The sequence below is a fragment of the Muscardinus avellanarius genome (assembly GCF_963383645.1).
Source record: "Muscardinus avellanarius genome assembly, chromosome: 7".
NCBI lineage: Eukaryota > Metazoa > Chordata > Mammalia > Rodentia > Gliridae > Muscardinus > Muscardinus avellanarius.
In genome coordinates, this window is record NC_137793.1 from 104,716,258 (window position 1) to 104,788,113 (window position 71,856).

The 71,856-nt window shown below is 46.2% G+C and overlaps 1 protein-coding gene across 2 annotated transcripts; it reads right to left on the bottom strand.

Annotated features, from left to right (window-relative positions):
• Nucleotides 1-3,171: 3,171 nt before the first annotated feature.
• On the bottom strand, nt 3,172-34,693 carry NPL (N-acetylneuraminate pyruvate lyase; the record flags this gene model as incomplete). Of its 2 annotated transcripts, XM_080699616.1 has the most annotated exons (11): nt 3,172-3,356; nt 4,106-4,145; nt 8,163-8,247; nt 9,796-9,842; nt 10,168-10,316; nt 12,721-12,813; nt 13,845-13,920; nt 15,776-15,833; nt 17,483-17,570; nt 23,180-23,253; nt 34,626-34,693. In XM_080699616.1, 11 exons carry the CDS (start codon nt 34,691-34,693, stop codon nt 3,172-3,174), a joined length of 963 nt encoding a protein of 320 aa, XP_080555742.1. The 2 variants fall into 2 exon arrangements, with proteins under 2 accessions (XP_080555742.1, XP_080555743.1); XM_080699617.1 differs by lacking the exons at nt 3,172-3,356; nt 8,163-8,247.
• Nucleotides 34,694-71,856: the final 37,163 nt, after the last annotated feature.

The window sequence follows — 71,856 nt, forward strand, 5'->3', positions numbered from 1 at the left end:
GTAATCCCCGCGCTTGGGAGGCTGAGACAGGAGGATCACACAGGTTCGAAGACAGCCTCAGCTACTTAGTGAGGCTCTCAGCAACTTAGACCCTGTTTCCAAGGAAAGTATAAAATAGGTCTGGGAATGTAGCTCAGAGGTAGAAAGCCTCTGGGTTCCACCCCCAGTACCACCAAAAAACAAAAACAAAATAAAATAGCCAAGCTGGGCATGGTGGCACACGCTTGTAATCCCAGTACTTGGAAGGCTGAGACAGAAGAATCCCAGGTCCAAGAACAGCCTCAGCTATTTAGGTCCTTTGCAACACAGTGAGACCCTGTTTAAAATAATAAAAAATAGGGCTGGGGTGTAACTCAGAGGTAGAATGCCCCTTGTGCTATCCCCAGTACCGAAAAAAAAAAAGATTTTTTTTTTTTTTTTTGGTGGTACTGGGGGTGGAACCCAGAGGCTTTCTACCTCCGGGCTTGTACTCCCAGACCTCTTTTTTTTTTTTTTTGGAAACAGGGTCTCACTAAATTGCTGAAAGTCTCACTAAGTAGCTGAAGCTGGCTTCGAACCTGTGCGATCCTCTGGTCTCAGCCTCCCAAGCGCAGGGATTACAAGCGTGCACCACCACACCTGGCCAAAGATTTTAAAAATAAAATAGCCAACCAAGTGCGGTGCGCACACTTGTAATCCCAGCTACTTAGCAAGGCCCTTCGCAACTGAGTGAGACCCCATTTCAAAAATAAAAACACCAGCCAGGCATGGTGGTGCACACTTGTAATCCCAGCATTCGGGAGGTTGAGACAGGGAGGTTAAGCCCTTTGCAACTCAGTGAGACTCGGTTTCAAAATAAAGAATAAAAAATAGGGCTGAGAGTGCAGCTCAGAGGTAGAATGTCCCTGGGTTCTATCCCAGTACCGCTAAATAAATAAATAAAAACACTAAAAAATTAGGGCTGGGAGTGTAGCTAGGAGGTACAGTACCCCTTGGTTCCATCCCCAGTACTGCAAAATAAATAATTTTTTTGTGTGTGGTACTGAGAGTAGAACCCAGGGACTGAGCAGCCAAGTCAGCTGCTGCTGCGGTCTAGTGTGTATCTCAGGTGGTCACTTGACATTCAACTGCCAGATACAATAGCTGAGCATTTTCCTAGATTCCAAGTAAATATTTATTAAGTGGCTTAAAATGAGAAAACTTTAAAATAAGATTCAGAACCAGAACTCAAGATAATATGGTAACCCCCAAAGACAGATGAGATTTTTTGATTATACTTTTTCCCTTGATTTAATTTTGTCCCTAGAAACAGAAATTTCTCTGCAAAAAAGTCTTAGGAAGTAAATGATTCAGAACCCACGATTCCTTTTACAGTGTGTACATCTGTGTGTGTATAGGGGGTTACTAGGGATAGAACCCAGGAGACTTCTATCTCTGGCCTATACCCCCAGCCCTATTTTATTTTTTATTCGGAAACAGGGTCTTGCTAAGTTGCTGAGACTGGCTTTGAACCTGTGATCCTCCTTTCTCAGTTTCCCAAGTACTGGGATTCCAGGCATGTGGCACCATGCCCAGCTTTCCTTTTTTTTTTTTTTTTTTTTTTTTTTGGTGGTACTGGTGATGAAACCCAGGGGCATTCTACCTCCGAGCTACACCCTCAGCCTTAGTTTTTTATTTATTTTATTTTTTTTGTGGATCTGGGGATGGAACCCAGGGGCATTTGACCTCCAGGGTACACTTCCTGCCCTATTTTTTATTTATTTTTGAAACAGGTCTCACTAAGTTGCAGAGGGCCTCATTCAGTGGCTGAGGCTGGAGGCGAACCATGATCCACTATTCTCAGCCTCCCAAATGCTGGGATTACAAGCATGTGTCACCAAGCCCAGCTTCTAGTTTTTATTTTGAAACAGGGTATCACTGGGTTGCAGAGGGCCTCACTAAGTAGCTGAGGCCCTCTGTGAAATGTGATCCTCCTGTCTCAGCCTCCCAAATGCTGGGATTACAAGTGTGCGCCACCACACCTGGCTGCCCAGCTATCCCTTTACAGTTTTATTTATATATTTATATATTTATTTATTGTTGGTCTGAGGATGGAACCCAGGGGCATTCGACTTCCGAGCTATACCCCCTGCCTTATTTTGTATTTTTTAATTTGAAACAGGGTCTCACTAAGTTGCACAGGACCTCACTAAATAGCTGAGGTTGTCCATGAGCCTCCTGTCTCAGCCTCCTGAATGCAAGGATTATAATCTTGTGCCACCACGCCCGGCTCCTTTTACAGTTTTAGCCCCTTCAAAGAATACAACTTTTTAGGCCCAAAATACTTATGTATATGAGCCGATTATGGTGGTACACACTTGTAATCCCAGCATTCTGGAGGTTGAGACGGGAGGATCATGGTTCGCAGACAGCCTCAGCTACTTAGTGAGGCCCTTTGCAACTCAGTGAGACCCTGTTTCAATCTGAAGAATAAAAACTAGGGCTGGGTTGTAGCTCAGAGGTAGAATGACCTTGAGTTCCAACCTCAGTATTATAAAAAAAAAATACATATGTATATGTGTGTAAATATATATATATACACACACACACACACACACACACACACACATATATATATATATATATAGAGAGAGAGAGAGTATGTGTGTGTGCGTGTGTGTAGATAGTGTGTATGTATATAGGTGGTACTGGGGATTGAACCCAGGGGTGTTCTACCTCTGAGCTACATCCTCAGCCCTTTTTATTTTATTTCACTTTTTGGTACTGGGGATTGAACCCAGGGCATTCTATCTCTGAGTTATATCTCCAGTCCCTTTTTATCTTTTATTTTAAAACAGGGTCTCACTAAATTCATGAGGCTGGCCTCGAACCTGCAAACCTCCTGTTTCAGGTTCTCAAGTGCTAGGATTACAGGCATGTGCCACCATCCCCAGCTCCTTTTTATTTTTATTAAATTGCTGAGGCTGTTCTCACATTTCAAACCTCCTGTCCCAGCCTTCCCAGTAGCTAGGATCACAGGCATATGCCAGTGTACCTGGGCCTCAGAGTAGATATTTAAACACGTGTTGATTGAAGTGAGATTTCGTTTTCTAGGAGAAAGATTAGTTCAAGTTCATCTAAAAAGTCCCTGAGAAAATGCACTATTCGAATGATGAGGTCTCAGGGGTCACACCCTGACCTGAGAGAGAGGCACTAGCTACAGGCCTCCACGTTTTCATCCTTTACACAGTTGAAAGAGAGGAAATCCAGGCTCTTCAGTTTGGCTTCGGCATTGTCCGTAAACTCCCTGGTAGCTTTCTGCAGTGGGAGTCGGGGCGGGCCCATCGGAATCCCAGAGACCAGAGTCATGATGGCCTTGGTCTGTGACACTCCAAAACCTAGACAGGAAAAACCAAGGAAGCACATCTGTACTGTCCACTGCCACACAAACATCCCAAAGAAGAGACCTTAGGCAACCAGGGACCACTGCAGCAGGCCATGGCGAAAAGCAGAGACCGACATGAGCAGAGTAGGAAGTCCCATTCCCTGCTGCAACACATAGAAATGTGGATACTGTTAACAAACCGACAAAATATTATTATTATTATTATTATTATTATTATTATTATTATTATTGTGTGTGTGTGGTACTGGGGATGGAACCCAGGGGCACTCTACCTCCAAACTACACCCCCTGCCCTATTTTTTATTCTTTATTTTGAAACAGGGTCTTACTGAGTTGCAAAGGGCCTCACTAAGTAGCTGAGGCTGTCTGCGAACCGCAATCTTCCTGTCTTGGTCTCCCGAATGCTGGGATTACAAGCGCACGCCACAAGGCCCGGCTTTATTCTTTAATTTTTTTTTTTTCCCTGTGGCACTGGGGATTGAACCCTAGGTCATTTTACCTCTGAAATACATCCATGCCATATTTTATTATTTTTTGTTTATTTTATTTTATTCTTTTTTTTTGCGTTACTGTGGATAGAACCCAAGGGCATTCTACCTTTGAACTACACCCCTAGCCCTGTTTTTTTAAAATTAATTATTTATTTATTTTTTGCTGGGTTCAATCCCCAGTGACACACACACACACACACATACGCACGCACACACGCACACACACGCAGGAAACAGATATGGCACTTACCTAGTTTGACCACGAAGTTGATAAATCTCTGGATACAAAACTAGAAAGGAACAAACAAGTCTATTGTCAGTACTACTGAGCTGTGACCGGGTGTGGCGACCACACCACAGCAACTCAGTGAGACGCTGTTGCTTTCCTTCCTTCTTCCTTTGTTTCTTCCTGCCTTTCTTGCTTCCCTTTCCCTCCCTCCCTCCCTCCCTCCCTCCCTCCCTCCCTCCCTTCCTTCCTTCCTTCCTTCCTTCCTTCCTTCTTTCTTTTTTGTGGTACTGGGGATGGAACCCAGGGGCTATCTATCTCCAGGTTAATCTCCCCCTAGCCCTATCTTTATTTTTTCTTTGGAAACAGTGTCTTGCTAAGTTACTGAGAGCCTCACTAAGTTGCTGAGGTTGGCTTCAAACCTGCAGTTCTCCTATCTCAGCCTCCCAAGTACTGGGATTTCAGGTATATACCACCACACCCAGCTGAGACCTGGTTTCAAAAAAAAAAAAAAAAAAAGTAAAAGGGCAGGTCACGGTGGTGCACACTTATAATCCCAGCATTTGGGAGGCTGAGACGCGAGGATTGTGGGTTGGTGGCCAGTCTCAGTTACTTAACCAGGTGCTCTGCAACTCAGTGAGACCTTGTTTCAAAATAAAGAATAAAATATAGGGCCGGAGTGTAGCTTGGAGATAGAATACCCCTGGTTTCTATCCTCAGTACTGAAAAAAAAAAAAAAAAGTAAAAAATAATAGGACTGGGTGTAACCTGAAGAGAGAAAATGCCTTGAGCTTTTTTTTTTTTTTTTTTTTTTTTTTTTGCGGTACTGTGGATGGAACCCAGGGGCATTTGACCTCCAAGCCACACCCCCTGCCCTATTTTTCATTCTTTATTTTGAAACCGGGTCTCACTGAGTTGCAGAGGGCGTCACTAAGTAGCTGAGGCTGTCCACGTGCCGTGATCCTCCGGTCTCAGCCTCCAGAATGCTGGGATTACAAGCATGCGCCACCACGCCCAGCTTTGCCTTGAGGTTTAAGCTCCAGTACCATAAAAATTACTGAACCATGAAAATAATTTAAAGACTTTAAGTTCACACATTTGAGTTTTCTTCCTTCCTTTTTCTTTTTCTCTTTTTTCTTTCTTTCCTTTTTTTTCTTTTTTCTTTTTGGTGGTACTGGGGGTGGAACCCTTGGGCTTTTCTACCTTTGGGCTATACTCCCAGACCTATTTTACACTTTTATTTGGAAACAGGGTCTCACTAAGCTGCTGAGAGCCTCACTAAATAGATGAGGCTAGCTTCAAACCTGTGCGATCCCAAGTGCTGGGATTACAATCGTGCGCCACCACGCACGTCATCTTTTTTTGGGGCGGGCGGGGGGTGGGCTTCCTGGGGATTGAACCCAAAAGCTTCCACCCCTGGGCTACACACTTAGCCCTATTTTTTAATTTTGAAACAGGTCTCACTTGATTGATGAGTCTCATTACTTGCTGAGGCTGTCCTCGAACCTGTGACCTTGATTTCCTCTCAGTCTCCCAAGTACTGGCATTACAAACTTGAACCACCACACCTGGCTAGTGCAATGTTTTCAAACTAGGCTACTCATACCTCTGGGGTAGTTCCAAAATATCTAAGGGGCACTTGGCCAGGGCTAAGATTTGAGAGAACCAACTTCTACAGGGTTTAGGCAAGAAGGGCTGTTTCTAAAGTTCATCAGCATAAGAATTTGCAGTAATAGAGGCACCCCTTTGTCTTTCTCAGTTTTCCCTTTCAAAGTTCTTGTCTCCATTTGGAAAAGAATAAAAACAGACCTCTATTATCATGGCCTTGGGAAACGGGGGGGGGGGGGGGGGGGGACCAAATAAAGGAGTTAATTAAAATGTTGACATTGAGGTCTGGGAGTATAGCTCAGTGGTAGAGTACTTGCCTAGCATGCATGATCAGAGGGGCTGGGCATGATGGTGCATGCCTGTAATCCCAGGATCTGGGTGGCTGAGTTAGGAGGAGGATGGTAGGTTCAAGACCAGCCTCGCTACTTAGACTATCAGCAGCCTAGTAAGACTCTTTCAAGAGAGTGTAGCTCAGAGGTAGTGTGGCCCTTGGTTCAATCCCCAGTGCCACAAGAAGAAGAAAAAGAAAAAATGTCCTTCCTTCCTTCTTTCCCTCCTTTCCTTTCTACTTAGGATCGCACCCAAGGGATTACACCCAAGTATGCTTTATAAATGGTACTATCATTCGGGAGGCTGAGACCGGAAGATCGCAGTTAGGGACAGCCTCAGCTACTCAGTGAGGCCCTTTGCAACTCAGTGAGACTCTGTTTCAAAATAAAGAATAAAAAATAGGGCTGGGGGGGGGGATAGCTCGGAGGTAGAATGCCCCTGGGTTCCATCCCCAGTACCTAAAAAAAAATAAGAAATAAAAAATAAAGGAGAGCTGGGCGTGGTGGCGCACGCTTGTAATCCCAGCATTTGGGAGGCTGAAACTGGAGGATCGCGGTTCGCAGACAGCCTCAGCTACCTAGTGAGGCCCTCTGCAACTCAGTGAGACCCGGTTTCAAAATAAAGAATAAAAAATAGGACAGGGAGTGTAGCTTGGAGATCAAATGCCTCTGGGTTCCATCTCCAGACCCGCAAAAATAAAAAAATATATAAAAAAATAAAAAATAAATAAATAAATAAAAGAAATCATTAAAGAGCAAGCATGCTGACTTTGGAACATGACTCAAAAATGTTCAAAGAACTGAGTGACACTGCTGTCCCCAAACTCCTATTCTTACCGACTAATTTAAGTGAGCCGGCTTTCACGCACTTATTTCTCTAAAAGCTAAAAGCAGAAATAGTACTGATGCTGAACCTTAACTTATTCCTGGTCTTACGTAATGTTCATTCTCTGAATCCATGAACAAACTGGTAAAAGAAGAGTGGCCAGGTGTGGTGGCACACGCTTGTCATCCCAGGACTTGGGAGGCTGAGACAGGAGGAGTGAGGCTTCGAAGCCAGCCTCAGCATTGAGAGAGGCCCTCTGTAACTAGCGAGACACTGTCTTTTTTTCTGTTTTTGGAAGTATTGAGGATGGAACCCAGGGGTGTACTACCTCCGAGCTGCACCCTCAGCCCTATTTTTTATTCTTTATTTTGAAACAGGGTCTCACTGAGTTGCAAAGGGTCTCACTAAGTAGCTGAGGCTACTGTGACCTTCCTGTCTCAACCTCCCAAATGCTGGGATTACAAGCATGCGCTTCCACGCCTAGCTGAGACCTGTTTTATAATAAAAAATAAAAAGGGCTGGGTGTAGCCGGGCATGGTGGCGCATGATTGTAATCCCCACTGGTTCGAAGCGCTGGCTTTGAATGGGTCAGGAAACAGGTCTCTTGACCCTGTTTCCAAATAAAATATAAAAAATAGATTTGGAGCCGGGCGTGGTGGCGCACGCTTGTAATCCCTGGCTTGGAAGGCTGAAACAGGAGGATCGCACAGGTTCGAAGCCAGCCTCAGCTAATTAGTGAGGCTCTCAGCAACTTAGTGAGACCCTGTTTCCAAATAAAATATAAAATAGGTCTGGGAGTATAGCCTGGAGGTAGAAAGCCTCTGGGTTCCACCCCCAGTACCACCAAAAAAAAAAAATAAAAAAATAAAAAAATAGAATGGGGAGTGTAGCCCAGAGGTAGAAGGGTTCCATCCCCAGTACCACACACACACACACACACACACACACACACACACACACACACACAAACAAAGCCGGGCGTGGTGGCGCACGCTTGTAATCCCAGCATTTGGGAGGCTGAGACAGGAGGATTGCGGTTCGTGGACAGCCTCAGCTACTTAGTGAGGCCCTCCATAATTTAGTGAGACCCTGTTTCAAAATAAAGAATAAAAAATAGGGCAGGGGTGTAGGTCAGAGGTCAAATGCCCCCAGGTTCCATCGCCAGACCCAAGGGGAAAAAAAAAAAAGGCTGGGTGGGTGGCTCAGAGGTAGAATGTCCCTGGGTTCAATCCCCAGTATCACAAAAAAAGAATTCAGAAAGCCACTAGTCTGTGTAATTAATATGCACAAATAATAAGTAAATAAACAAAGAGTTTACCTGATGGTTCAGGGCTGAAGAGTAGTCCTTCTGCTCAAAAGCCTCCAGCATCTGGTTCGCCTGTTTCCCCAGGTAGTTGTAGGTGCTAGCAAGAGAATGGCAAGCACTCAGGCTCAAGGACTCAGCGCAAAGGCCCCAGCTTCCCGTCTCCGCTGTTTAACAAGGAAGGACGCCCAGGCTCCCGGAGGTCGTTGTTAGGTCCTGGTCCCTAAAGGTCAGGCTGTGCTCATTGGGTTCCCAGCAACAGGAGGCGGGGCCACGAGAGAAGGCAGAACACACACACACATACACACACACACACACACACACACACACACACGATGATGATGATGATGATGATGATGATGATGATGAGCAGGAGGAGGAAGGAGGAGGAAAATGGAGAAGAAATAAAATTAGGATGAAAAAGCCAACAGAGCGTTGAAGATGGAGGGTCCTAAAGTCAGATGCTGAGAAATTGTGTGTGTAGCACCCCAGGAATAGGGGCAAATCCAACACTCACCAAATTCCCTGCCATCCTATATATTATTTAAAGACAGGTATTTATTTATTTTATTTATTTATTTATTTATTTATTTATTTATTTTTTTGGTACTGGTGATAGTACCCATGGGCATTCTACCTCTGAGTGACACCTCCAGTCCTTTTTGGTTTTTTTGAGTGTCTGGGGATGGAGCTCAGGGGCATTTGACCTCTGAGCTACACCCCCTGCCCAATTTTGGATTCTTTATTTTGAAACAGGGTCTCACTGAGTTGTAGAGGGCCTCACTAAAGTAGTAGCTGAGGCTGTCCGTGAACCCAGGTCCTCCTGTCTCAACCTCCCAAATGCTGGGATTACAAGCATGTACCACCATGCCTGGCTCATTAACTTTTATTTTAAAACAGGGTTTCACTAGGTTACTGAGCATCCTGGTAAATTGCTGAAGCTGGTCTCAAACCTATTATCTTCTTGTCTCAGCCTCCCAAGGACCCTGATTCCAGGCCTCTGCCACTGCACCTGGCTTATGTGGGACTGTAACTTTATTTATTTATTTGAAGATTTAAAGAAGTTTATTAGAAAGATGGAAATACAGAAAATAGAAATGCAGCCCAATGCAAAAATGGCATGGGGGGTGACTCGAAATGAATACACCCATATTTATTTTTATTTGTTTATTTTTTCGTGCTGGGGGTGGAACCCAGAGGCTTTCTACCTCTGGGCTATACTCCCAGACCTATTTTATACTTTATTTGGAAAACAGGGTCTCACTAAGTTGCTGAGAGCCTCACTAAGTAGCTGAGGCTGGCTTCAAACTTGTGCGATCCTCCTATCTCAGCCTCCCAAGTGCAGGGATTACAAGTGTGCGCCACCACGCCCGGCTATTTATTTATTTATTTATTTATTTATTTATTTATTTTGTGTGGTACTGGGGATGGAATCCAGGGACATTCTAACTCTGAGCTACACCCACAGCCCTATTTTTTTATTCCTTACTTTGAAATAGTCTCACTGAGTTGCAAAGGGCCTCACTAAGTAGTTGAGGCTGTCCGTGAACCACAATCCTCAGGTCTCAGCCCCAGATGCTGGGTTTACAAGGCTGTGCCACCACCCCCGGCTGTAACTTTATGATGGAGACAAATGCGTCCTGCTTACCTGCCCACTGCTCCGGTGGCTCCCATCACCAGGCCACTCAACAGTTGCTAGAGAGAAATAGAGTATTCAGGTTTATGAAAGAGAAAGAAAAGGGAGATGTGTGGTACTGGGGGTGGAACCCAGAGGCTTTCTACCTTCGGGCTATACTCCCAGACCTATTTTATATTTTATTTGGAAACAGGGTCTCACTAAGTTGCTGAGAGCCTCACTAAGTAGCTGAGGTTGGCTTTGAACCTGCGCCATCCTCCTGTCTCTGCCTCCCAAGTGCGGGGATTACAAGCGTGCGCCCCCACGCCCGGCTAGGGAGATGCTATTGTATACACAATCGCATGAATCGCTTTGGAGGGAACCTGGCTTCATGGGGTTACTTACCTCGTCTACCCCAAAGAGCAAAGCAAACTGTCGCTGGCGACTCTGATCCACACACTGCCCGAAGTCTAAGAGATCCGTGTCACTGAACTTCAGCCCTTGGAAGGTAGGGATCTTTCCCTGAATCCCATCCAACAACTCCTCGGCACGAACTGCTCAGAACAGCAAAAGCCTCATTAATCCACTCAGCAGCAGAGACTCCTGCAATGCCTCACAGACCGTGCCTCAGCACTGAGCTGCCACAGGCGACCATCAGCTGGGATCCAATGTGCATGCATCCTGGTTTGCCCCTAGCAGCACCTATTTATCTGTCAAAGCACATCCCAATGCTGGGTGTGGGGGCACAGGCCTGTAATCCCAGTAACCATGCAGACCTCCAAGCTACACCCCCTGCCCTATTTTTTATTCTTTATTTTGAAACTGGGTCTCACTGAGTTGCAGAGGGCCTCACTAAGTAGCTGAGGCTGTCCGTGAATCCCCGAATGCTGGGATTACAAGTGTGAGCCACCACGCCTGGCTCAAAGAATAGGATTTAAAAAATAATCTTGGCCGGGTGTGGTGGCACACACTTGTAATCCCCGCTCTTGGGAGGCAGAGAGACAGGAGGATCGCACAGGTTCGAAGCCAGCCATGCTGGCTTGAGACCCTGTTTCCAAATAAAAAAAAGTCTAAAAATAGGTCTGGGAGTGTAGCCCGGAGGTAAAAGGGTTTCCAGGAACCCCAGTACTGCCAATAAATAAATAATAAATAAATAAATAAATAATCTTGAGCTGGGTGGGGTGGCACACGCTTGTAATCCCAGCACTCGGGAGGCTGAGACAGGAGGACTGCACAGGATCGAAGCTACTCAGTGAGGATATATGGGAGTATAGCCCAAGGTGAAAAGCCCCTGGGTTCCACCCCCAGTACCATAAAAACAAAAAGAAAGAAAGAAAGAGAAAAAGAAAATTAGAGGCCAGCCTCAGCAATTTAGTGAGGCCCTCAGAAATTTAGCGAGACCCTGTTTCAAGATAAAAAATTTAAAAAGGGCCGAGAGACTGCAGGTTCAAAGCCAGCCATAGCTACTCAGTGAGAATGTTTCTAAATAAAAATGAAGCAGAGCTTGGGTGTAGTTGAAAGGTAGAATGCCCCTAGGTTCAATCCCCAGCACTACAAAAAAAGAGGGGGCTGGGGACATAGCTCTGAGGTGGAACAGACCTGGATCCAATCCCCAGAACCCCCTACCCCAATCTCCTAACAGAGCTGGGTGTGGTACCTGTGCTTCCAGTACTTGGGAGGATGAGATAGGAGGATCCCAGGTTGGAGGGGAGCCTCAACAAGTTGTGAGACTCATCAACCTAGTGAGACCCTGTTTCAAAACATAAGCAGTAGAGGGCTGGGTGTGGTGGCACACACTTTTATTTATTTATTTATTTATTTATTTATTTATTTATTTTTTGCGGGTCTGGGGATAGAACCCAGGGGCATTCAACCTCTAAGCTACACCCCCTGCCCTAGTTTTTATTCTTTATTTTGAAACTGGGTCTCACTGAGTTGCAGAGGGCCTCACTGAGGAGCTGAGGCTGTCCGCGAACCGCGATCCTCCAGGTTTCAGCCTCCCGAATGCTGGGATTACAAGCGTGCGCCACCACGCCCGGCTGTGGCACACACTTTAATCCTAGTACTTGGGAGGCTGAGACAGGAGGGTCGAGGTTTGCGAACAGCTTCAGCTACTTAGTGAGGCCCTCCACAATTTAGTGAGACCCTGTTTCAAAATAAAGAATAAAAAATAGGGCCAGATGTATAGCTCAGAGGTAGAATGTCCCTGGGTTCCATCCCCAGAACTGCAAACAAAACAAAACAAAACAAAACAAAACAACAACAAAACAAAACAAAACAACAACAAAAAACAAACACACACACACACACACACACCAAAAAGATCACAAACAGTAAAATATAGGGCTGAAGGTATAACTTGGAGGTAGAATGCCTCTGGGTCCAGTCCCCAGCAAAAAGAAAAACAAATAAAATAAAATAGGGCTGGGGGTGCAGCTTAAAGGTAGAATGCCTCTGGGTTCAATCCCTAGTACCAGACACACACACACAAAAATCTCCTAACAACCCAGGCGTGGTGGCGCAGGTTTGTAATCCCAGCATTTGGGAGGCTGAGACAGGAGGATTGCGGTTTGCAGACAGCCTTAGCTACTCAGTGAGGCCCTTTGCAACTCAGTGAGACTCTTCAAAATAAAGAATAAAAAAATAGGACTGGGGCGTAGCTCAGAGGTAGAAAGCCCCTGGGTTCAATACCCAGTACCGAAAAAAAAAAAAAAGAAAAAAAAAAAAGAAGGAGGTGTGGCGGAGGGAAGGGCTTGCGGAAGAGCCCCAGCTCACCTCAGGCTCAGGCTCTGCACAGAAGGTGGATTGGGAGCAGATACTGGCGGGGATGGCGGAGTGGGCACTTTGGGGCAACTGAACTGCCCCGCCAGTGGCGTTTGTTGTTTGTGGGGTGCACGGGATGGAGCTGGGGTTTCTTAGCTGTGAGCGTGGGGAGGAAATGTTAAGACACATACTTACTCTTCACCCCTGTCAAGGCCGGGATGTGATAGTAATAGAAAGGTAAGGCTGGGGCGGCGACGGCCACCGCGCTCAGGAAATCAATCAGGGTGTCTGAAAGAACAGGGTGAGGTCACAGGGTGAGCAAGCAGGCCAGCGGCATTCTGGGTAGTACGGCTTCAGCCCTGACACACCTCCGTCCTTCAGGGCAGCGAGGGCTCTTGGCGACCCTCCCATCTCTGACACTTGCAGGCCTTTGGGACTCATTTCATTACAGCTCTTGCTTGCAGCCTGTAATCCCAGTACTGGGAGGCTGATATAGCAGGATCGTAGGTTCAAGACCAACCTCAGCAACTTAGCGAGGCTCTTAGCTATTTAGCAAGACACTGTTTCCAAATAAGTATAAAATAAAGGATGGGAGTGTAGCTTGAAGGTAGAATGCCCCTGGGTTCAATCCTCAGAAAAAAAAAAAAATTGAAACAGGGAGGGAGGGGCTGGAGCTAGGGCTGTACTCAGTGGACAGTTCATCCCTAGGGTCCTTAAGGCCCTGAGCTCAATCTCAGCACTGCACCCAAAACTGGGTGCAAACGTTCTCAAGTCTTAAGAGATGAAACTTATATGCTCTTATCAAAACAGAAGCCAGCCGAGCGCGGCAGCCAGTGTCTGCTTTAAGAGGGTACTTGTAGTGTGGTGGCGCATTGCACAAAAGCTCTGAGTACGGTTCTTTTCACTTCTGCAAGAGATCCAGACAGACCAAGAAAACCAGAGTGCACTCAGGTTTACTGAGAAAGCAGGAGTCCCTGCAGCGGCCAAGGTGAGCTTCAACTGCGACGTCACTGCAGATGATGAATCCGGCAAATCGCTTGTCCTTTGGATAGTTCCAAACAGTGAAACAGAAGACAATTTTTTTTGGTGGTACTGGAGATTGAACCCAGGGGCATTCTACCTTTGAGCGACAGCCCCAGCCCTTTTTATCTTTTCTTTTGAGACAGGGTCTCACTAAGTTACTGTGAGCTGGCCTCAAACCTGCAATCCTGTCTCAGCCTCTCAAGTGCTGGGGTGTCAGGCGGTGCCTTAGTCACTCTGAATGGGAGCAAGGGGAAGTATCGCCTGTGAGCGCTGTGTGTTCAGACCCATCTGTTTACCTTTGTTCCACGGCTTGAGAAAGAAAGGCGCGATCACAGCTATGCCGTCGGCTCCGATTTCTGCTGCATGTTGGGCCTTTACAAGAAGAAAGACGATCGTTCTGGAGTCAGTGATACATTATACTTGCCTACAGCTATCCTACAGTTCAGCAACACACTCTTCAAATTTCTCAGCAAGAGTCAGGTGTGGTAGAGAACCCTTGTAATCCTAGTACCTGGGAGGCTGAGACAGGAGGATCGCAGATTCAAGGACAGTATAGGTAGAGGTATAGCTCGGAGATAGAATGCCTTTGAGTTTAATCCCCAAACACACACACACACACACACACACACACACACACACACACACACACACAATCTCAACAAAGGTATCACTAGAGAGTGGAAAAATTAGACTATTTTTATTTTTTATTTTTTATTTTTTGTGGAACTGAGGATTGAATCAAGGGGCATTCTACCTCCAAGCTACACCCCCAGCCCTCTATTATCTTTTTTTTTCAGTACTGGAGATGGAACCCAGGGGCATTCTGCCTCCGAGCTAGCCCTATTTTTTTATTCTTTATTTTGAAACAGGGTCACACTAAGTTGCAGAGGACCTCACTAAGTAGCTGAGGCTGGCAGTGAACCTGCGATCCTCCTGTCTCAGCCTCCCAAGTACTGGGATTACAAGCATGAGCCACCACGCCCGGCTCTCTATGTTATCTAAGTTCTGGAAGCGTGGTCAATTTGTAGCATTCCAGGCACTGGGCCTAACGATTTAAGCGTCTTCAAGCTTTTTTGTCTTAACCAGTGCACTCGGGCCTCAACACCGCCATCACCATCACCAGCTTTCCTGCCAACAACTTGAGCTCCTTCCTCCCTTGCCCATCACCCTACTTAATCTGCCAATCCCTAAACCCAGAGGCAACCTAACTGTCTGCATCCCTGTTTCTGTGTTCTAGCTGAGTGGTGGCATGCCTCGAAGAAAACGACCACATTGGGTGGTGGCATGATAAATTTGTGAATTACAATTCTGCTTTTCAGCACCACTGAGCAATCCTTCCAGGTTTCTGTTTTCCCCCATTCTCTGAGGCAGCGACTGAGTTTCCACTGTTCAAGCCTGCATGCCATTTCCTATATCCCTTTTGCGTCCAGCAGATGGCCTGGCCTCGTGCTTCCTGAGCTCAAGCCTGCACACTAGCGCCACCTACAGCCGCCTTACTGTCCCTCTGTCGCTTAGCCTTTTGAAGTTGCCACCTTGGGCTCGACCCCCTCTATGGCTCAAGGCCCATGGTGGAATCCTTGAGGTCCCACAGGGACCTTCCTTTATCTTCTCCAGCAGAGACTCCACCACATGCCAAATATCGCATTGATATTAATTTCAGTATAAAAATGGAGGTCACTCGGTTGGGTATGCTGGTGCATGCCTGTAACCCCAGCACTCAGGAGGCTGAGCAAGGAGGATCGCAGGTTTGCAGCCAGCCTCAGCAACTTAGTGAGGCCACAAACAATTGAGTGAGACCCTATTTTTATTTTTTTAATAGGGAGCCGGGTGTGGTGGCACACGCTTGTAATACTAGTACTTGGGAGGCTGAGACAGGAGGATCACACAGGTTCGAGCCAGCCTCAGCTACTTAGTGAGGCTCTCAGCAATTTAGTGAGACCCTGTTTCCAAAAAAAAAATAAAGTAATAGGTCTGGGAGTGTAGCCCAGAGATAAAAGACCCCTAGGCTACATCCCCAGTAACACTAAACAAACAAACAAACAAACAAACAGCAACAACAATAAAAATAGGGTGGGGGTATAGTTCAGAGGTAGAATGCCCCTGGGTTCCATCCTCGGTAAAGAAAAAAAAAATAGGGCTGGGTAGGTAGCTAAGACCTAGAACGCCCCCAGGTTCCATCCCAGTAACTCTCTCTCTCTCCCCTACATGGGTCTGCATACATACATACCAGGTCTTGTGACTCCTTTAAGCTCAGAGCTCCTACGTGAATCACCACCTGGTCCAACCTGCAGAAGATAAAACACGATGAATCACCTGACATTTGGAGGTGCACAGAAGGCCTCCGCTCTCCTGGCTTGTGCTGATTTTTGCAGTTAATTTTATTAATTCCAGCCTCCTGACTATTAAATTCTACTGTGGTCTAGTTTAATTAATCTACTTAAAAGAGCTTCTGGCGATTTATTTTTGCAAAATAAAAATATTTAATACATGAACAACACAATAAAAACAAGAAGTATTAAAAGCATCCTGAAAACAAGCACTAAAAAAAAACCCACACAGAGCTATTAACTTAGTGTTTATAAAAACTAGTTAACAGCCAGGCGTGGTGGCTCATGCCTAGAATCACACTACTTAGCAGGTTTGAGGCCAGCACCATGGTAATTTAGTGAGAGTCTGTATTTATTTGTTTGTTTAACTTATTTATTTAGTGGTACTGGGGATTTAACCCAGGGGCATTCTACCTCTGAGCTTCACTCCCAGTTCTATCTTTTATTTTTCCTTTTTGGTGGTACGGGGTTCCTGGAAACCCTTCTACTTCCGGGCTACACTCCCAGACCTATTTTTATATTTTATTTGGAAACAGGGTCTCTTAAGCCAGAAAGGCTGGCTCCGAACCTGTGCGATCCTCCTGTCTCCGCCTTCCAAGCGCGGGGATTACAAGCGTGTGCCACCACGCTTGGCTTATTTTTCTCATTCTTTATTTTATTTTTTTCCCTCAGCCTCACAAGCACTAGAATTATAAATGTGTGTCACCGTGCCTGGCTTCTATCATTTATTTATTTATTTATTTATTTATTTATTTATTTATTTATTTATTTTGTAGTACTGAGGGTGGAACCCAGGGGCTGGTTTTTTTTTTTTTTTTTTTTTTTAACCTCCAGGCTATACTCCCAGATCTATTTTACACTTTATTTGGAAACAGGGTCTCACTAAGTTTCTGAGAGCCTCACTAAGGAGCTGAGGCTGGCTTTGAACCCGTGTGATCCTCCTGTCTCAGCTTCCCAAGCGCGGGGATTACAAGCGTGCGCCACCACGCCTGGCCTTATTTTTATTTTGAAACAGGGTCTCACTAAGTTGCTGAGGGACTCACTAAATTGCTGAGGCTGGCTGAGAACCTGTGATCCTCCTGTCTCAGCCTCTCAAGTACTGGGATTACAGGCGTGTGCCACCATGGCCGGCAAGACTTCATTTCAAAAGAAAAGTAAAAAGTTGGGCGTGGTGCGCACGCTTGTAATGAGCATTTGGGAGGCGGAGACAGGAGGGTCGCAGGTTCCAGGGCAGCCTCAGCAAGTAACGGGACTGTCATCAACCTAGTGAGACCCTGTTTCAAAATAAGAAATAAAAAAAAAAAGAAAGAAAGAGAAAATGAGAAGATCTGAAGGAAATTCAGGGCCGTGGCACCCTCCTGGGAAAGGGAGAGTTGGAATTGTTGGGGTGGACAGGCCAGCGCCCAGCAGCTGGTCACCAGCACCTTGGTTTCTTCCCCCTTCAGCTCAGCAGGCAGCCAGCCGAGGGGAACTGGCTTTGGAGGGGATGAGAGGCCTTTTGGGGATGGAAGGGGGCGCCCTGCAGTCTGGCCGCCTTTCCACCTCACCAAGGTGCAGGATGCGCGGCTCCCACCATGGACTGTCCCCCGTCTCAGAGGGCCACTCACTTATTCCTCCCGTGCGTCACCCAGGCCTCTGCGACCTGGCGGCGTTCCGAGGTGCTCAGGGACAGGCCTTCTCCTGTGGTGCCATTCACTGTTCCAACAAAGAGACAGTCAGTGGGACCCAACAATGCCCTTTGCTCCTCCAACCCCAGGTACCCAAGTTGGAGCAGGAGAGGAGAGAGCCAGTATCCACCTGCACTTCACACTCGGCTGGTCTTCCTTCCTTCCTTCCTCCCGTCCTTCTTTTCTGTTTTGTATTTTTTATTTTTTGTGGTACCGGGGATGGAACCCAGGGGCGTTCTACCTCAGAGCTACACCCTCAGCCTTATTTATTTATTTATTTATTTATTTATTTGTTTGTTTGTTTGTGGTACTGGGGTGGAACCCAGGGGCTTTTCTACCTCCGGGCTATACTCCCAGACCTTTTTAATATTTTATTTGGAAACAGGGTCTCACTAGGTTGCTGAGAGCCTCACTAAGTAGCTGAGGCTGGCTTCAAACCTGTGCGATCCTCCTGTCTCAGCCTCCCAAGCGCTGGGATTACAAGCGTGCGCCACCACGTCCAGCTTTATTCTTTATTTTGAAATAGGGTCTCAGTAAGTTGCAAAGGGCCTCACTATGTAGCTCAAGCTGCTCATAAACCTGGGACCCTCCTTTCTCAGCCTCCCAAGTCATGGGGTTACAGGCATGCGCCACCACGCCTGGCTCTTTTTTTCTTGTTTATAAGTACATTGTAGTCATGCATCTTAATGGGGTACAAGATGGTGGAGGCATAACGCACACACCACTCATTTGGCCCTTCCCACTTCCTACCCCATCCTCTCCTCCCTCCCTCCTTCTCAGGTTTGGCTTAGTGATCGACTCTGACATGTTTGTGAATGTATATCATGTGCATTAGAAAGTTTCCCTCTTTTGCAGGGCGTTGTGGCGCACGCTTGTGGTCCCCGCACTTGGGAGGCTGAGACAGGAGGATTGCGCGGGTTCGAAGCCAGCCTCAGCTACTTAGTGAGGCTCTCAGCAACTTAGTAAGACCCTGTTTCCAAGTAAAATATACAAAAGGTCTGGGAGTATAGCCCGGAGATAGAAAGCCTCTGGGTTCCACCCCCAGTACCACCAAAAAAAAAAAAAAAAAAAAAAAAAAGCTTCCCTCTTCCCTCTCCCTTTTCCCTCAGTGGTCACCTCCTTTACTCATCTAAGGTTTCTCCTTCTTTGTCCCCCAATTTTCTCCCTAGCTTCTGAATATTAGGAAGATTTTCTCCCTAGCTTCTGAATATTAGGAAGAACAGCTGATTTTTCATTTTTGGTGACTGGTTAATCTTTCTTAGCATCATGTTCTCCAGTTCCATCCATTTCCCTGCCAGTGACCTAATTTTGTTGTTATGGCTGAGTAAAATTTCATTGTGTACAAATCCCACAGTTTTTGTAATCCATCCATGTATCGATGGACATCTTGGCTGGTTCCATAGTTTGGCAATTGTGAACTGTGCAGCTATGAACATAGACACACATGCATTAGTCTGGTAGTTCAGGTTCCATTCTTTTGGGTAGATACCCAGAAGTGGGATTGCTGGGTCATATGGTAGGTTGATTCCCATTCTTCTGAGGATCTTCCATGCAGTTTTCCAAATTGGTTGAACTAATTCTCAATCCTACCGGCAATGTATTAGAGTGGCTACTTCTCCACACCCTTGACAGCATTTGTTGTTGGGGTGTGTGTGTGTGTGTGTGTGTGTGTGTGTGTGGTACTGTGGATTGAACCCAGGGGTATTCTACCTCCAAGTTACACTCCAGCCCTATTTTTTCATCTGTATTTTGAAACAGGGTCTCACTAAATTGTGGAGGGCCTCATTAAGCAGCTGAGGCTGGCTGTGAACCTGTGATCTTCCTGTCTCAGCCTTCCAAGTTCTGGGATTACAGGCCACCAGGCCTGGCCCTTCTTTTTTTTTTTTTTTTTTATGGTTCTAGGGATTGAACCCAGGGGCATTCTACCTCTGAGTCACACCCCAGCCCTTTTTAGTTTTTATTTTGAATTAGGGCATCTCTAGGCGGCTTAGAGCTTAGCTTGCTATGTTGTTGAGGCTGGATCTGAACCTGAGATCCTCCTGTCTCAGACTCCCAAGTACTGGGATTATAGGCATGGGCCACCATGTCCAGATCATATTGTGTGTTTATTTTATTTTATTTTATTTTTGGTACTGGGGATGGAACCCAGGGGCATTCTACCTCCAAGATACAACTCCAGCTCTATTTTTTTTATTCTTTATTTTGAAACCGGGTCTCACTGAGTTGCAGAGGGCCTCACTAAGTAGCTGAGGCTGTCTGCGAACCGCAGTCCCCCGGTCTCAGCCCCCCAAATGCTGGGATTACAGGCGTGCGCCACCCCACCCAGCTTCATATTAATATTGTTTGTACCAAGCACTCATATAGTCCTTTATTCTCATAACCCAGAAAAGCAGAATTATTCTCATTTATAGAAGAAAACAAGAGGCCAGAAATACTAGATAGTTTAAGTTTGAATTCAGAGTTGTGTGATTCCAAAACTCATTATCTTTCCTGTTACACTTCCATATGATCATCTCTCTTTCTTTCTTTTTATTTTGGTACTGGGGATTGAACCTAGGGGCATTTTTTTTTGGTGGTACTAGGGGTGGAACCCAGGGGCTTTCTACCTCCGGGCTATACTCCCAGACCTTTTTTATATTTTACTTGGAAACAGGGTCTCACTAAGTTGCTGAGAGCCTCACTAAGTAGCTGAGGCTGGCTTTGAACCACGATCCTCCAGTCTTGGCCTCCCAAATGCTGGGATTACAAGCATGCGCCACCATGCCCGGCACTGGCTTATTTATTTATTTATTTATTTATTTTTTAAATTGGTGGTACTGGGGTGGAACCCAGAGGCTTTCTACTTCCCGGCTATACTCCCAGACCCAATTTATATTTTATTTGGAAACAGGGTCTCACTAAGTTGCGGAGGGCCTAAGGTGCTGAGGCTGGTTGTGAACTTGTGATCCTCCTGTCTCAGCCTCCCAAGCACTGGGATTACAAACATGAGCCACCATGCCCAGCATTGATTTTTTTATTTTAACCTTCACTGTCTCTGAAATAAATAGGGATAAATGCTAGTTCTTCAATTCCTTTGTGTTGTTTGTTTGTTTATTTATTTATACTGGGGATTGAACCCAGAAGCATCCTATGTCCAAGCTACAACCCCAGCCCTTTTTCTTTTCTTGAAACAGGATCTCACTAATTGCTGAAGGTCTACTAAATTGCTGAGGCTGGTCTCGAACCCGTGATCTTTCTCTCAGCCTCTCATGTATGTGGATTGCACCGCTCCCTGCTGTGTGCTGTATTTACAGTCTTTCTTCTATTCACATTGTGAAAGCTCAGGTGCAGACAGAGCAAAGTCCCTTCTTAAGAGAGCTGAGAGAATTTAGTTTTACTTAAGAGGGCTTAGCTGTTAGTTCTACCATTTCTCGGTTGAATGGCCTGATCAAACAAGTGAATTGGGGCTGTAAATTTTCTTCTCTAAATGGAAAAAAAAAAAAAAAAGCTGGGCATGGTGGCACACGCTTGTAACCCATGTATCTGGGAGACTGAAACAGGAGGATCACAGGTTTGAGACCAGCCTCAGCAATTTAGTGAGGTCCTGTTTCAAAATAATTACCTATTTTTTTTTTTGGTGGTGGTACTGGGGATTGAACCCAGGGGCATTCTACCTCTGAGGTACACTCCAACCCTATTTTTTATTCTTTATTTTATTTTTTTAGCGTGTCTGGAGATGGAACCCAGGGGCATTTGATCTCTGAGCCACACCCCCTGCCCTATTTTTTATTCTTTTTTTTTTTTTCTGTGGGTGTGGTGATGAAACCCAGGGACATTTGACCTCTGAGCTACACCCACTGCCCCCTTTTTTTTTTTTCTTTTGGTGGTACTGGGGTTCCTGGAAACCCTTCTACCTCCGGGCTACACTCCCAGAACTATTTTTTATATTATTTTTATTTGGAAACAGGGTATCTTAAACCAGCGAGGCTGACTTCGAACCTGAGAGATCCTTCTGTCTCCACCTCCCAAGCGTGGGGATTACAAGCATGAGCCACCACACCCAGCGCCTACTCTTTATTTTTGAAACAGGGACTCACTAAGTTGCAGAAGGCCTCACTAAGTAGTTGAGGCTGTCTGTGAACCACATATGTATCAAAGTTAATCACCAAACAAGCATGGGATCAAGGGAGGGGGAGGGAATGGGATGGGGGCTGGATGAGGGCTAATTGGATGATGTGTGCTTGTATATCCTCTCAAGTCTTTTACTCCAATGTGAATGATATATGACTACAATGTACCAATTAAAAAAATTAATTAATTAAAAAAATAGGGCTCAGGGTGTAGCTTGGAGGTAGAATGCCCCTGGGTTCAGTCTCCAGTACTGGGGGGAAAAAAAAAATTAGCTTGTAATCTCAGCGCTTGGGAGGCTGAGACAGGAGGATCACACAGGTTTGAAGCTGGCCTCAGCTACTTAGTGAGGCTCTCAGCAACTTAGTAAGACCCTGTTTCCAAATAAAATATAAAATAGATCTGGGAGTGTATCCCAGGGGTAGAAAAGCCCCTGGGTTCTACCCCCTAGTAACACACACACACACACATACACACACACACACATACACACACACTTAAATAAAAGAGAAAATAAAATAGGGCTGGATATGTAGCTCGGAGGTAGAATGTCTCTGGATTCAGTTTTTGGATTCATTTTCTGGTACTAAATAAATAAATAAATAAATAAAATGGGAACAAAAAATATCACTACCTTATTCGTTGGTGCCACCAACTCAGATAATATATATATTTTGTATTTTGCGGTACTGGGAATGGAACCCAGGGGCATTCTACCTCTGAGTACTATTTCCTTCCTTCCTTCCTTCCTTCCTTCCTTCCTTCCTTCATTTTTGCGGGTCTGGAGATGGAACCCAGGGCATTCAACCTCTGAGCTATACCCCCTATCCTATTTTTTGTTCTTTTATTTTATTTATTTATTTTATTCATTTATTTATTTTTTTGGTGGTACTGGGGGTGGAACCCAGAGGCTTTCTACTTCTGGGCTATACTCCCAGACTTATTTTATATTTTATTTGGAAACAGGGTCTCACTAAGTTGCTGAGAACCTCACTCAGTAGCCAAGGCCGGCTTCGAACCTGTGCAATCCTCCTGTCACAGCCTCCCAACAGTGGTTATTACAAGCGTGTGCCACCACACCTGGCTTATTCTTTTATTTTTGAGACAGGGTCTCACTAAGTTGCAGAGGGCCTCACTAAGTAGCTGAGGCTGTCTGCGAACTGCGATCCTCCAGTCTCAGCCTCCCGAAAGCTGGGATTACAAGAGTGTGCTACCACACCGGGCTTAACCTTTATTTTGAAACAGGGTCTCACTGAGTTACAAAGGGCCTCACTAAGTAGCTGAAGCTGGCTGCAAACCGCGATCAAATGCTGGGGTTACAAGTGTGCATCGCCACGCCCAGCTCTCAAATAATATCTTGAGGTGCTTGGTAGGTCTCACACAGGTGAGTCTACAGTTCAGTCCCTGCCTGGTGAGGCTCCGGGCTCACCTGTGACACTCCGGGCTCACCTGTGACACAATGACGTCACGATCAGGTGACATCACCAGCCTAGTGCTGAGAAGACGCAGAGAAAGCTCCAGGTGACTTACCAAACACACTCTTCACTCCCTGTTCTTCTACGAGATAATCCACATACTGCCCAATTACTGAAAGGTTGATTTCTCTAAAAGACACAGAAAAATAGGGAGGAATGAATATTCTTCCTAGATGGTTATTTATTCAACTCCTACATCTATAACCTGCTCTCTCTATTGTTGAAAACTCACTCAGTCAGTGTGTAAAATTCTTAGCCTGCTCTGAATCCTGCCTGGGTAGTTTTTGTTTTTCTGAACTTGGTGATTTTTCTACCCTGCTATGTGTGCCTTACTTACATGAGCAAAATACTATCAGTAGCTGGGTGCAGCAGGACACGCCTAAGCCCAGCTCTTGGGAAGCCTGAAGCAGTAGGTTACCAAGTTCTAGGCCAGCCTGGGCAACTCAGTGAGAACCTGTCTCAAAATTAACAATAAGACGGGCGTGGTGGCACACACTTGTAATCCCAGCATTTGGTAAATTGAGACAGGAGGGTTGTGCAGGTTCGCAGCCAGCCTTAGCTACTTAGTGAGGCCCTTTCCAACTCAGTGAGACTCTGTTTCAAAATAAAGAATAAAAAATAGGGCTAGGGATGTAGCTTGGAGGTAGAATGCCCCTGGGTTCGATCCCTAGTACTGGAAAAAAAAATATATATAAATAAATAGTAATAGAGCTGGGAGTGTATCTCGGAGGTAGAATGCCCCTGGGTTCCATCCTTAGTACTGCGAAAAAAGATAAAAAAGGAAAAAATAAAATAAAAACAAACCGGGTGTGGTAGTGTACACTTGTAATCCTAAGGACACAGGAGGATAGTGGTTCGCGGCCAGCCTCAGCTTCTTAGTGAGGCCTTCCACAACTTAGTGAGACCCTGTTTCAAAATAAAAGAGTTGAAAATAGGGCTGGGGGTATAACTTGGAGGTAGAACGTCCCTGGGTTCAATCCCAGTACTGCAAAACAAAACAAAACAAAAACAAAACAAATCAATAAACAGAGCCTGGCAGGTGGTATACACTTGTAATCGCAGTGCTTGGGAGGCCGAGACAGGAGGATTGCAGGTTCACGGCCAGTCTCAGCAATTTGTGAGGCTTCTGAGAACCTTAGCTACTTAGTGAAACCCTGTTTCAAAAGAAATAAACAAATAATAATAAAAAAAATAACAACAACAACAATAGGGCTGGCAGTGTAGTTTGGAGGTAGAATGCCCCTGGATTTAATTCTCAGTATCTAACACACACACACACACACACACACACACACACAACACACTCACACACACTGCGGGGGGTGGGCGTAGGATGAGAGGAGGGGAACCTGGGGGGAAGCCATGCAGCAAGGCTGGGTTAATGCGGCAGAACCGTCTTCTGCTGCCAAGGACACAAAGTACTGGCTGGCTGCCTTTGGTAGGCCAAGAATCCTGATTTTAGCCTTGTTAGCATTCTTCTCATCTTTACAAAACCCTGAAGCAACAAATATAAAACAAACCCCAAATCGGATGCCTCTAGGAATCGGACATCAAAGGGCATTTGTCGAAGGGAAGAGGAAAGAGGCAGGATGGGAAAGCGCTGGCTGTGATAAAAGGAGAAGGAAAGGGGCGGGAGGGGGAGGCTGCTCACTCGGGAAGATGGGAGGAAAGGGGCTGGAGCCTGCTCACTCGGGAGAAGGCGGCTTCAGTGCAGTTAGAAGGCCACACTTTAGGCTGTGGGCATTGTTCACTTATCTAGTTTTTGTGGTGCTGGAGATTAAACCTAGGAACATTCTGTCTCTGAGCTATGCCACAGCCGCATTTAAAAAAAAAATTTTTTTTCCCCGGTACTGGGGATGGAACCCCAGGGACATTCTACTTCCAAGATACATGTCCAGCCTTATTTTTTATTCTTTATTTTGAAACAGGGTCTCACTGAGTTGCAAAGGGCCTCACTAAATAGCTGAGGCTGTCTGTGAACCGTGATCCTCCAGTGTCAGCCTCCCAAATGCTGGGATTACAAGTGTGTGCCCTCCCCCCTGACCTGGCTTGATTTTATTATTTGGAAACAAGGTCTCACTAAGTTGCTAAGGCTGGTCTTGAACCCGCGATCCTGTCTCGGCCTCCTAAATCCTGGGATTACAGGTGTGTGCCACCATAGCTGGCTTGCACGCTGCTTTGACATTTCACTATGATGTCAAGTGAGTAAAGGATACAGTGAAGATGATTAACTAAAATAGAAAGAAAAGCATGTAATTAAGTATATGGTGGCTCAGATGAAGTGCTGATAAGCCCCAGGCAGGAAGGCTGGAAAGAGCGTCAAGAAGCTGGATGTAAAGCCGGGCGTGGTGGCGTCAAGAAGCTGGATGTAAAGCCGGGCGTGGTGGCGCACACTTGTAATTCCTGCGCTTGGGCGGCTGAGACAGGAGGATCGCACAGGTTCGAAGCCAGCCTCAGCTACTGAGTGAGGCTCTCAGCAACTTAGTGAGACCCTGTTTCCAAATAAAATATAAAATAGGTCTGGGAATATAGCCCAGTACCACCAAAACCAAACCCAAACAAACAACAATAACAACAATAACAAAATAAAGAATAAAAAAGGGCTGGGGGTGTAGCTGGCAGGTAGAATGCCTCTGGGCTCCATCCCCAGCACCACAAACACACACACACACACACACACACACACACACACACACACACAAAGAAGCTGGATGTGGAAGAAGAACTAGGTCAAAGCCCCGCGACCCTTCCTGCCTATACTGGTGAGAGCTGGATGGGGCTGTTCCATCGTCCTTCCCTGAGTGAGGGGCTAGCTGCAGCCTCAGGCAGACCTCAGCCATAGGTGACACTCGCAGTCTCTTCCCTGGTGAAGGTCAATGTGTTATGGCCTAGTGGGGAGGTTCCACCTACACCCACCCTCCTTCCTTTTCACACTCCAATTGGCCTTGCTGGGGGACAGGCTCTCTCACTGAACGCTTCCATTCAGCCGGGTGTGGTGGCGCACGCTTGTAATCCCAGCAATTGGGAGGCTGAGACAGGAGGATCGCACAGGTTCTAAGCCAGCCTCAGCTACTTAGTGAGGCCCTTTGCAACTCAGTGAGACCCCGTTTCCAAATAAAGAATAAAAACTTAGGGCTGGGGGTGTCACTCAGAGGTAGATTGCCCCTGGGTTCCATCCAGTACCACACACAAAAATAAATAAATAAAAAGTTGAGTTCTGTGTGTTTTTGGCAAAATAACTGTGTGGCTGCTTCAAAACTTTTTTGGGCAGAGAAGCATGCAGGAGCGCACTGTCCTGACCTGTGGGATGCTATTAATGCGGTGTTCTGGGAGGCTGGTCACTTAGTCACCGGGACGTCCAAACGCCAGTACAGGATAATGATGGTAGAATGCCTCCGGGCTTAATCCTCAGCACCAAAGTGCTCAACATGGCAAAGCTCCATGCACTGGGTTGTCAGTGTCCCAACCTCACCATCTTCTTTTGGTAATTCTTCCCCATTTCTCCTACAAAGACTTAAAGAATCCTTCCCCCATAGTGTCCTGGGCATACCTTTTGGCATATAATAAAAAAATAAATTTTTTTTTGTGGTGCTAAGGATATAACCCAGGGGCATTCTACCTCTGAGCTATATATACCCCCAGCCCTATTTTTTTATTCTTTGCTTTGAAACAGGGTCTCACTAAGTTGCGGAGGGCCTCCTGTCTCAGCCTCCCAAGTACTGGGATTACAAGAGTGTGCCACCACGCCTGGATTGGTCAAAATTATTTGATGCTGTTTTGCCTCCACAGGTATGCAGTGAGTGCCAGGCAACATACAAGAATTGGGCATGCACCTTATTTATCCTTGTGTCTGCAACATCCATCGGTGTTGTAAATGTATACTACATGGATGACTAATGCCAATACTCTAGAAAAGGGAGGAAAAGAAGCTACCATTCCACCGATTGAATAAACTCAGAATGTCTTTCTGTATGCTGGGCATTTTCGTTCATATGCTCCAGTTTAATCTTTTTTTTTTTTTTTTTTTTGCAGTACTGGGGATGGAACTTAGGGCATTCTACCTCTGACCTATACCCCCAGCCCTATCTTTTAGTTTTTATTTTGAAACGGAGTCTCACTGAGTTGCAAAGAGCCTCACTAAGTAGCCGAGGCTGTTCCTCGAACCATGATCCTCCTGTCTCAGCCTCCCAAATGCTGGGATTACAAGTGTGCACCACCACACCCGGCTTGTTCCAGTTTAATCTCTTTTTTTTTTTTTTGTGGGTCTGGGGATGGAACTTAGGGGCATTCTAACTCCAAGCTACACCTCCAGATCGATTTTCTATTATTTATTTTGAAACAGGATCTCACTGAATTGTGGAGGGCCTCCCTAAGTAGTTGAGGTTGTCTGGGAACCGGTATCCTCCTGTCTCAGCCGCCCAAATGTTGGGATTACAAGTGTGCACCACCACGCCTGGCTAATATATATACACACATATATACATACATATATATGGATCTCACTAAGTTGCTGAGCCTGTCCTCAGACCTGAAATCCTCCTGTCTCAGTCTTCCAAGTACTAGGATAACAGCTGTGTGGCACCATGTCCAACCAAATATCACTTCTTGAAGCAACTAAGGAAAGCAGAAGTCTATTTTCTAGTGTTAATTTAAAAAAAAAGTATAAAATAGGCTTGGAAGTGTAGCCCCGAGGTAGAAGGGCTTCCAGGAACCCCAGTACCACCCTCCAAAAATAATAATAAATAAAAATAAAATAAAATAAAAGAATAAAATGGGACTAGGGCTGCCCCTCAGAGGAAGAATGCCCTTGGGTTAAAGAAAAGCCTTAGAAGCAGGCTGAGCACCAAGAACTTCCTGACCTCCAGCCTCTTCCCAGGTGCAGGGTGGAACATTCTCTCCTAAATTCCTTTGCCGGAAGCCCCTCCAGGAGGAACACAGAGGTCATCTCCTCCCTGAAACCTTATTGGCCAGAAAATATTAAATTCACATCACAGAAGAAAGGCTGGAAACGTCACCACACCAAGACTCTTTGTCACAAGCGACTGTTCTTCAGTGTCATTCAGTTTCCGGGGGAAAATAAAGTCATTTACAGACTATTGTCTACTCTTTGGGTCCATTAAAAGAAACAAAACAAAACCAAAAAACAAAACAAAACATACTCTCCTCTCAAAGTGCCCACAGCCCCTTGCTTTCCCTCCCCACTAGGAAGAAGGTCTTTAAGCCTCGACCACCTGATTCTTCTTTGCATCGTGGGCTCCTGAGCACCTTAGATTCATTTGCACGCTTTTCTCTGATGCCTCTGCTGCCAGTCTGTCTCAGCAGACTTAGACTCAAGCCTTCAGAGGGAAAGGGAGAACATTCCTTCATCCTTGCAGTGGTTATGATGGAAAAGGAGGAAATTTAAGTGGAGTAGAGAGAGGAGAGGGTGGTGGTGGTGAAATACAGAGGAAACAGAACGGGTAAAGACACAGAACAGGGGAGAAAGGGTGAATGCCATGGGTTGGGGAAACAGAAATGAAACAGTAGAAATTAAAGGTAGATTGTGAAGAACTTTTTTTTTTTGTGGGGGTACTGGAGATGGGACCTATGGACATTCTACCTCTGAGATACACCCCTGCCCTATTTTTTATTTTTTTATTTATTTTTATTTTTATTTTTTTTTGCGGGTCTGGGGATGGAATCCAGGGGCATTCGAGCACTGAGCTACACCCCCTGCCCTATTTTTTTTTTTTATTCTTTATTCTGAAACAGGGTCTCACTGAGCTGCAGAGAGCCTCACTAAGTAGCTGAGGCTGTCTGCGAACTGCGATCCTCCAGTCTCAGCCTCCCAAATGCTGGAATTACAAGCGTGCGCCACCACACCCGGCTATTTTTTAATTCTTTGTTTTGAAACAGAGTCTCACTGAGTTGCACAGGGCCTCACTAAGTAACTGAGGCTGTCCGCAAACTCTGATCCTCCTGTTTCAGTCTCTCAAATGCTGGGATTACAAGTGTGTGCCACCATGCCCAGTTGGGAAGGACTTTCTATGCCATTCTTGAGATTCTGAGCTTTAATTTTTTTTTTTTTTTTTTTTTTTTTTTTGGTACTGGGACTAGAACTCAGGGGCATTCACCTCTGAGGTATACCTCCAGCTCTATTTTATTTTTATTTGGAAATAGGATCTCACTAGGTTAATGAGAATCTCTATTTGCTGAGGGTGTCCTTGAACCTAGGAGCTGCCTGATTTAGCCTCCAAGTACTGGGATTACAAGCATGCATCACCATGCCTGGCTCTGGCCTTTAATCCTTAGGCTAGTCCATGTGTAAAGAATCATCTAGAGCCGGACATGTTGGTGCACACACTTGTAATTCCAATTTTCGGGAGGCTGAGACAGGAGGATTGCAGTTCGCGGACAGCCTCAGCTACTTAGAGAGGCTCTTTGCAACTCAGTGAGACCCTATTTCAAAATAAAGAATAAAAAATAGGGCTGGGGGTGGTTGGAGGTAGAATGCCCCTGGGTTCCATCCTCAGTATCGCAGGAAAAAAAAAAAAAAAAGAATCCCCGGAGCTGGGTGTGGTGGCGCATGCTTGTAATTGGGAGGCTGAGACAGGAGAATCGCAGGTTCGTGTCCTACCTCAGCTACTTAGTGAGACCCTCCACAACTTAGTGAGACCCTGTTTCAAAATAAAGAATAAAAAATAGGGCTGGGGGCATAGCTTGGAGGTAGAATGCCCCTGGGTTCCATCCCCAGTACCCCCCGACCCCACACACACAAGAATAATCCGGGCCCTTGTTGAAAGGCAGGTTCTGAGTCAGTCGGCGTGTGGAAGGGCTGGGGTCCTGCAACCCTATCAAGTTCCCATGTGATGTTGAAGCAACTTTTCCACAGACCATACAATGAGTACTAAGACTCCCACAAAAGGCAGTTCACAGGGATTCCTATTGAGCAGTCTGAGATGGTCAGAAGGAGGTCCTAGGACCTGGTGGAGAGCAGACAGGCACTGCAGGTTCTGGTACAGTTCCTGACGGATGACACTCATGTGGCTAACGACATACACCGAGGGATACCTCCTCTCAGAGCTAGGTTGGGGCTTGGAGATAACGTGGTTGAGCCGAGTGTGGTGGCGCACGCCTGTAACCCCAGCATTTGGGAGGCTGAGACAGGAGGATCACAGGTTTGCAGCCAGTCTCAGCAACTTAGTGAGACCCTGAATCAAAGTAAAAGATAAAAATAGGGCTGGGGGTGTAGTTTGGACGTACAGTGCCCCTGGGATCAATTCCCAGTACCTAAAATAAAAAAATATAGCCGGGCATGGTGGCGCACGCTTGTAATCCCAGCGTTCGGGAGGCTGAGACAGGAGGACTGCAGTTAGCAGACAGCCTCAGCTACTTTAGTGAGGCCCTTTGCGACTTAGTGAGACCCTGTTTCCAAATAAAGAATAAAAAATAGGGCTGGAGGTGTAGCTCAGAGGTAGAATGCCTGTGGGTTTCATCTCCAGGACCGCAAAAATAAATAAATAAATAAAATAAAAAAGATGATGTGGTTGAATGCCATAGCTACTTGGTGGCAAAGCTGGGGGCTCAAGGACCCAGATACTTCAGCTGAAAGTCATTTAGCCATACATTTTCTGCCAACTTCTCTATTCAAAAGCATCAATGTGTTTGTGTGTTTGTGTGGGGGGGTGTGGGCCCTCACTCCTGTCTTCAAATCATATTAAGAGAGAGAAATCATGAGTGTTCATTGGAATTAAGAAGCAAAAAAGACGCAGGGAAATAGTCTGTGTTCACTCGGAATCACGGGGACGGTGGGTCTCTGTACAAGTCAGATCAGGAACACCCTTGCGACGCTGTATCACCTGGCGGCATCCCCAGGTGTTAGATACCACGTGGCTCTTCTTTACATCTTTTTCTGGAAACACGTCAGCAGAGCAGATTTCCCTGCAGTTGAGTGGTTAACCCCACCTGGTCTTCGTGGGTGTTCCCAGTCAGCTTTCTACTATGTGCTAAACAACCAACATATTCTGTGTGTGTGTATGGGGGGGTACTGGGGATGGAACTCAGGGGCGTTCTACCTCTGAGCTACATCTACACCCCTGGTTTTTATTTTTTGTGGTACTGGGGATGGAACTCAGGGGTATTCTACCTCCGAGCTCTACCCCCCAGCCCTATTTTTTATTCTTTATTTTGAAACAGAATCTCACTGAGTTGCAAAGGGCCTCACTAAGTAGCTGAGGCTGTCCGTGAACCTTGATCCTCCTGTCTCAGCCTCCCAAATGCTGGGAATGACAAGTGTGTGCCACCACGCCTGGCTTATTTTTTAATTTTCTGTTTGGAAACAGGGTCTTACTAAGTTGCAGAGAACCTCACTAAGTAGCTGAGGCTGTCCACGAACCATGATCCTCATCACTACGCCCAGCTTATTTTTTATTTTGAAACAGGATCTCACTAAGTCCCTGATCACAGGCTTTAAACTTATGATCCTCCTGTTTCAGCCTCCCAAGTGCTGGGATTCCAGATGTGTACCACCACACCTGGCTTGATATATACTATTTAATTCTTCAAAGGCTCCTACAAAGAATTTATTCTTATTTTTTATTATTATTATTTTTTGGTGGTACTGGGGGTTCCTGGAAGCCCTTCTACCTCCGGGCTACACTCCCAGACCTATTTTTACATTTTTATTTGGAAACAGGGTCTCCTAAGCCAGCACCCGCGGCTGGCTTCGAACCTGCGCGATCCTCCTGTCTCTGCCTCCCAAGCGCGGGGATTACAAGCGTGCGCCACCACGCCCGGCAGAATTTATTCTTATTTTGATTTCATATCTCAGGAAAATAATGTTCCTAGAAGAGAAAAAGAGAATTGAAGAAAAAAAGAAGAAATGGTGAAGCAGAAGTAGCAAGGCCAGAGGATTTTGAAAAATGGAAAAAAATCCAGAAAAGCAGAATTCCTTTATTTATTTTTATTTATTTTTAATTTTTGTGGTATTGGGGATTAAACCTCTGAGCTACACCTGCAGCCTTATTTTTTATTTTGAAACAAGGTTTTGCTAAATTGTGGAGGGCCTTGCTAAGTAGCTGAGGCTGTCCTCGAAAACTGTGATCCTCCTGTCTCAGCCTCCCAAGTACTGGGATTATAGGTGTGAGCCACCACAATCGAATTCCTTTTGGTTATCTCTAATACATGGGACCTGGGCCTCCAAGAAAACATCAAACTAGGAAGGGAGAATGCACTGAGCCTCTCAGTGGCTCTAGATGAACAAATCAGACTGTTGTAAGAAGATACTTCCACCCACTACTTGGGCAGCGGAGACAGAAGGATCGAAGGCTTGAAGACAGCTTCAGCCATGTAGTGAGATTCTCAGCATCCGGGCAGGACCGTGTTTCAAAACAAAAAAAATTTTTTTTTTTGGTAGAGCTGGGGACTGAACCCAGGGGCATTCTACCTCTGAGCGACACCCTCAGACCTAGCTTTTGTTCTTTATTTTGAAACAGGGTCTCACTAAGCTGCAGAGGGTCTCACTAAGTAGCTGAGGCTGGCCACAAACCTGTGATCCTCCTGTCTCGGCCTTCCAAACACTGGGATTACAAGTGTGCGCCACTACACCTGGCTCTCAAAGAAAAAAATTAAAAGAAAGAGCTGGTGGTGTAGCTTGGAGATAGAATGCCCCTGGGTTCAATCCCAGTAGCACAGAGAAAGAAAAAGAAGGATGATGGGGTGGAAGAGGAGAAGGGAGAGGAGGAGGAGGACAAAGAGAGGGAGTAGAAGAAGAAAAATGGGCTTGGATCCAATCCCCAACAAGAATAAAAAAAGAATCTAGGAAGCCGGGTATGGCGGCCCATGGTTGTAATCCCAGTACTTGGAAGGCTGAGACAGGAAGATTGCAGGTTCAAAGCCAACCTCCAAAACTTAGTGAGACCCCCGTTTCCAAACAAGAAATACATTAGGCTGGGGATTTAGTTCAGGGGTAGAATGTCTGTGTGTTAAATCCCCAGTGACACACATACAACATAAAATAAAATAAAATAAAATAAAGGAATCTAGGAACTAACTAGAGAGATATTTAACTTTAACTCGTCCAAGAGTACATTTTACAAAGCACATGAGTCCGGGTATCCTCATGTTTGGGAAAAAAAAAAAAAAAAAGGCCCCTTCCAGGCCAATTGGGTTCTTTTTCAAAGGTTAAAGTGGCACGGACCAGCTGCAGTGTTTTTTGCTTACACGCAGGATCTTGCTCAGCCACAGGAAGCTGAGTCCTGCCGGCTCATCAGTCATGTGTCTTCTGTTTTATCTGCCCTACAGGGAGCTGTCGCGTTAAGAGACAACTGATTCCAGTCTTTCTCAAAACCTGTAGAAAGGAAGAAGTTACAGAAAAAACAAAACCAAAACCAAAAACAAAAACCCTCAACGGAACAACTGCGCACTTACCAGCTGAGTAATCTAGATGCGGTCTCGGCAAGAGAGACCCCCCAGTCTGGAAGTGAGTTTTCATGAATCTCAGAAGCTGCATGTCTCAAGGCCCTGTGACCCGAGAGCCGCAATGTAGCAACTTGGAGAATACTGAGAGCCCTAGGAAGCTTCATCTGCTCTAAAGGAGTAAGGCTGGGTTTACAAATTCAGCAACAGCACACTTAAGAAAAAAGCCTTTTTAAAAGGCTTCCCAAATAGCTCATTTTTCTCTTGCCCTCATCTTATAATAACAGTTCAAATTCATTGAACTAAGTGTATAGTGACCCAGTGCTAAGCACTTCTGTCTGCAATCTCTCTGTCTCTCCCTCTCCCTCTGTCTGCCTGTCTCTCTCAGATTGGGGACTGAGCCCAGGGACATTCTACCTCAGAGCTATACTTCTAGTCCTATTTAATTTAGTTAATTTTTTTTTTTGTGGTACTGAGGATTGAACCCAGGGACATTCTGCCTCCGAGCTACACCCCAGCACTATTTTTTTATTTTTTTATTTTTTGCAGGTCTGGGAATGGAACCCTGGGGCATTTGACCTCCAAGCTACACCCCCTGCCCTACTTTTTATTCTTTATTTTGAAACCGGGTCTCACTGAGTTGCAGAGGGCCTCACTAAGTAGCTGAGGCTGTCTGTGAACCATGATCCTCCGGTCTCAGCCTCCTGAATGCTGCGATTACAAGTGTGCGCTACCATGCCCGGCTTTATTCTTTATTTTGAAACAGGGTCTTGCTGAGTTCTTTTTTAACAGGATCTCACTAAGTTGTGGAGGGTCTCACTAAAGAGCTGAGGCTGGCTTCGAATCTGTGATCCTGTCTCAGCCTCCCAGGTACTGGGATTACAAGTGTGTGGCGCCAGGCATGGCTCCTTCTCCCTATCTGAACAGCCAGATAGAGAACCTCCTCTGACTTGGGGGTCAGAGTGCCGAAGGACCACCCACAGAAGCTGCCACTTGGCAAGGACACCCCAGAGGTATACAGTCTGAGGGATTCTACCACAGAGACTCTGTCTTTCTCAGTTGAATGAGAAGAGACCCCTACACCGTCCCGTCCGAATGGCACTCACCCAGCTTCAGTCATTGGTGTGATGGTCGCAGCAACCAGACCCTGCAGCTTCTTCTTGGGGGAGGCCATCGAGCCGCCGGAATGTCTGGAAAGCATACAATGTCATTCCTCTTTTTTCAAGCAGTGCCTATTAATGACAAAACTCTCAGGCAAAGTCCAGGCCCAGTGTCAGCTGTAAAATATGTGCACGAGTATCCGCGCCCACAGGGCAAGTGAACGAACATGTGATAGCAGAGCTTACTACTTTTGGGGAGGAAACTTTAAGACAAGGAGAGGAAAGTCCTACTTGGAAGGCCCCCTGCTGCAGCCACGTGGTGACCGAGGCCATCGGAAACCTCAAAGGGTCGGGCCAAATCACGGTAGACCCGAGACAGAACTGCAGCCCCACTCAGGTCAGTCCAACATAGAATTATGCTACTTAAAGTGAAATATGGTCAGAAATAGGGCTTTTTTTTGGTACTGAGGATTGAACACAGGGATATTCTACCTCTGAGCTATACCTCCACCCCTATTTTTATTTTATTTTATTTTATTTTATTTTATTTTATTTTATTTTATTTTTGTGGTACTGGTGATAAAACCAAGGGGCATTCTACCTCTGAGCTATACCCCCAGCCCTAATTTTTATCCTTTATTTTTATTTTATTTTTTTATTTTTGGTGGGTCTGAGGATGGAACTCAGAGGCATCTGACCTCTGAGCTACACTCCTTGCCCTAATTTTTTTTTTTTTTGTGGTACTGGGGGTGGAACCCAGAGGCTTTCTACCTCCAGGCTATACTCTCAGACCTATTTTATATTTTATTTGGAAACAGGGTCTCACTAAGTTGCTGAGAGCCTCACTAAGTAGCTGAGGCTGGCTTTGAACCTGTGTGATCCTCCTGTCTTAGCCTCCCAAGCGCAGGGATTACAAGCGTGCGCCACCACGCCCGGCTTATTTATTTTGAAGTTAGGACTCACTAAGTTGCGGACGGCCTCACTAAGTTGCTGAGGCTGGCCCTGAGCCTACGCGATCCTCCTGCCTCAGCCTCCCGAGTACTGGGATGACAGGTGTGTGCCACCATGCTGAGCTCCTATTTAGCCCTTCTTATTCCAATTCTGCCCAGTTTTCTGAGTTGTAGCAGGCCATGTAACCTGCAAGTTCATCCTTCTTCCCCACTACAGCAAGCTGTCGAGGAAGGATGGGGAATGTACCGAGGACGGGGAATGTATTCTTTGCCTTCCAGTTCCCAACCCTGAGCTCCTACCTGACCCCTGGTGTGTGATTCACAGGCGGTGACAACGTGGAGCCTGACTACACGAAATGTCAGACCAGAGCCCCAGAGCCGGACGATGACTTCCAAGATGGGACCCTCACCACTGAAGGAGTCAACCCATACCCCCCCTCATCTACAGCCAAAGGACCCCTCCATTGCTAGAGTGTGCCATCCGTGACCAGCGGAGACCCAGTACAGGTAATGAGGGGATGGAGCTTAGGGTCTGGACCCTGCGGGTGCCGGCCTAGGTCAGCTCGGCCTCTTGATGGTTATAGTCACATTATTAGTGTTGGAAGCTGTAAGATGCCCAAAGCTACAAATGCTCTTATTATTAGTAGTAGTACTAGGGATTGAATCCAGAGGCATTCTACCTCTGAGCTACATCCCCAGACCTTTTGCATTTTTTTTTTTTTTTGGGTGGTACTGGGAGTGGAACCCAGGGGCTTTCTACCTCCCAGACCTATTTTATATTTTATTTGGAAACAGGGTCTCACTAAGTTGCTGAGAGCCTCACTAAGTAGCTGAGGCTGGCTTCGAACCTATGCAATCCTCCTGTCTCAGCCTCCCAAGCGCATTTTTTGTTTTGAAACAGGGTTTTGGTGGATTGCTGTGAGTCTTGTTACATTGCTGAAGCTGGTCTCGAACTTGCAATTTTCCTGTCTCAGCTTCCCAAATACTGGGAGTACAGGTGTACACTGCTATGCCTGGCTTCACGAAAGCAATTTGAAGCCACACACACACACACACACACACACACACACACACTGTATAACAATAAAAAGAAAAGAATAATAAGTGTTAGTCAGGCACGGTGGCACACGCTTGTAATCCCAGCATTTGGGAGGCTGAGACCGGAGGTTCGTGGTTCGCGGACAGCCTCAGCTACTTAGTGAGGCCCTCTGCAACTCAGTGAGACCCTGTTTCAAAATAAAGAATAAAAAATAGGGTAGGGGGTGTAGCTCAGAGGTCGAATGCCCCTGGGTTCCATCCCCACCCCCCCCAAAAAGAATAATAAGTGTTCTGTGACAATTATACAAAAATAGTTTTATAGCAAAACACAGGATGTCTGTAGGTGACCAAGTAGGGGTATATTACTGTTCTGACATCACTCCAAGGTACAACTATAGCCCTTTCTTATTTTTTTTGTGTTTTGAAACAGCATCTTGCTAGGTTGTTGAGAGTCTCGCTATGTTGCTTAGGATGTCCTCACACCTGCCATCTTCCTGTCTCGGCTTCCCAAGTGCTGGGATTACAGGTGTGCACCACCACATCCATGATGGGCACAGTTAAAAACCCAATGCCCACTCTACTGAGATCTGGTCCACGTAATAGGATATTTAAATATGACCAAACTTGTTTCCTTTGCTCTTGTATAGTAACTGTTAATTTCATCTCCCCATACAGGAGAATAAACTTGTGGAGCACAGAGACTGTATCTTCTACTTTTTCCATGTGTCCAAGAGTCCTGACTCAGGTGAGCCCTGAAGAAATACTATTGCCTTTGTAGTAAGCCAACATAATACCTTTCCTTCAAGCAGACACGTTCCTACCCAGACCTGCCCCTAAAGTCAAGCTCAGATCCCGCACTCAGCATTCCTGCAGACTGAAGGGCAATAAAAGAGCCCTACATGATCTAGAGGATTCTAGGATTCCTCTGACGTTTCCTAGTTCAAATATAAGATAAAAAAATCATGCTGGAAGCTTAGAGAGATGACGTTAATTGCCTGCTCCGCGGGGAAAACACATGACAAGAAATCCTAAGAGGTGGCTGTCGTCCTTGGGCTCAGGTGACCGACCACCTTTGGCCAGGTGTGATGGTGTACACCTGTAAACCCAGTACTTGGGAGGCGGGGCCAGGAGGATTGCAGACTGGAGGCCAGTCTCAGCAACCTAGCAAGACCCTGTTTCAAAATGAAAAAATACAATAAAGGCTGGGTGTGTAGCTGGGAGGTAGAATGCTCCCCAGTTCCACCCCTAGGACAAAAGAAAAAAACACCTATAACTACTTTCACACCAATGGCTGGGCACAGTGTCCTTAGCCCAAGCCTGGGAGGCCTGCCTACCCACAGGAATGCCAGCATCACAGAAGACTGACTGGGCATCCCTACAAACATATTAACTCAAGATCCCCAAAGCAGACCTGCCACTTAGCCTGTGAACGATTTCCTCCTTGCTCCTGACAGTAGAGGGGTCAGGGAGACAGCTCTGGCATGGGTCTGCAAGCCGGCTCCACAGCTTACCCTGGGTAGCCTCAGGCCTGGACTTTGACCTCTCTGTGCTTTAGTTATCCTTCTGAAAATGGGAAGAATAGTGGTCATATTTCTCAGGGTTGAGAAAATGAAATGAAGGAATTCACGGATCATAATTAACAGTGCCAGGCACATAGAACACACTTGGTGCACTCCATGTGTCCTGTGTGATGGGTACGGGGTGGAAGCTAGTGTTATTTATTTATTTATTTATTTATTTATTTATTTATTTTTGGTGGTACTGGGGTTCCTGGAAACCCTTCTACCTCCGGGCTACACTCCTAGACCTATTTTTACATTTTTATTTGGAAACAGGGTCTCCTAAGCCAGCGCGCGCAGCTTCGAACCTGCGCGATCCTCCTGTCTCTGCCTCCCAAGCGTGGGGACTACAAGCGTGCGCCACCACGCCCGGCCGTGTTATTTATTTTTTATTTTATTTTTTTGCAGTACTGGGAATGGAACCCAGGGGCATTCTACCTCCGAGCTACACCCCATCCCCATTTTTAAAAAATTCTTTATTTTGAAACAAGGTCTCACCGAGTTGCAAGGGGCCTCACTAAGAAGCTGAGGCTGTCTTCAAACTGCGATCCTTCTGTCTCAGCCTCCCAAATGCCAGGATTACAAGCGTGCGCCACCACGCCGGGCTTGGAGGCAAGTGTTATTATTCCCTTCCCAGCATCATTTTCCCAGTCTTCTCCGATCTGCTGGCTCTGAAAGCTCACTACTCCTGTCTACCCAGCAACTAAGTCATTTCAACTCTGCTATCTTGTTCCCCGGCATTCTTCCTCCTGACTTAATGCTCCTCTTACGTTTTACCTGTCTGTTACATCTTATCTAGACGCGTGGTCACAACCCCAGGCCCAAGGGGACCAACAGGGTGCAAGAAGGTTCAAAGGAATGGGTGTGGTGGCACATACCTGTAATCCCAGGACTTGGGAGGCTGAGACCAGAGGATGGCAGGTCTGCGGACAGCCTCAGCAACTTAGTGAGACTCTGTTATAAAATAGGTCTGGGGGTGTACCTCAGAAGTAGAATGCCCTGGGCTAGATACCTAGTCCCCCCCCCCAAAAAAAAGCTCAAAGGATGTGAATGTTGAGAGTTTAAGCCAGTATTAAAACTCTCCAAATCACACACTCTTAGCCTGTTCAGGCTAAATAGACTTCCATATTCTTTGCTTGGGCCACATTGAATTCATACTTAGTAATACTGATGTCCCTCTGGTGGTCAGAGGCTCAGAATGACAGTTTTATTTATTTATTTTTATTATTTTGGTGATTCTAGGGGTAGAACCCAGAGGCTTTCTACCTCCGGGCTATACTCCCAGACCTATTTTATATTTTATTTGGAAACAGGGTCTCTTAAGCTAGCTGAGGCTGGCTTGGAACATGAAGCAATCCTCCCGTCTCAGCCTCCCATGCTCTGGGATCACAAGCGTGCGCCACCACATCCTGCGCCTTATCTGCGCCGAACCGTACATTTAAATGTAGTCAGGAAACACCGGGGAGGAGGTAGCAAGTGCCTTGAAGGCTCACACCTGCGCCCACTCAAGAACAAAGAACTCGAGCTGCCTAAAATCAAACTTCTTTTTAAAAAGGAAAAGTTATAAAGCAAAGTAAATGCATAAAAAAGGGGGAGGGGGCCGGGCGTGGTGGCACACTCTTATGATCCCAGGACTTGGGAGGTTGAGACAGGAGGAGCAGAGACAGGTTCAAAGCAGGCCTTGATACTTAGGGAGGCCCTCCACAACTTTGTCAGACCCTGTTTCTAAATAAAAAATCAAATCGGGCTGGGGGTTTAGCTCAGAGGTAAAATGCCTCTGGGTTCAATCCCCAGTGCGACACACACACACACACACACACACACACACACACACACACACACGGCGGAGAGAGAATGTAGTGAGCCCCAGGAGAAAGACTTGGGAGAAGTACGCGGAGAAGAAACGGAACTTGAGACACTGAAAAAGCAAAACCCAAACAAAAAGCAAACATGTGACCAATTCTGGGTAAAATAACCTGTGGCGTCGCACGACTCCCTAACCAGGGACCCTTTGCAGGGGTCCTGGGGGGCTCACCTGCGCGGTCCCTGGCAGTGACACTTGTCCCGGCGGGGATGCGCGTCCACAGTCCTCCCGCGGCTTTGCCGAGCGCCGCCTCCTGCTGCGCCGCGACCGCCTCCTCCTCGGACTCCTCCTCGGACTCCTCCTGGGGACTCCTCCTGGGGACTCCTCCTCGGACTCCTCCTCGGGACTCCTCCTCGGGCTCCTCCTGGGGACTCCTCCTCCGACTCCTCCTCGGGCTCCTCCTGGGCACTCCTCCTCCGACTCCTCCTCCGGGCTCCTCCTGGGGACTCCTCCTGGGGACTCCTCCTGGGGACTCCTCCTCCGACTCCTCCTCGGGCTCCTCCTGGGGACTCCTCCTCCGACTCCTCCTCGGGCTCCTCCTGGGGACTGGCCAGGAGCTGGCCGGCGCTCGCGGTGGCTGCGGGGCTGCACCTTTATGCCCGCGGGCGCAGGGCCGCTTGGGGATTGTAGTTGCAGGCCTGCCGAGCCCGCGACTCCCGGGCTGACTCCTCCCCGGGAGGCCTGATCCGCGCGCCTGGGCGCCCAGCTCCGCACCGCCAGGGGGCTGGGGCCCCAGCCCCTCCCCGCAGCTTCTGCGCCGCCGCCACCGGCCTGCAGGCGCCCGGGGCAGCTCTCTGCTGCAGCCCGGCCTGCAGGCGCCCGCCTCCCGGCTCTGAGCGGTGGGATGGGCACTGCTGTTTCCAAAGCGCGCAGAGACCCCCGGCGCCCCACCCCAGACAAAGGCTGGCTTCAGACCCTCCGGGGTGTGCCGGCCCGGGCGGATATAAAACGAATTTACTACTAAAACAGGAGTTTTTTTCTGTGTATTCTGGAGAACACGGAAAGAGCTTTAAAAAGGGAAAAATGAAGTCGGGTGTGGTGCGACACACTTGCAGTTCTTGTACTGAGGTTGAGACAGGAGAATCTGAGGTTCGTGGCCAGCCTCAGCTACTTAGTGAGGCCCTCTGGAACTTACTTAGTAAAACCCTGTTTCAAAATAAAGAATTAAAAAAAAAAGATGGGCCTGAGGATGTAGCTTGGTGGTAGAATGCCCCTGGGTTCAATCCCCAATACCACATGATAACAACAACAACAACAACAATAATAAATAACAACAACAACAACAACATGCTGGGGTGTAGTTATATAAGTTATATGTTATATAAGTCATATATGTTATACATAAGTTATATAATAAGGCAAAGGTAGAATGCTCTTGAGTTTAATCTCCAGGACCAAAAACAAGAACAAACTGTGCTGGGCGTGGTGACACCCACCTGTAATCCCAGTACTTGGGAGGCTGAGACAGGAGGATCACAGCTTTGAGGACAGCCTTAGCAAGCAGTGAGACTCTCATTAACCTAGCAAGATTCTGTTTCAAAATAAAAATAAAACAGGGCTGGAGGTGTGGCTTGGCGGTAGAATGCCTCCAATCCCCATGATCAAAAAAAAAAAAAAAAAAAAAGGGAAGGAATGTTTTTTTTAAATTTGCTTTGCTTGTTTCTGGTTCTGAATGTTTGGGGCTTGACCCAGGGCATTCTACCTCAGAGCTCTACCCCCAGCCCTATTTTTTTTGGTGGTACTGAGTGTGGAACCCAGGGGCTTTTCTATCTCTGGGCTATGCTCCCAGAACTATTTTTATACTTTGTTTGAAAACAGGGTCTCACTAAGTTGCTGAGAGCCTCACTAAGTAGCTGAGGCTGGCTTCAAACCTGTGTGATCCTCCTGTCTCAGCCTCCCAAGCGCAGGGATTACAAGTGTGTGCCACCACGCCCGGTTTCTATTTTTATTTTTTATTTTGGAACAGGGACTTGTCAAATTGCTAAAAGTTTCTCAAAGTTGCTGAGCCTGGCCTGGAACCTGCAATCCTCCTGTCTCAGCCTCCCAAGTACTGGGTTAACAGGCCTGAACCGCTGTTACTGGCTTTAAGAGTCTACTTTCTAATACCGTGTACAGTGTCCATAAATCAGAAATATAGGCGTAAACAGGCCCACAGTTTTCTCTCATTGATGTGAATAGATTTATTTATTTATTCTTTGCAGTACTGGGGATGAAACTCAGATGCATTCTACCTCTGATCTACATCCTCAGCCCAATTTTTTTTTTTTTTTTTTTTTTTTTACTGTGGTACTGGGGATTGAACCCAGGGGCATTCTACCTCCTAGCTATACTCCCAACTCTATTTTTTTATTCTTTATTTTGAAAAAGGGTCTCACTGAGTTGCAAAGGGTCTCATTAAGTAGCTGAGGCTGTCTGTGAACCGCGATCCTCCTGTCTCAGCCTCCGGAGTGCTGGGATTACAATGCTGCCCAGCGTATTCTATTTATTTATTTATTTATTTATTTATTTATTTATTTATTTATTTATTTATTATTTGCAGGTTTGGGGATGGAACCCAGGGACATTTGACTTCTGAGCTACACCCCCTGCCCTATTTTTTTTTTTTTATTCTTTTTTATTTTGAAACAGGGTCTCACTAAGTCGCAGAGGGCCTCACTAAGTAGCTGAGGCTGTCCGTGAACTGCGATCCTCTGGTCTCAGGCTCCCAAATGCTGGGATGACAAGCGTGCGCCGCCATGCCCAGCTCTTTATTTCATTTTTATTTTTTGGTGGTACCGGGGTTCCTGGAAACCCTTCTACTTCCAAACTACACTTCCAGACCTATTTTTATACTTTTTTATTTGGAAACAGGGTCTCTTAAGCCAGCGCGGCTGGTTCCGTACCTGCGTGATCCTCCTGTCTCCGCCTCCCAAGCGCAGGGATTACAAGCGTGCTTGCAAGGGACTTCTCTAAATAGTCTAAATAGTAGCTGAGGCTGGGCGTGGTGGCACACGCTTGTAATCCCAGCATTCGGGAGGCTGAGACCTGGAGGATCGCGGACAGCCTCAGCTACTTAGTGAGGCCCTCTACAACTCAGTGAGACCTGGTTTCAAAATAAAGAATTAAAAAATAGGGCAGGGGGTGTAGCTCGGAGGTAGAAAGCCCCTGGGTTCCATCCCCAGACCCGCAAAAAAAAAAAAAAAAAAAAAATAGCTGAGGCTGTCTATGAACTTCGATCCTCCTGTATCAGCCTCCCAAGTTCTGGGATTACAACTGTATACCACCATGCCTGGCTCCTCTATTTTTTAATCTTTATTTTGAAACAAGGTCTCACTAAGTTGCAGAGCACCTCGCTGAGGATTTCTGTGAACCTGCATCCTCCTGTCTCAGCCTCCCAAGTACTGGGATTACAAACGTTTTCCACCATGTCCAGCTCAACAGATCTTAATTTTTCATAAAAGGTGATAACCGAAGCTCATTATTTTGTTTAGAGAAAATACATTTCCCAAAAGCCTTCCTAGTTTTCAGAAAGCTTTTAAATGCACTCTGATAGTGCAGACTGCAAGGGGATAATGGCTAATAACTCTAAGTGCTGTGCTTGGTGCATACCCTGCCTGCAATGTGGTAGCGATTGAACATTTAATCCATAAAACCATCTCATGTGGGGAATACTTTAAAAAAACTCATATATTATAGATGAGGAAGCACCATCCATTCTGAAGATCAGAAACAGAGGTCTAAAGAGCGTAAGTAAGGCCAGAGACCACCACAGTATAATTGCCATTTGACTTCCCAGAGTCTAGGAACCTGTACTTTTTTTTTTTTTTTTTGGTATTGGAGGTTGAACCCAGAGGCATTTTACCTCTGAGATATACCCCTACCACTATTTTTTTATTTTTATTTTTTATTTTTTGTGGTACTGGGGATGGAACCCAAGGGCATCCTACCGCTGAGCTACACTCCCAGCCCTATTTTTTAAAAAAATTCTTTGTTTGGAAACAGGGTCTCAGTGAGTTGCAAAGGGCCTCACTAAGTAGCTTCCTACCCCTATTTTTAGTTTTTATTTTGAAGCAGAGTCTCACTAAGTTGCTGAGGCTGGCCTCGAACTTGCAATCCTCCTCTTTCAGCCTTCCAAGTACTGGGATTACAGGTGTGTACTACCATGCCTGGCTGGAATTTTTTTGGGGGTACTGGGAATAGAACCCAGGGGCATTCTATGTCCACGCTACACCCCCAGCCCCTTTTTAAATTTTTTATTTCTTTTTTTTTTTTTTGGTGGTACTGGGGGTAGAATCCAGGGGCTTTTCTACCTCTAGGCTATACTCCCAGAACTATTTTTTCTTTATTTGGAAACAAGTTCTCATTAAGTTGCTGAGAGCCTCACTAAGTAGCTGAGGCTGGCTTTGAACCTATGTGATCCTCCTGTCCCAGCCTCCCAAGTGATTATAGGCGTGCGCCACCACACCTGGCTTTTTATTTTTTATTTTGAAACAGAGTCAGTTTAGTGAGCTAAGTTGCTGACAGCCTTACTAAGTTGCCGAGGCTGGCGGCAAACCTGTGATCCTCCTGTCTCAGCCTCCCAAGTACTGGGATCACAAGTGATCACCACCATACCTGGTAACGAGAATATTATATCTAAAGCAGACATGGTAGGTCACACCTGTAATTCAGAGATGCAGGAGGCCGAAGCATGAGGATGGCAAATTCAAGGCCTGCTGTGGAATAATTAAACATTAGCAAAAGGCTGGGAATATAGCTCAGTGGTAGAGCATTCTTGGGTGCAATCTTCAGAACTGAAGAAAAAAGGATATATCAGAACAAAGCAAGTGATTTTCTCAAAGTCACACTTTATAAAAAATTAAGTGCTTTACTGCCTAAAAGGCATATAACTATTAGGCTTAACACTGTCCAGTCAATAAGCTAATATTCTAAATGCAAACACTCCTGCTTGTGTATCTCATTCACGAGTGATCCTTATCATAAGGTGTCAGAATTTGCCGTGGAGTGGGTGCTCAGATGGGATTTAGTGTGCGAGAGATTTCCTAGGGGAGGGGGATGGAGAAGGCAGAGATTTTTATTTCTTCATATTTTATTTTATTTTTTTGCTGTACCGAGGATTGAACCCAGGGGACCTCTCCCTCTGAGTTATACCCCCCAGCTATATTTTATTTTTTATTTGGAATTGGGGTCTGGCTAAGTTGCAGAGGGCCTCACTAAGTAGCTGAGGCTGGCCACAAACCTGCAGTCCTCCTGTCTCAGCCTCCCAAGTACTGGGATCACAGGTGTGCGCCTCTACACCAGCCAGAAGACAGATTTTGAAACAGGGTCTCCCTAAATTGCTGACGCTGTCCTTGAACCCGTGACTCTCCTGTCTCAAACTCCCACGTCTTGGGATGTCATAACGGAGAGCGGGTCAGTCTCTGGCCCGAGCATAGACTTCTGCACTGATGGAAGAGGGTGCGCCCTGCTGATTGCTCTTAATAACCGATGGGGGCCCTGGGGGTTCTGGGCCAGGGCGATGCACACAGAGTGGAGAACTAGAAAGTCCTCGCGGACATAGGAAGGACTCTAATGTCTCTGTGTGTGTGTGTGTGTGTGTGTGTGTGTGTGTGTGTGTGTGTGATAGTGCGTGAGTGTGAGTGAGAGGGAGAGCTGGGGATGGAACCCAGGGGCATCTACCTCGGAGCTACACACCCAACCCTATTTTTATCCTTTATTTTGAAACAGGGTCTCACTAAGTTATGGAGGGCCTCACTAAGCGGCTGTGGCTGGCCTTGAATCTGTGATCCTCCTGTCTCAGCCTCTTAAGTACTGGGATTTCAAGCATGCACCACCACGCCCGGCTTATTTTTTTATTTTGAAACAGGGTTGCTCAGAGTCTCACTAAGTTGCCGAGGCTGGCCTCAAACCTATGCTCCTCCTGTCTCAGTCTCCCAAGTACTGGGATTACAGATGCGTCTTACCACACCCAGCTGGTCATGCCCTTGAAATCAAGAAGGAGTGGCTCCTGGCATGAATTAAATCTGGGGGTTGTTGTGTTACTGCTGACGTTGTGACCCCTGCTTCCTGGATCACATGTCTAGTTATTTGCAGCCCGTGGCTTACATGCATTGTTTTGTCACCACTTAATAGTAGGAAAAAACTTGGAAAATATGGGTCTGGTTTGACTATCAGGACAGGGAACCAGGAGGGTATCATAAATGGTAAACAGAAGAGGAAATTAATAATGTGACTTTTGCTCAGCAGGACTTAACAATATTCAAATGGAAGGCAGAACTTCCTTCTTCTTTTTTTTTTTTTTTTTTTTGGTGGTACTGGGGTTCCTGGAAGCCCTTCTACCTCCGGGCTACACTCCCCAGAACTATTTTATACTTTTTTATTTGGAAACAGGGTCTCTTAGGCCGGCGCGGCTGGCTTCGAACCTGCGCGATCCCTGTTTCCGCCTCCCAAGAGCGGGGATTACAAGCGCGCGCCACCGCGCCGGGCTCAGAACTTCCTTTTGAAAATGTTCAGCCTGTATTAGCTATTGCCTGCATGAACATTGTTCCTTGGGAAACAAGTGAGTTTATTCTACTTGTGACAACACTGTAAAAGGTTTCTCAGAGATCTCGAAGAATAATACGCATGTTCTCTCAGAGCGCCTCAAAGTTCAAAAGGGCCCAGTTATGAATGCTGTGTGGCAAAATCTACCACTAGGTGGCAGCCGATCTGCAGAAATTGGGCGCTCTCTCTCTCCTTCCCTCCCTCCCTCCTTCTCTGTCCCCCTCCTTCCCTCCCTCCCTCTCTCTCTCTGTCTCCCTCCCTCTCTCCCTCTCCCTCTCCCTCCCTCCCCCTTTCCCTTTCCCCATCTAAGCTACACTCCAGTACTCCAGTGCTAATTAATTTTTATTTTAAAACAGGGTATTGCTAGGTTGATGAGTCTTATTACTTGCCGAAACTGTCCTTGAACCTGCGTTCTTCCTGTCTCAGCCTCCCATGTACTAGGATTACAGGCCTATGCCACCGGGTCTGGCTGTTTTCTTCTTTATTTATCTTTTTTGGAATATTAGAAATCAATAAAAGCAGCCGGGCGTGGTGGCGCACGCTTGTAATCCCAGCATTTGGGAGGCTGAGACCGGAGGATCACGGTTCGCGGACAGCCTCAGCTACTTAGTGAGGCCTTCCATAACTTAGTGAGACCCTGCTTCAAGATAAAAAATAAAAACGCTGGGTGTGGTGGCTCACGCCTGTAATCCTCGTGTTTGGGAGGCTGAGACTGGAGGATCGCATAGGTTCAAAGCCAGCCTCAGCTACTTAGTGAGGCTCTCAGCAACGTAGTGAGACCCTGTTTCCAAATAAAGTATAAAAAAGGGCTGGGAGTATAGCCCGGAGGTAGAAAGCCCCTGGGTTCCACCCCAGTACCACCAAAAAAAAAAAAAAAGAAATCAATAAAAGCTAGATAGTGCCGCGCGTGGTGGCACACACTTGTAATCCCCGCGCTTGGGAGGCTGAGACAGGAGGATTGCATAGGTTCAAAGCCAGCCTCAGCTACTTAGGCTCTCAGCAACTTAGTGAGACCCTGTTTCTAAATAAAATATAAAATAGGTCTGGGAGTATAGGCCAGAGGTAGAAAGCCTCTGGGTTCCACCTCCAGTACCACCAAAAAAAAAAAAAAAAAAAAAAAAAAAGTAATAATAAAAAATAAAGCTAGATAGCAAGATAATATAACCTTCCTGTAGCCATTCTTCATCCTCCTCCTCAAAGAAAACCTATGCAGTTTACATATTCAGTTTTAAATATTCTTCTTAGATCTGTCTCTTTCGCATTATCATTAAAATAATGAAAAAAAACTAGAGAAACATAAACATTAGACGTGAAAAATTAAGTTTCCCCCAAATACTGTATCTTTGGATTTTGTGAAATAAAAGTGGTTAAGAGAACAACTAGTAGCCGGGTGTGGTGGTGCACGCTTGTGACTCCAGTACTTAGGAGGCTGACACAGGAGGATCCCAGTTCACGGCCAGCCTCAGCTACTACTTGGTGAAGCCCTTTGCGGCTCAGTGAGACCCTGTTTCAAAATAAAGAATAAAAAATAGGGATGGTGGTGTAGTTCAGAGGTAGAATACCCCATGGGTTCCATCCCCGGTACCCCCCAAAAAGAATAAAAAATAGGGCTGGGGTGTAGCTTGGAGGTAGAACGCCTCTGGGTTCCATCGCCAGTACTGCAAAATAAAAAAATAAAAAATAAAAAAAAGCCCAAGTGCAATGTTCAATGTTCTTACAATGAAAACCATCCAAGAATCTGAGAGGCCAGAACCCCAGGAAGAGGAGGTGCGATGGCTACTATGTATAGTTTTTTTTTTTTTTTTTTGGTGGTACTGGGGGTGGAACCCAGAGGCTTTCTACCTCCAGGCTATACTCCCAGACCTTTTTTATATTTTTTATTTGGAAACAGGGTCTCACTAAGTTGCTAGAAGCCTCACTGAGTAGCTGAGGCTGGCTTTGAACCTGTGTGATCCTCCTGTCTCAGCCTCCCAAGTGTGGGGATTACAAGCGTGCGCCACCATGCCCGGCAGCTATGTATAGTTCTAAGGTTGAACATGGTCAAGGTTTGAGGTGTGAATTTTTTTGGGGGGTACTGAGGATTGAACCCAGGGGTATTCTACCTCTGAGCTACACCTCCATTCCTATTTTATTTTTATTTTGAAACAGCGTCTCACTAGGTTGATCCTACTTGCTGAGGCTGTTCTTGAACCTGTGATCCTCCTGTCTATCTCGGCCTCCTGGGTACTGAGATTACAGGTGTGTGCCACAATGCCTGGCCATCTTGCCCCTCTTATTTTTTCAGGACATTGTCACCCTGGACTAGCACACTCAGATTCCAGCTTTCAGAATTATTTTTCTCTCTTTCTCCTCTTTCTCTCTCTTTTTCTACTGGGGATTGAACCTAGAGACATTCTACCTCTAATCTACACCCCCCAGCCACCACCTTTTCTCCTCCTCCTCCTCCTCCTCCTCCTCCTCCTCCTCCTCCTCCTCCTCCTTTCTTCTTCTTCTTCTTCTTCTTCTTCTTCTTCTTCTTCTTCTTCTTCTTCTTCTTCTTCTTCTTCTTCTTCTTCTTCTGTGGTACTGGGGATAGAACCCAGGGGCATTCTACCACCTCCAAGCTACACTGCCAGCCTTATTTTTTATTCTTTATTTTGAAACAGGGGCTCACTGAGCTCACTGACTTGCAAAGAGCCTCATTAAGTAGCTGAGGTTGTCTGCAAACTGCGATCCTCCTGTCTCAGCCTCCCAAGTACTGGAATTATAAGTGTGAGCCACCACACCCAGCTTCCCAGCCTTCTTTTATTTTGAAACACAGTCTCATTAGGTTGCTGAGAATCTTTCTAAATCGCTGAGGCCAGTCTTGAACCTTTGATCCTCCTGTCTCTGGCTCCCAAGCACTGGGATTATATGCGTGCGCCACCACGCCCAGCCAGAATTATTTCCAGTGATCCCTTGGGCCAGGTTTACCTGGACCTAATCAAAGGCTCCCAGAAGTTATATTGAAGTCTCTCTAATTATCTCATGCTTCATTTCTGAGGTTAGATGTCTTAGCTATAGCCTAGGCTGTGTTAGCCCCGAAAGAAAAACATACAATCTGTGTTTGGTTTATGCATTCGAAGGTGAACCAAGTAGGTAAAAAGACAAACAAAATAAAAACCCCAAAACAATAACAACAACAACAACAACAATAACAACAACAACAACAACAACAACAACAACAACAACACTTCCACCTATGAAAGAAAACACAGGGCCCTTGACTTTCTGAGACCGGCTGATCTCTCTTAGCATAATATTCTCAAGTTCCATTCATTTGACTACAAATGACGCAATTTTGGTCTTTATGGCTGAGTAAAATTCCCTGGTGTGTACATACCACATGTGTATCGTCCAGTTCATCTGTTGATGGACACCTAAGTTGGCCTCCTAATTCGGCTCTTGAGAATTACGCTGCTATAAATACAGACCTTCAGCTGCGCGCGGTGGCGCACGCTTGTAATCTAGCATTCGGGAGGCTGAGACAGGAGGATCCGGGTTTGCGACCAGCCTCAGCTACTTAGTGAGACCCTGTGTCAAAATAAAGATTAAAAAATAGGGCTAGGGGTGTAGCTCGGAGGTAGAATGCCCCTGGGTTTCATCCCCAATACTGCAAATATAGACATTCATATACCACTCTAGTATTCTGACATTAATTCTTTTGGAAAGACACCCAGGAGTGATATAGCTGAATCACAAGGTGGTTCTACTCCTAGTCTTGTGAGGACCCTCCATACCGATCTCCATGGGGGTTGTACCAATTTATACTTCTACCAACAGTTCCATCTTTCTTTTTGCCGGTACTAGGGATGGAACCCAGGGGCATTCTACTTCTGAGCCACACCCCTAGCCCTATTTTTATTCTTTATTTTGAAACAGGGTCTCACTGAGTTGCAAAGGGTCTCACTGTCCCTGAACCTGAATTCTCCTGTCTCAGCCTCCCAAACACTGGGATTACAAGCGTGCGCCATCACACCTGGCTTAGTCATATTATTTTATTTTATTGGTACTAAGAATTGAACCCAGGGGCATTCTACCTCCAAGATACATCTCCAGCCCTATTTTTTATTCTTTATTTTGAAACAGGGTCTACTAAGTTGCAAAGGGCCTCACTAAGTAGCTGACGGTGGCTGCAAACCTGTGACCCTCCTGTCTCAGCTTCCCAACTGCTAGGATTATAAACATGCGTCACCATAGTCCCGACCCCCACAGGGTCTATAGAACCTGTGTGTCCTTTGGCTTTATGTGCACATCAGCACCAATGGGATAGTTATTAATTCGTGGTACCAACGCACATGGCATTGGCTTGTGAGGGGGTAGACCATCCCTCTCTTCAAGTCTCTCCTCAGTTTCTGGGAGGCAAGACGTGGTGGTACCTCCAATGTGCCACTTGGGGGCAGTGTCTCCTCTCAGCCCGGCTCAGCCAATGTTCTCTTCCCAGGCTCCCAAGGCCCCCAGGCTCCCAGGCTCCCAAGGCCATCAACCAACCAACCTTTTCATCTCACGTTTCCCCACCTGGGCCCCAAAGAAGCTGACTTGTCTCCACTATTCCTCTGAGACCTTTCTTCTCCCCGCAGGTCCTCTCTGTAGGGCTCAGGCCTGAGTCTCAGGAGCTAGCACAGGGAACCAAGGTTGGAGACAAAACTTGTCCTTGTCTCCAAGGATGCCCCTTCCCATCCTTTCTCCATCCTGTGATCTCCACACAAGGGTCTTCCAGAAGCCCCCTCTCCTGTTGCTAATCAGCTGCAGCCAGATCAGCGACCCCTTAGATTTGACAAAGCGGACTTCTGGTGGTATCGGCTGGGCTCGCTGATACCCCGTCCACGCGTATTCTGTTCACGCTTATCACAGTATCTCAGGAGTCTGGGTGTGTCTGCCTCCAGTCAGATGGTGGGTTTCTTGAGTGTGAGTGGCTTCCCATCTGGCTGCTGTTCGGTCTTGTATCTCCATGATGCAGTCTTCTGCCTGTGACTCGGGTTTGATAACTATTTTTGAAATAATGAGCCAATTAGCATAATAGGACACAGCCAATTAGCATAGATGGCAAAAGGAAGCCGCCTCTCTTTACCAGCGGGTACCCCAGGCCACACCAGCAGCGGGAGAGATCCTCCTCCTCCTCCTCCTCCTCCTCCTCCTCCTCCTCCTCCTCCTCCTCCTCCTCCTTCTTCTTCTTCTTCTTCTTCTTCTTCTTCTTCTTCTTCTTCTTCTTGTGGGTCCTCTGTCTTCCAAAGGAATCAGTCAAAGCTCTCTCAGCCCTGAAGGTCCTCAAGGTGGAGAAGACCCGGGGAAAGCAGCACTTCCTGGAGAGGTTTCATCTGCCTGTTTTGAAAGAATCATGTGCTGAACAATTATTGGAGCAGTTACATCCTATTGTGCACCTGCTAGCTGAAGAAAACAAGGACGAGAGCCGGAAGGATGCAGTGTGGACAAACGTGCGAGCAGCGGGGTAGGCAGATGACACCCAGGGACAGGGCGTTTTATTTGCATCATTCCAAATTCAGAGAAAAAACATCAATTCAATTCCTGCTTCGCCTAAATGTTTTTAGCCAAGGTTAAAGCGACAGGCTGTGGCCGGGGCTGGGCTGATGCTGGATAGCGAATGTTTCTTCTCTTGTTATTTATTAAAGATAAATCTGCTGTCACATGCTAGACCACTAAGCATAAATGACTTCCTCCTGGAAAGATAAATTGTGTCAGTGTAGCTGACTTTTTATCTCCACACACACACACACACAGAGGAGCAAACCCATGAATCAGCCCAGGCAGACACTGTTCAAGGAACGCATGAGACAAACAGAGGTATTAATTATATTTATTAAGTTAAAATAATGCGTAAACACTTCAAGCCATGCTAGGGGCAGAAATTGGGTTCAAATAAGAATACTCCAGCAGGCTCATGGGCCTCAGCAACACGTCACGGTGTAGCCACGGGCTTTGGGATGCTTTCGGAGAGGAGGAATCAGAGTTTAGGTTAAGGGGCGAGGAAAGCCAAGCAATTAGTTGAAGGCTACACAGCAGGTACGAAGTTTCTCGTTCCAAAGCAAACCATCTCTTCTGTTTGGAAAGTCTTCTGCTGTTTGGGCAGAAGTAGAGATACTATCTCTACTTCTATATATATCCCCCAAGTAGAGATACTATCATGAAAAACTTCAAATGAAGAATATGTGAATTTTTATTTTTGGTATTAGGGATTGAACCCAGGGGCACTCAACTTTTGAATTATACCCCAGATCTTTTAAATTTATTATTATTATTATTATTATTACTACTACTACTACTACTACTACTACTACTTATTATTATTATTATTATTATTATTATTATTATTATTTTGCAATACTGGGGATTGTACCCAGGGGCATCATACCTCTAAGCTAATCCCCAGCTCTATTTTATTTTTTATTCTTTTAATTTAATTTAATTAATTTTTTTGTGGGTCTAGGAATGGAACCCAGGGGCATTCTACCTCCGAGCTACACCCCAGCCCTATTTTTTATTCTTTATTTTGAAACAGGGTCTCACTAAATTGCGGAGGGCCTCACTAAGTAGTTGAGGTTGTCTGCAAACCGCGATCCTCCGGTCTCAGCCTCCTGAATGCTGGGATTATAAGCGTGTGCCACCATGCCCAGATTATTTTATTTATTTATTTATTTATTTATTTATTTATTTATTATTTTTGCAGGTCTGGGGATGGAACCCAGGGGCATTTGACCTCTGAGCTACACCCCCTGCCCTATTTTTTATTCTTTATTTTGAAACCGGGTCTCACTGAGTTGCAAAGGGCCTAAGTAGCTGAGGCTGTCCACGAACCATGTTTCTCTGGTCTCAGCCTCCCAAATGCTGGGATTACAAGTATGCGCCACCACCCCCGGCTTTATTTTATTTTATTTTTTTGCAGTACTCAGGATGGAACCCAGGGGCATTCTACCTCTGAGCTACATCCCCAGCCCTATTTTTTTATTTTTTATTTTGAAACAGGGTCTCAGGGAGTTATAAAGGGCCTCACTAAGTAGCTGGGGCTAGATGCAAACCCAGATCCTCCTGTCTCAGCCTCCCAAATGCTGGGATTACAAGTGGGCGCCACCACACCTGGCTTTATTTTTTATTCTGAAACAGGGTCTCATTAAGTTGGGGAGGGAGTCACTAAGTTATGGAGGCTGGCCTTGAACCTTTGATCTTTCTGGCTCGGCCTCCAAAATACAAGGATTATAGGAATGAGCCACTATGCCTGGCAAGAATATATGGCTTAATTTAATTTATATTTTTGTAGTGGGGATTGAACCCAGAGGCATTCTACCTCCACGCTATACCCCCAGTCTGATTTTATTTCTTATTTGGAAACAGGGTCTCACTAGGCTGCTGAGAGCTTCCCTAAATCACCAAGGCTGGCTTTGAACCTGCGATCCTCCTGTCTCAGCCTCCCAAGTTCTGGGATTATAAGCATAGGCCACCATGTCCAGCTCAAGAATATATAATTTTTTTTGGACGTATGGGGATTGAACCCAGGGGCATTCTACTTCCAAGCTATATATATATCCCCAGCTCTATATTTTTATTCTTCATTTTGAAACAGGGTCTCACTAAGTTGCAGAGGGCCTCACCTACGTAGCTGAGGCTGGCCATGAACCTGTGATCCTCCTGTCTCAGCCTTCCAAGTACTGGGACTACATGCATGTGCCACCATGCATGGTTAAGAATAAATGATTTATGAGCCAGGCGTGGTGGCACATGCTTGTAATTCCCGCGCTTGGGAGGCAGAGACAGGAGGATTGTGCAGGTTCGAAGCCAGCCGCACGGGTTTAAGAGACCCTGTTTCCAAATAAAAAAGTATAGAAATAGGTCTGGGAGTGTAGCCCGGAGGTAGAAGAGGTTCCAGGAACCCCAGTACCACCAAAAAAGAAGAAGAAGGAGAAGGAGAAGGAGAAGGAGAAGGAGAAGGAGAAGGAGAAGGAGAAGGAGAAGGAGAAGGAGAAGGAGAAAGAGAAGAAGAAGAAGAAGAAGAAGAAGAAGAAGAAGAAGAAGAAGAAGAAGAAGAAGAAGAAGAAGAAGAAGAAGGCGGCCAGGTGTGGTGGCACATGCCTATAATTCCAGGACTTGGGACCTGAGATAGGAGGATTACAAGTATGAGGCCGGCCTCAGCAATTTAGTGAGATCCTGTCTCAAAAGAAAAACAAAACAGTCGGGTGTGGTGGCCCACGCTTGTAATCCCAGCTATGGGGGGTGGGGTGGGGGCTGAGACAGGAGGATCGTGGTTTGCAGCCAGCTTCAGCTACTTAGTGAGGTTCTTTACAACTCAGCAAGACCCTGTTTCAAAAATAAAGAATAAAAAATATGGCTGGAGGTGTAGCTTGGAGGTAGAACGCCCCTGTGTTCCATCCCCAGTACCACAAGAAAAAAAAAAAAAATTAAAAAGAAAAACAAAATAAAAAACCTAAAACAAAACAAAATTTCCAAAGAGGGAAGGGCTGGGGGTCTAACTCACAGGTCGACTGTCTCTGAGTTCAGTGCAAAATAATAATAATGATAATAATAATAATAATAATAATAATAATAATAAACTTCGGTAGAAAGGCATTAAATGACTTGGTAGAAAGAGTAGTTGGGACTGAAGGTCGTGGCTGGAATGGCCTTGGGGCTCAGGACCTCAGTGGTTTCCACTGTATGCTTAAATAACTCAGCCTGTTTAAGGCTATCAGAAAATCAATCATTCCAGCTCTCAAATGACTGACCCACCATCAACCCAGAAACCACCACTGTGTGTGTGTGTGTGTGTGTGTTCCTGCGGATTGAGCCCAGGGGCTACACCCTCAGTCCTATTTTCCTTTTTATTTGGAAACAAGGTTTCGCTCAATTTCTGAGGCTGCCCTGGAACCTGCAACTCTCCTGTCTCAGCCTCCCAAGTGCTGGGGTAAGAGGCGTGGGCCATGGCGCCAGGCTGAGACCACCACATCTGCTGAAGGGCCCTGGCGTGTGCCCGGCCCTAAAGTGGGAGCAGACAGGGTCCCTGCCACCCCGGGCTTGTATTCTAGGTAGAGAGAGAAGCCAAAAATACATGACACAGTTACAGAATCTGGCGGAATGTAATAAAGTGCTAAATTGTGTGGTGCAGACAATTAGAGATGAAGACAGTATATAATAAAGTGCTAATTGTGCGGTGCAGACAATAAGTATAATAGGAGTCGGAGCAGGGACGGGTGAGTGGGCTGCTGGCTTCTCCACGTGGCAGCGCCGCCCTGCGCAGCCAGGGCCGACGGGAGATGGCAGGAGAAACAGGAGATGGATTAAGGGCAGGATAACGGTGCCGCGTGGCCACAGCTCTTTGGGGGTGAAGGGCAGAAGGAGGAAGAGTGCTCTGAGAGGCAGCCTTCGCCATCGAAAAGGCCACATGGAGGAATACCTTCTTTTTGTTAGTTGTTAGGCTATAGGAAATAAAACAAAATTAGACTTTATTTATTTTGGTACTAGGGATTGGCTTTTTTTTTTAACCTCTGAGCTATTATAGCTCCAGTCCTGTTGTTATTATTATTATTATTATTATTATTATTATTTTATTTTGACACAAGGTCTCAATAAGTTGCTGAGGCTGTTCTCGAACCTGTGATCCTCCTGTCTCAGTCTCCCAAGTTGTGGGATTATAGGCTTATGTTACCATGCCCAGACAAAAAATCAGATTTTAGATTGAATGATGTTTTATTTATTTATTTATTTATTTATTTGGCAGGTCTGGAGATGAAACCCAGGGGCGTTCGACCTCTGAGCTATACCCCCTGCCCTATTTTTTATTGAAACAGGGTCTCACTAAGTTGCGGAGGGCCTCACTAAGTAGCTGAGGCTGTCTGTGAACCGCAATCCTCCTGTCCCAGCCTCCTGAATGCTGGAATTACAAGCGTGCGCCACCACGCCAGGCTTTGAATGGTGTTTTAAATGTTCTAGCAGAGTTCACTGTCTAAAGGAAACTTGTCTGGGAGGCTGAGGCAGGAAGACCTCAGGTTCAAGGTCAACCTCATCCATTTAGAGCAATCCTGCTTCAAAATGAAAAATAAAATAGGGGTAGGGTGTAGCTTGGAGGTAGAATGCCCTTGGGTCAAAACCCCAATGCCATGGCTGGGCATGGTGGGGCACGCTGGTAATCCCAGCATGTGGGAGGCTGAGACAGGAGAATCGTGGTTCGTATACAGCCTCAGCTACTTATTGAGGCCCTTTGCAACGCAGTGAGACCCTGTTTCAAAATAAAGAAAAAAGTAATTCTGCCAGGCGTGGTGGTACACGTTTTTAATCCCCACGCTTGGGAGGCTGAGACAGGAGGACCACACAGGTTCAAAGCCAGCCTCAGCTACTTAGTGAGGCTCTCAGCAACTTAGTGAGACCCTGTTTCCAAATAAAGTATAAAATAGGTCTGGAAGCCGGGTGTGGTGGCACACGCTTGTAATCCCAGCATTCGGGAGGCTGAGACCAGGGGATCCCGGTTCGCGGACAGCCTCAGCTACTTAGTGAGGCCCTCTGCAACTTAGTGAGACCCTGTTTCAAAATAAAGAATAAAAAATAGGGCAGGGGGTGTAGCTCGGAGGTCAAATGCCCCTGAGTTCCATCCCCAAACCCGGAAAAAAAGAATAGGTCTGGGAGTATAGCCTGGAGGTAGAAAAGCCCCTGGGTTCTACCCTCAGTATCACCAAAAAAAAAAAAAAAAGTTCTGGGGGTGCAGCTCTGAGGTACAGTACCCTAGGTTCTATCCCTCATACTGCGAATAAAATAAAATAAACTCCAATACCACGAAAGAAAGAAAAGTAAAAAGAAAAAAAGAAAAAAGAAAATTTGTCGTAAATCCTTTTCATAAATGGAGACTTTTCATTATAGATTGGCACATATTCATCTGTCTTTTTCTTTCTTTTTCTTTTCTTTCCTTCCTTTTTTTCTCACTCTCTTTCTCGCTTTCTTTCTTTCTTTCTTTCTTTCGGTACTGAGGATTGAACCCAGAGGAATTCTACCTCTGAGATATCACTCAGCCCTTTTTATTTTTTGTTTGGAAACAGGTCTTGCTAAGTTGCTAAGAGTTTCTCTAAGTTGCCGAGGCAGGTCTCAGACCTGTGATTCTCCTGTTTCAGCCTCCCAAGTATTGTGAGTACAGGCACACATACCATGTCTGGCTCTAGTTCTTTTTACATGATTCCTTCGAGCAGGTAGTCAGTAGGTACTCTCCGTTCCTTAGAGCTGATAGCGATCAGGCGCTGTGGAATACCACTGGTGGGGTTGGGAAGCCTTTCACAAAGGAGTTTAACGATGTACACCTCAAATCTCAGCAACGTATGTATTCATCAGCCTATCAGCTCCACTTCTGGCAATTTATCCCAGATAAATGTGATAATTGTAGCTGACTGCAAGAATAACTTCTCCACAATGATGATTATCACAGAGTCAGGTTAAACCGGGAATTAAATGCTCTGACATGGAAGACTGATTGACACATTTATTTATTTGCTTATCTTTAATTTTTGGTACTAGTGATGTGGCCTATAATCCCTCACTCAGGGGCATTCAACCCCTAAACTATACCCCCAGCCCTTTTTGTTTTTCATTTTGAAACAGGGTTTTGCTAAGTTGCTGAAACTGGCCTCAAAACTGCAATCCTTCTGTCTCCGCCTCCCACGCACTGATATTACAGTGTTTATACAGTAGAATATATAATCACTAAACTACTGTGGAAGAACTAACCGTGGTGGGAAATGTTAGCAATGTAGAGAAGTATGAATCTCTGTATACCTCTATCTATCTGTCCACATAGAAGCAATATTGAGATAAACATATAGCAATATAAGGGGGGGGGGAGCAAGTCCTAAACTCGCAGAGTAGGATTTTGTTCTTGTTAAAGATGCTTTTGAACCGGGCGTGGTGGCGCACGCTTGTAATCCCAGCATTCAGGAGGCTGAGACTGGAAGATCGTGGTTTGCGGACAGCCTCAGCTACTTAGTTAGGCCCTCTGCAACGTAGTGAAACCCTGTTTCAAAATAAAGAATAAAATAGCCGGTGTGGTGGCGCACGTTTGTAATCCTCGTGCTTGGGAGGCTGAGACAGGAGGATCACACAAGTTCGAAGCCAGCCTTAGCTACTTAGTGAGGCTCTCAGCAACTTAGTGAGACCCTGTTTCCAAATAAAGTATAAAATAGGTCTGGGAGTATAGTCCAGAGGTAGGAGGCCTCTGGGTTCCACCCCAGTACCACCAAAAAAAAAAAAAAAAAAAAAAAAAAGAAAAGAATAAAATATAGGGCAGGGGTATACCTCGGAGGTCGGAAAAAAAAAAGAGCGATGTTTTTGTGTGGTAAGAATAAATGTAGTTTTGACCTCTCTGTGTTGTCTGCAATTTCCAAATATTTCCCATGGCATACTGTTTACTTTGTAAAAGAACATGTATTAGAGTCCTACAGTTCTCTGATGTAATATGTTTTGCAAATACAAGTGGCCATAATTTGAACTTTCATCCAGTGAGTTTTCTTAGAGTGGGGTAGACCTGTCCTAGAGGGACAGGCCCGACCAAGAGGAGGAGATGGTTTGGAACCAAAGATCTCATGGGACCAATAATCAGTTCTGAGTCCAAGGCGGTCGTCAGAAGCGTGTTCCTCCCACTTTCTTTTGAATTCTAAATCACTCCTATCAGCAGAATGTCTGTCTTCTTTCCTTGAACTCACAGCCATGTAGGAGCTGTTTGGGAGGAGCGGAGACTCTAAGATTTGTACAACGTGACTTTTTAGCAGCAGAGCGTGCTAGAGGGGGCGGGCAGCCCCGGGCAGGGACCAATTTTTAAGACTTCTAGATTACTAAAAAAAAATCTCCATGTGCCAAAACAGAGTTCCAAAAATTGTGACGTGTTTTAAATGTCCTGAACAAATGGATGCCTTAGTGAGCAGAATATAAGAACAGCAAGTACCGCTGGGTTCCGAGATTACGCGACAGCCCGACTGTGAGGTTCGGATGAATGTGGGGTCCGGGCCAAATTGGGCTCTCTCTGGAAACCATGTGGAGGATGTACAATTATTGGGGGGAAAAATCAGAAAATATGTGGTGGGGAGGACTTTGGAATTTTTGCTTCCGGGGATTTTCCATGTCTAAAGGGAGAACAGAATCATCTTCTTCTATTCTGAGAACTTTATCTAGAACTGTCCTGAAAGGGGCCTTTCTCTGAAACATTCCAATATAAAACCACATTATTTTCTCATCCTATGACTCGGTGTCTTCCATTTCCTCGATTTTGACTAATTTGAGCTCTTAAAATAGACACGTTTCAACTCCTTTTAGTCGGTAATTTTCTATTTTAACCTCTTCATCTTCCATTTGGCCCAGTGAAAATAAAAAGCAGCACAGCAGAATTTTACCTTCTTCCCTACATCCCACTAATATAAAGGAAATCCTTGGATACCCAGTTTGTTTTGTTTTGTTTTGTGGTACTGGGTGTTCTACTCTGAGCTATACCCCATCGCTCTCTTTTTTGTTTTTTGGTGGTACAGGGGATGGAACCCAGGGGCATTCTACCTCTGAGCTATACCCCCAGACCTATTTTATTCTTTTATGGAAACAAAGTGTCACTAAGTTGCTGAGGGCCTCACTAAGTTGCTGAGGCTGGCCTCAAACCTGCAATCCTCTCATCTCAGCCTCCCAAGTACTAGGAATACGGGCATGCACCACCATGCCCACCAATACTCAGATTTTGAAGTCAAACTTTAGCTAACACTGGAGTGTGTTTGTCATTCTTTGAAGAATTCATCCTATAGAAAGCTTCCTTTTGCCAAGATAGGCAGCATCCCTGGGGGATGCTCATGGGGGACATCCTGGATCTTCCTTTGTTCTCCAGTTAATCTGGGTTGCCGGGCGTGGTGGCGCACGCTTGTAATCCCCGCACTTGGGAGGCTGAGACAGGAGGATCGCACGGGTTCAAAGCCAGCCTCAGCTACTGAGTGAGGCTCTCAGCAACTTAGTGAGACCCTGTTTCCAAATGAAATATAAAAAAGGTCTGGGAGTATAGCCCAGAGGTAGAAAGCCCCTGGGTTTCACCCCCAGTACCACCAAAAAAAAAAAAAAAAGCAATTAATTTGGGTGAGTTGCCATTCTAGACTCCAGTTTTCACCATCAGATGGAGCAGCAGAGCGCTCAGTTGGAGGATGGGGGTGGGTAGAGAGTAATGAGGTATTTTTGATGACATGACAGCCTAGCGGACATGGGCCAGTCTTTCCTCCCGCTCTAGATAAAGTGGAAGCAACTAAAAACATTTATGTACAACTGGCACTGGCAGAGCAGGGGCCAGTCTTCTCCCAGTGTGCAAGGGGCTCAGAGCAGAGCGACTATAGCTGATGGCCCGAAGTTGCAGGAACTAAAGACGGGTCCTAGGGTCGGATGATGGCCTTCGGCCAAGTGTAGGCAGGGCACTGAATAGGGTGGGCAGTTGTCAGATTTAGCAAGTCCCATCCATGAGAGCCCGGGCTATCCCACTCCTGAAGGCCCTCAGCTTCACCTCATGGGTCGTGATGTCAATATATGGATTTGGGGTGGGGGCGCTGACATAAGCATTCAGTGTAAAAAGATGATCTATTGAATCAAAATTTCAGATAAATGCAAATCAATTTTTAGCATAAATATGTCCAACAAGTTAAAGGAGACATAATGATACTAAGAAATGATTTTTTAATTTGATGTTGAAATTTCTTCCTTCCGTTGTTTCTTTCTTCTCTTTCTTTCTCGACTGAACCCAGAGGCATTCTACCTCCAAGCTACAACCCTCGGCCAGATTTTACTTCTTAATTGAAAACAGGGTCTCACTAATAGCTGAGAGCATTGCTAAGCTGTAGAGTCTTGGTTCAAACCTGCGGACCTCTTGTCTCAGCCTCCCAAGTACTGTGATTACAAGCCTGAGCTACCACAGCCAGCTCAAAGTCAGAATTTAACTGGGTGCCTTTCGTTTTATCTGGCCACTGTAACTGAAGCCCAGCAGGGGCGCCTCATCCATGAAGAAAGGACTGGAGAAAACTCTGACAATTTCAGGGAGACAGGAAGGATGATGAGCTGTTTTGGGGCTGTGGTTGGGAAAATGTAAGCAACCCCTAAGGATTTACCATGAGTAGATGTAGGGTTGACCTTTATACTATGCTTGTGATACAGAAGCCTCAACCTGAGAAATTACCATAAAAGCTGGTTTAAGGCCGGGTGTGGTGGTGTACACATGTAATCCCAGTACTTGGGAGGCTGAGACAGGAGGATCGCAGGTTCAAGAACAGCCTCAGCAATGTAGTGAGACTCTCAGCAACCTAGTGAGACCCTGTTTCAAAACAAAACAATAAATAAAGGGCTGAGGGTGTGGTTTGGGGGTAGAATGACTCTGAGTTCAATCTGTAGTCACACATACACACACACACACACACACACACACACACACACACACAAACTTAAAGCTGCTCTAAGACCTTTAAATCCTTAGAACCAGAAGCAAACTGTGTTGTATTTTTACAACTTAAACTCACAGTTATCTATTGGAATAATTTGTGCTGCTAAGGATGAACTCTTTTTTTGTGTGTGTGGTACTGGGGATGGAACCTAGGGGCACTCTACCTCTGAGCTACACCCCCAACCCTATTTTTTAATCTTTATTTTGAAACAGGGTCTCACTGAGTTGCAAAGGGCTTCACTAAGTAGCTGAGGCCATCAGTGAAACTGCAATCTTTCTGTCTTAGCCTCCCAAATTACAAGTGTGTGCCACCAAGCCCATCTTTAAGGATGAACTCTTTTTTTTTTTTTTTTGGTGGTACTTGGTTTCCTGGAAACCCTTCTACCTCCAGGCGACACTCCCAGACCTATTTTATATTTTTATTTGGAAACAGGGTCTTTTAAGCCAGTGTGTCTGGCTTCGAACCTGCGCGATCCTCCTGTCTCTGCCTCTCAGTCGTGGGGATTACAAGCGTGCACCACCACGCCTGGGTAGGATGAACTCTTAATTAAAAAAAAAATACAAACCAAATGAGGAAATCAATTCCCCTGAAGGAGAACCTGAAGATAAGAAACAGGAAAATTAGCTATGCAGAGTTATAAAGAAGGTATTGTTTTAGGCCTGTTTGTGGCTTCTATAACAGGATACCATAGGCTAGGTAATTCATAAACAAGATAAATTTACTTTTCATAGTTCTGGAAGCTGGGGAATCCAAGAGCAAGGCGCTGGCAGGTTTTGGAGCCGAGGGAGGGAGTGCTTCCGGGTTTCTAGACAGCCACCATTGCACTGTGCAGTCACAGGGCAGAGGGGAGGGAGTGCTCCAGGGACTCTTTTACAAGGCAGTAATCCCATCTGTGAAGGCCTGCAGTAACCCCATTCCTAAAGGTCTGTGTTTCATACTGGGGGTTGTGGGACTGGAGGGGCGGGACATAAACATTCAATGTATTGCAAGCATCTCTTAAATGTCAGACAGCCTGGCGTGGTGGCGCACGCTTGTAATCCCAGCATTCCGGAGGCTGAGACCGGAGGATTGTGGTTCGTGGACAGCCTCAGCCACTTAGTCTCCCCGCAACTTAGTGAGACGGTGCTTCAAAATAAGGAATAAATAAAAGGGCAGGGAGCCGGGCGTGGTGGCGCACGCTTGTAATTCCCGCGCTTGGGAGGCTGAGACAGGAGGATCGCACTGGTTCGAAGCCAGCCTCAGCTACTGAGTGAGGCTCTCAGCAACTTAGTAAGACCCTGTTTCCAAATAAAATATAAAATAGGTCTGGAGGTCAAATGCCCCTGGGGGAGAAAAAAATGTCAGAGACATACAGGAAGACATAGAATGAAAGAAATGGGCAGGTCTGCATCCCTGGCAGGGGGCAGGAGGAGGGAAAGGGCACGCATGCCCATTTCTTTTTAAAGGCATCATCAGAGTTTTGGCTCCAAACAGCAGAAGCTGGTTCTTCTTTAATAAATTGAGAGGCATTTTGTGTGTGTGTGTGTGTGTGAGTGTGTGTGTGTGTGTGTGTGTGTGTTAAGTATTGGGAATGGAACCCAGGGGCATTCTACCTCTGAGCTTCAGCCCCAGCCCTATATTTTATTCTTTATTTTGAAACAGTCTTACTATGTTGTGGAGGGCCTCACTAAGAAGCTGAGGCTGTCCACTAACTCTGAGTCTTTGGTCTTAGCCTTCCAAGTACTGGGATTATAGGTGTGCGCCACCATGCCTGGTGAGAGGCATTTTTTTTTTTTTGTGGTACTGGAGGTGAAACCCAGAGACTTTCTACCTCTGGGCTATACTCCCAGACCTTTTTTATATTTCACTTGGAAACAGGGTCTCACTAAGTTGCTGAGAGCCTCACTAAGTAGCTGAGGCTGGCTTCGAACCCGTGCGATCCTCCTGTCTCAGCCTCCCAAGCGCGGGGATTACAAGCCTGTGCCACCACGCCCGGCTTGTGAGAGGCATTTTATTAAAAAAAAAAAACAAAAAAAACAACTGTTGTCATGGAACTATTGAGTGGATTGGAAAGCTGGCATAAGAATGAATCTGGAGAAGCAATACTCCAAACCAAACTAAATCCAACCATAGATCTAATGGAAAACCTCTGAGGCCCCCAGCTACAACTTCTATGTCACAAACTTCCCATTGTAATTCCTAAGAAATTGTTGCTACAAAAATCCAGACACCCCTGCCTCCCCATCACCAGCAAAGATGAAAGGTCCATGGAGGGTCTCTTTCCTTCTGAATCCAAATCTCATGACAGTATAACGATGTCCTTCACTGACAGCAACAAATTTATGTGCCTGAATCCTTGCTCCAAGAGGCTTAAAATTTGCATTCTGACTTTTGTGTTGGAGTGGCAGTGACTCATTGTTTGGATATATCCCCAAATATAGAGGAGACTCAAAAGATGGTAGATTGCTGTGAATAGGCTAGATGCCCACAATAATAATAATAATAATCACTACCATAATATCTACTGTTCAGAATTTAAACTCCTTTCTAGTTTAAATGGGGGGAGCTACCCTTTTATGAGTCTTGTTAGGTGGGAGGATCTTCATTCCATAGCAGAAGCCAAAAAAGACCGATTCACTTGAAATCTTGGCAACTAACATGTGGACGTTAAGAGCTGAGCCCAGGTAACCATTGTATGGTGGACTGGGGGAGACCCAGGGCCTTCTACCTCTGAGCTATTCTACCCCAGCCCCATTTTATTATTTTTATTTTCAAACAAGTTCTCACTAAGTTGCAGAGAGCCTTGCTAAGTTGCTGAGGCTAGCCTCGTACCTGTCATCCTCTTGTCTCAGCCTCCTAATGACTGGGATTACAAGCATGCACCACCTTGACCAGTGTCTTTTTAATTTTTTATTTTATTTTATGGTACTGGGGATGGAGCCCAGGGACATTCTACCTCCGAGTGATACCCCAGCCCTATTTTTTTATTCTTTATTTTGAAACAGGGTCTCACTGAGTTGCAAAGGGCCTCACTAAGTAGCTGAGGCTGTCTGTCAACCGCGATCCTCCTGTCTCAGCCTCCCAAATGCTGGGATTAGAAGCGTGCGCCACTACGCCCGGCTGCCTTTTAAAATTTTGAAGCAGGGTCTTGCTAGGTCGCGGAGAGTTTTGCTAAATGGCCGAGGCTGGCCGTAAGCCTGCGATCCTCCTGTCCCAGCCTTCTAAGTCCTAAGCTTGCAGGTGTGCGCCACCATGCTCTCTACGGTTCTTCTCCTGAGCTTTAGGGCCTTAGGGGGATGAGGGAAGCAGGGGCAATTTGACAGTCACTCTGGTGGGAGCAGAATTGATGGCAAAGACATCAGGGTCCAATATCCAGTAGCAACAATGACACCAGGCTCCAGAGTCCAGCAGCTCTTGTTAGCAGGATGGGCATCTCTTCCCCGATCTGAAAATGGGTGCCCTTTATTAAAGAGGGTGTGAGGAAAAGTTAAACGAGAATCGCATACAAGGAAGGCCTCTGGGGAGCACTGTTCCTCCCACGCGCCATCATTCCCCCGCCCCTCACGAGCATGAGCCTGGGGTACTTAGCCTAATGTTTGGAGCTTCAGAAGGGAAGGAACACTCCATGTAAACCATAGAGAGCAGATGAAATATGCAAGAAGCAACACACTATTCGCTCGTCTGACCGTTGTGTCTTGGGAGATTAGAAGCAGCATCACTCGGGCTCCGTGGTGAACGACCGCCAAGGGCCACTTTTTATTCCATCCCTGTCACCTGTCTTGACAAGTTGGTTGTACCGTCATTATGCTGTGCTCAATGTGCAACTGAGATGCTTGAATTTCAGCTGTACTATAACTTTTGAATATATTCATTGGAAGCCCTACATAAGGCTGATTCAAAATTCTCTGGCATATTACACTTTTATTTTTCAGTAAGAAAAAAAAACAAAACTCCAGACACTCGACTGCCAGATCCTTATGTGGCAGAAACATGTAGCTGATATACTAGTGTTTTTTCATTTTATTCTTGTTTTATTTTTTCTCTATCCTCATAATGTTGTTCTCTGCAATGTTTTCTCATCTACTTCTGTGTGTGTGTGTGTGTGTGTGTGTGTGTGTGTGTGTGTGTGTCGTGTAACTGGGGATTGAACCAGGGGCATTCTAACTCTGAGTTATATCCCCAGCCCTATTTTTTATTCTTTATGTTGAAGCAGGGTCTCACTAAGTTGCAGATGGCTCCACTAAGTAGCTGAGGCTGGCCACGAACCTGCAATTCTCCTCTCTCAGCCTCCCAAGTACTGGGATTTTAAGCGTGCGCCACCACGCCTAGCTTCCCGCCTGCTTTTTATGTGTGTGGCCAATGTTTTCATCGAGTTTGTAGTAGGTAGCGATGGCTGAGACCTTTGGAGCTCTGTTGGTGGTGTGCTGGTAAGCGGCTACTGGAGAGGAAATAAAACACCCTGATTTGTAGCATTTGCCAATTATCAAGGTGTAAACCCTCCTGCCAAGGTCAGCTTTGAGCCACAGGGGGTATCATGGAATCCCATCAGGAGATGGGCACAATTGATTCCTGCTAGCCAGAGGCAGCCATCCAGCTCCAGCATCATTCCCCTAGTAAATTGAAGCTTAACTATCTGATCTTAAAGTCAGAAAACAGCTGCTGGGCACAGTGGCCCACTTCAGTAATCTCAGTATTAGGAAGGCTGAGACAGGAGGATTGCAGGTTTGATGCTAACTCAGTGAGCTCCTGTTTCAGAATAAAAAATAAAATAGGGCTGGGGTGTAGCTCAGGGGTAGAATTTCCCTGGGGTCAATCCCCAGCACCACAGAAAAGAAGAGAAAGGGAAATATCTAAGCCATAAGTCACACTACAGTTTTGTCTCAAAGCTAGAGTGTATCCCAAAGCATACTCCTCATTTCATGAAAACCTTTAAGCCTGTGCTTTCTTCCTCCTCCTGCTTCTCCTCTTCCTCCTTCTTTTTTTTTTATGGTATTAGGGCTTGCACCCAAGACTGTTCTACCTTTGAGCTATACCTTTAGCCCTACTTTATTTTGAAACAGGGTCTTGCTAAATTGCTGAGGCTGGCCTCAAATCTGCAATCTCAGCTTCCCAAGTATTGGAATTACAGGTGTGCATCATGCCTGGAGACCCCCCACTTCCTAAGAGCTTGCTAATTTATTTATTTATTTAATTAATTTATTTATTTTGGTGGTACTGGGGGTGGAACCCAGAGGCTTTCTACCTCCGGGCTATACTACCAGACCTTTTTTATATTTCATTTGGAAACAGGGTCTCACTAAGTTGCTGAGAGCCTCACTAAGTAGCTGAGGCTGGCTTCGAACTCATGCGATCCTCCTGTCTCAGCCTCCCAAGCGCGGGGATTACAAGCATACGCCACCACGCCCGGCTAGAACATGCTAATTTAAATAAAAAGGAGGTAGAGATGGCCCTTTCAGCCCTGCAGTGAAGAAGGGGAGAGGCTCTTTCAGGGTGAGAGCTCCTTCTGTGAGTTCATGTGTTAAGGGGCCTTTCTTGACTATGGAGGAAAATTTCTCTCCTCCCTCCCTCGCTCCCTCCCTCGCTCCCTCCCTTTCTATTAAACCCTGGGGCATTCTACCTCTGTGCTAAACCTCCAGCTAATTTTTCCCCCCAATATTTAATTTTTTGTTTAGAAACCAGGTCTTGTGAAGTTGCTGAGTTTGTCCTCAAACCTACAATTCTCCTGTCTCAGCCTCCCAAGTACTGGGATTCCAGGTGTGCGCCCCCGGGCCTGGTTGGAGGCGATTTCTTATGTTCATGCGGTACTCTGCAGGTGCTTAGTTTGAGGCTTCATCATAAAGAGGAGGAAGTGAGGTTCTGAATGGAGGAATGGAGGGGCGCGTCTCTGGACTCCACACCCGGTGCTTTCCTGCCGCCCCTGCCTTCCCCGGGGTGGGGGTGGGGTGGGGGGGTGGGGGGGTGAGGGGGGGTGGGCAGGCCGCTGCAGCCTCGGATTTTCCTCTCACTGCTACTCAGACAGGATGTTTGCTTTTCCTGCCAGGAAGCGCCTGATTTCATCAGCCTTTCTCACTTTCGCAAGGGGAAGCGCCCGGCCTTTGATGGACTTGCTATTTTCGGTGTCTCCGTGGGTCACATTCTTGCCAAGGCCCCTCTCCACTTGCACAGGGCTCAGGCTGACCACTCACAGGTCTCTTCTGGGAGCTGGGACATGTCCTGAGTCCCAGCCACGCCTGAGAGCCACCCCAGGAAACGTTAAGATTCATCTCTCCGGATGCTGAGCCCGGACTTGCTAGTACCCTGGGGATAACACTTATCTAGTCTGTTAACAAGGCTAGTCATGACTTTTCCTGATTCTGATGATTACTGTACAGGCTCTGAGTGCACAAAGCCTTAGCTCATTTGGCTTTGGAAGCAGCCATGGGATCATTATTATCAGTAGTTTCCTACAAGTGGGAGCAGACAACGACTGCAGAGGAAACTTGAAAAGCTCGGGTGGCACTTAGTTAATGCATTCGCACGCAAACCAGACAGTGATCGTGCATTACCATGGTCATGTCTCTGTTGTAAGGCTCTGTTATAGTTAGATATAAAATGTCCCCTAAAGAGCTCACTTATTAATATTCAGCACTGATATAACTGAGTCATGAGGGTTGTAATCCCAGAGGTGGATTAATCCATTGTAGTGGATTTACCTGGGTGGTACTTGGTAGGTCTGTAGCTGTGGCTGGAGGAGGTGGCTCCTGGGGTGCGGCCTTATGGGCCCTCCTCCTTCCCCCCTCTGGCTTTTGGCCTCCGGCCTCCATGATGTGAACACATCCCCTGTGCTCTGTACTCCTCTCTCTGATTCCTGCCGCCATGCCCTGAGATCCGTGGTCCCTAGCCTCACATGGGCTGAGCGGGGAAACCATAAGAAAATAAATCTCAGCCCAGTGTGGTAGTGCACACTTGTAACCCCAGTACTTGGGAGGCTGAGAAAGGAGGATCGCGGGTTCGTGGCCAGCCTCAGCAACTTAGAGAAGCCCTCTGCAAGTTATTGAGACCCTCTTTCAAAATAAAAAATAAAATAGGGCAGGGGGTGTAGCTTGGAGGTAGAATGCCTCTGGGTTCAACCCTCAGCAGCAAAAACAAACAAACATAAAAAAAAGAAAATGAATCTTCTTTCTTCTAAGTTACACGGTCAGTCTTTAGAGTATGGTTGTAAGAATGCTGACGGATACAGGCCTGGAGCCTCTCGGCCTGACAGGACCCTTTGCCTCCCTTATAGGTTGGCGTAGTGCTGAGGCAGTGCACACACCCACGGTCACAACTGAACGTGATGCGTACTACAGGAGGCAGGCTAGGGCCGGGAGGAGAAGGTGCGCGACTCTGTCCAGGGGAGAGAAAAAACTTCCTAAGTGTTTAAAGATGGTGCAGTGCTGGAAGTGGTGGTGCATGCCTGTAACCCCAGTACTTGGAAGGCTGAGACAGGAGGATCGCAGGCTCAAGGGCAGCCTTAGCAACTTAGTGAGGTCCTCCACAGTTTAGCGAGACTCTGTTTCAAAATAAAAAATTAAACAGGAGCCAGGCGTGGTGGCGCACGCTTGTAATCCCAGCATTTGGGAGGCTGAGACCCAAGGACCGCGGTTCGCGGACAGCCTCAGCTACTTAGCGAGGCCCTTCGCAACTCAGCGAGACCCGGTTTCAAAATAAAGAATAAAAAATAGGGCTGGGAGTGTAGCTCAGAGGTAGAATGCCCCTGGTTCCATCTCCAGTACTGAAAAAACAAATTAAGTACGGATGGTAGTGTATCTTACACACACACACCACACCAAGGTGGTACTAGGACTCGAAGGACAATAATACCACCAATTGTGGAATGCTTACTCTGTGACAGGCGCCGTCCTCCTCTATTTTCTATATACTAACCTATTTAAATTTCCGAGTCCCCCCCAAGGCTGGTATAATTATCATCCCCATAGGAACCCGGGCCATGGAGAAGCTGAGAAACCGAGCCGGATGGGAACCTGACCACTGCCCCCTGCGTTCCGCTGTCTGCCTTGCCCGGCTTCTGTAAGGATGGGCACCGTGGGAGGCCTGGAGGACACTGGAGGCCGAGGAGGCGGCGGAGGCCAAGGCCCAGAGATGTGAGGAAATACGATATGCTTGTGATCTTGTCTTGCATTTCGCTGGGAAGGCAGCGGCCGCGGCACATCAGTTTTCTTTTGTCACAGAAGTTTCTCTAGAAAACCTTGGGAAAGTGATGTGTCAACATCACTTCTTGTAACTGTAACGTTTTCAAATGGCCGCTGTCCAACTGGTCATCCTGCTGGCTTGCGGCTGACGGTTATGTTAAATATATCCCCAGAAGAAAGACTACACATTCATCGATTTCCCAGGATTCCTGAAATTCATTTACTCGAATGCTATTTGAGGCCCAAACTACAAGATTGATTTCCTCAGAAGACTGTGTTTCTAGAAGATGATTATTTGGCATAACCACAGGGTGCTTTTTTTTCTGTGGCTCTGGGGGTGGAACCCAGAGGCATTCTACCTCTGAGCTATACTGCCAGCCCTATTTTATTTATTTATTTATTTATTTATTTATTTATTTATTTATTTATTTATTTTTGGTGGTACTGGGGGTAGAACCCAGAGGCTTTCTACCTCCAGGCTATACTCCCAGACCTTTTTTATATTTTATTTGGAAACAGGGTCTCACTAAGTTGCCGAGAGCCTCACTAAGTAGCTGAGGCTGGCTTCGAACCCGTGCGATCCTCCTGTCTCAGCCTCTCAAGCGCGGGGATTACAAGTGTGCGCCACCACGCCCGGCTTTATTTTTTTATTTTTATTTTTATTTTTAAACAGGTTCTCACTAAGTTGCAGAGGGCCTTGCTAAGTTGAGGCTGGTCTTAAACCTGCCATCCTCCTGTCTCAGCCTCCCAAGTGCTAGGATTACAGGCGTGCATCACCAGGCTTAGCTGACAGTGTGCTCCTGATCATGGCTGGAGTTCTTATCATTTATTGGTCACCAAGTGGGTGATATGCAAACTGCCCCAGGGCATATGACAAGTACCCACCATATGTACAAAACAAAACAAAACAACAACAACAAAGAACATGTATGATAGCTTTACCTTAAAAAAAGAAAAAGAAAAAATATCCTCTGGTAAGAAAGAAAGCAAAAAGAAATACTAAAATGTTATCTCTAAGTGATCAAAAGTTTGATAGCAGACAAATGAATTGGTTATGTGAGATTATCATTGTTAATTTTGGATAAATTGCTATAATATTAGATGTCAACCACAAAGCCAAGCATGGGAAGGAGGGATGGGGAGGGAATGGGGTGGGGATTGGGTAGGGGCTGAGTGATGTGTGCATGTATGTCTACCCAAGTTTTTATCCCATTATGATGTGTGAATACAGTGCACCAATAAAAACAATTAAAAAACAACAAACAACAAAAAACAAAAGCAGCAGCAAAAACAAAGTGCAGCAGAATTCAGCCCCAGAGCAGCGTGGAGAATTCAGCCTTGCATGGAGGCCAGCGCGGCCAAGTCCAGACTTCTTGCATCATTTTCTGTTCCTGATGGACCACAGGGTCACTCATTCATCATGATCAAAGCTGGTGCTACAGTGTGGATTTAAAATGTTCCCAGACGCCATGCCCTGGAGGCCACCATGTTTGGAGGTGAGCACCTGGGGATGCGGCCACACACAGTGTGTGTGTGTGTGTGTGTGTGTGTGTGTGTGTGTGTGTGTGTTCCAGCCCTGCTAGCTACAGCATCTGGCTCCCATCCCCTCTTTCCAACCCTTTTGCTTTCTCTGTTTTTGGCCATCATACCCTCAGGAACTGTATCCCGGCTCCTGCTTGGCAGCTGGCATAAAATGGAATATCTATAT